This window comes from Mustela nigripes, chromosome 17, assembly GCF_022355385.1.
Source record: "Mustela nigripes isolate SB6536 chromosome 17, MUSNIG.SB6536, whole genome shotgun sequence".
NCBI lineage: Eukaryota > Metazoa > Chordata > Mammalia > Carnivora > Mustelidae > Mustela > Mustela nigripes.
In genome coordinates, this window is record NC_081573.1 from 21,115,832 (window position 1) to 21,187,920 (window position 72,089).

Consider the following 72,089-nt stretch of genomic DNA (forward strand, 5'->3'; position numbering starts at 1 on the left):
CAACCACTTAATAACTGAGCCATCGAGAGACCCATCGATAATTACTTTAAATGTGAATGGTTTACACTCACCAGTTAAAAGACAGAAAATCTCTGAGTGGATACAAATATAAAATCCAACTGTGTTGTCTACCAGAAACCTACTTTTCATATAAAGAGCCACAAATAGATTAAAAGTATATAGAGAGATTTATCATACTAACACTAATCAAAATCATAACACTGTATTCATTCATTCGGGGGGTGTGGTGAAAAAATAATGAATACTGTTATGCCAAAAATAAATTAAAAATAAATTAAAAAAAATAAAACACTGTATTCATTCCAGAAAAAGCGGACTTTGGTGCAATGAAAATTATCAGACATAAAGAGGGGCATTACATTATGATAAAGGGTAAATTTTCCTAGAAGACATAACAATATTTAGAATGTGTGTGTGTGTGTGTGTGTGTGTGTGTCTAACAACAGAAAGTCAAAATACAGGAGATAAAAAACTGATAGACTAACCGACTACTATAGTTGTAGACTTCAACATTCCTCCACCAGTAATTAATAGATCCAGCAGACAGAAACTCAGCAAGGATATAGTTGAACTGAGCAGAACCATCAGTCAACTGTGTCTAACTGACATTTATGGAACAGTTCATCCAACAACAGCAGAGTACACAGTCTTCTCAAGTTCCCATCGCACATGTGCCAAGATAAACCACACTCTGGAACTTATAATACACCTTGACAGATTCTTAAAAAATTTTTTTAAATTTAAAAAAAATCATGTAATGTCTTTCCTCAGACCACAGTGAAATTAGACTAGATATCAATAACAGAATTACCTGGAAAATTCCAAAATATCTACAAACTAAACAATACATTTTTAAGTAACACATGGGTCAAAGAAATATTAAAAGAAATTGAAAAATAGTTTGAGCTAAGCAAAACTGAAAATAAAATTTTTCCACCTTGGGATGCAGTAAAAGCAGTATGTAGAGGGAGATTTGTAGCAATAAATGTATATATTAGTAAAGAAAAAATATTTAAAATCAATAATCTAAACTTCCACCTGGGGAAATTAGAAAAAGAGGAGGAAATTAAGCCAAAGTAAGTAGAATAAACAATATCATAAAAATCAGAGAATAAATAAATGAAATTTAAAAGAAGAAATCAATAGAAAACAAAAGCTTGTGTTTTGAAAAGATCAATAAAATTGATAAACCTCTAGCCAAGCCAACCAAGAAAAAAAGAGGGAACACATGTATCAAAGATGAAAAAGGGATCATCACTATTGATATCATAGATATTAAAGGGATAAATAAAGAAATACAATGAAAACTCTATGTCCACAAATTTGATAACCCACATGAAATGAACCAATTTCTTGAAAGAATCTACCAAAATTTGCACAAGGATAATAGATAATCTGAGATAGGCCTACAACCATTAAAGAAATCGAATCAATAGTTAATACCCTTTCCAAAAAGAAAAAACACCAGTTTAGTAGTGAATTTTATAATACACTTAAGAAAGAAATTATATTAATTCTCTGAACACTAAGACGACTTGTCCTTGTAGCTGAATATTTGTCCACATAGAACAATTTCTTTAAGAAATTAAGTTAATTACTGTGTTAAAAGTATACTCATTCTAATATTTTAGCATATATTGTTAAAACTGCTTTAAGAGGCTTGACGCTAATTTATTAGGTGTTTATTTTCCTACAAACTAACTATCTCTAAATTGATGTTTTCTGTCTTTGCCACTTTTATAGGTGAAATATATGAACTCATTAATGCTTAAACTACATTTCTTTGGCCAAAAGTAAAATAATTTTTAGTAATTATAGCGTGTATGGCTATATCTATGTATTCACTTCTAAATAACCTCATGTCCATTAATATTATTATAATAATCACATTATCACACTTAACTTTGCCAACTACTGTCCTAAGTACTTTACATGTGTTAATTACTTTAATCCTCAGGATACCCCAATAACTTAGATAATATTATTCTACTTTACAGATAAGGAATTTGGAGCTTAAAGGATTAAATTGCCCAAAGTCATGAAGAGTTGAAATTTAATTGTGCCATAGTGGCAGAATCTGTATTCTTAAATGTTATTAGCCTGATCTTCATAGGGTTTTTCATTTGTTTGGTTTTATTTGTTTTAGAATCTACACACACACACAGACACTCACACACACACACACACTATTCCAAAAAAGACACCAAAGGCAGACACCATTAAGGAGTTAATGTGTAGATTTGAGACAACAAATACTATTTTGATTTCACTAGTACAAATTTGCTATAATTAAGACAAAAATGCCAAACTGGGTAAAATATTAGATATTTTATTTTATTTTTTTAAAGATTTTATTTATTTATTTGACACAGAGAGAGAGAGATCACAAGTAGGCAGAGAGGCAGGCAGAGACCGAGGGTGAAGCAGGCTTTCTGCTGAGCAGAGAGCCACATGTGGGGCTCGATCCCAGGACCCTCAGATCATGACCTGAGCCAAAGGCAGAGTCTTAACCTACTGAGCCACTCAGGTGCCCTAATATTAGATATTTTAGAATAAATTTTTTTTTCTCAACTTCTACCTTCACACGTCTGCCAATGATACATATACCCACATTTGTTTCTAATATTTCTATTATTTCATTAATTACATTTAAATACTTTATCCACATGGAACTTGCTTTGATTATTGGTATGAAATATTGATTAAATTTCTTTTAGAAATGGTTGTCATTGTACCAACACATTGAATGGGTCATCTATTGTTTGTCAACAGATTTAAAGTTCCATATTACATAAACCAAAACATGATTCTGAATTTTCTCTTCTGGTCTACTGGTTTGCCATAGAAAACTAAACTATATTGATTTTATTATTGGAGCTTTAAAATGTGCATAGAGCAATACTTCCTGAACTACCACCTATAAAATTTTTCTCGGATGTTTTATTTATTTCTCCCATATATCTTTTTTCTTCCATATACCTTAAAGCCATCTCGTTGAAGTCCAGAAAGAATCCTGTAATTTGTTCTAATTGCATTTTATATTAGTTCTAATCATTGCTAAGCTGTCTTACCATTTAGGGGAAGACAATCTAAGTGTAAACCATAATAATCTTATTTTCTTTTCCCCAATATTTATACTGGTCATGTATTTAAATCTTTTTTACAATGACTAGAACTTCCAGAAAAAAAAATTAAAACTATTGTGTGTATACATATGTATATACTTTTCAATATGTATTTATGTGTGTATATATAAATGTGGATGTGTATATATATGTGTGTGTATACACACAATATGTGCATAAACACAATGGATTGTACTCCTTTACTTTCTTCTTTTTAATTAATTAATTTATTTATTTATTTTCAGCATAACAGTATTCATTGTTTTTGCACCACACCCAGTGCTCCATGCAATCCGTGCCCTCTATAATACCCACCACCTGGTTCCCCCAAACTCCCATCCCTTGCCACTTCAAACCCCTCAGATTGTTTTTCAGAGTCCATAGTCTCTCATGGTTCACCTCCCTTTCCAATTTCCCCCAACTCCCTTCTCCTCTCTAACTCCCCTTGTCCTCCATGCTATTTGTTATGCTCTACAAGTAAGTGAAACCATATGATAATTGACTCTCTCTGCTTGACTATTTCACTCAGCAGAACCTCTTCCAGTCCTGTCCATGTTGCTACAAAAGTTGGGTATTCATCCTTTCTGATGGAGGCATAATATTCCGTAGTGTATATGGACCACATCTTCCTTATCCATTCGTCCGTTGAAGGGCATCTTGGTTCTTTCCACAATTTGGCGACCATGGACATTGCTGCTATAAACATTGGGGTACAGATGGCCCCTCTTTTCACTACATCTGTATCTTTGGGGTAAATACCCAGTAGTGCAATTGTGGGGTCATAGGGAAGCTCTATTTTTAATTTCTTGAGGAATCTCCACACTATTCTCCAAAGTGGCTGCATCAACTTGCATTCCCACCAACAGTGTAAGAGGGTTTCCCTTTCTCCACATCCCCTCCAACACATGTTGTTTTCTGTCTTGCTAATTTTGGCCATTCTAACTGGTGTAAGGTGACATCTCAATGTGGTTTTAATTTTAATCTCCCTGATGGCTAGTGATGATGAACATTTTTTCATGTGTTTGATAGCCATTTGTATGTCTTCATTGGAGAAGTGTCTGCCCATTTTTTGATATGATTATCTGTTTTGTGTGTGTTGAGATTGAGAAGTTCTTTATAGAACCTGGATATTAACCTTTTGTCTGTACTGTCATTTGCAAATATCTTCTCCCATTCTGTGGGTTGCCTCTTTGTTTTCTTGACTATTTCCTTTGCTGTGCAGAAGCTTTTGATCATGATGAGGTCCCAAAACTTTATTTTCGCTTTTGTTTCCTTTGCCTTTGGAAACATATCTTGAAAGAAGTTGCTGTGGTTGATATCGAAGAGATTACTGCCTATGTTCTCCTCTAGGATTCTGATGGATTCCTGTCTCACATTGAGGTCTTTTATCCATTTTGAGTTTATCTTTGTGTACAGTGTAAGAGAATGGTTGAGTTTCATTCTTCTACATATATCTGTCCAGTTTTCCCAGCACCTTTTATTGAAGAGACTGTCTTTTTTCTACTGTATATTTTTTCCTGTTTTGTTGAAGATTATTTGACCATAGAGTTGAGGGTCCATATCTGGGCTCTCTACTCTGTTCCACTGGTCTATGTGTCTGTTTTTATGCCAGTACCATGCTGTCTTGGTGATCACAGCTTTGTAGTAAAGCTTGAAATCAAAACGTGATGCCCCCAGTTTTATTTTTGTTTTTCAACATTTCCTTAGTGATTCAGGGTCTCTTCTGATTCCATACAAATTTTTGGATTATTTGCTCCAGCTCTTTGAAAAATACTGGTGGAATTTTGATCGGAATGGCATTAAAAGTATGGATTGCTCTAGGCAGTATAGACATTTTAACAATGTTTATTCTTCTGGTCCAAGAGCATGGAATGGTATTCCATCTTTTTGTATCTTCTTCAATTTCTTTCATGAGTGTTCTGTAGTTACCACGAGTACAGATCCTTTACCTCTTTGGTTAGGTTTATTACCAGATATCTTACGGTTCTTGGTGCTATAGTAAATGGAATCAATTCTCTAATTTCCCTTTCTGTATTTTCATTGTTAGTTTATAAGAAAGCCACTGATTTCTGCACATTGACTATGTATCCTGCCACGTTGCTGAATTGCTGTATGAGTTCTAGTAGTTTGCGGGTGGAGTCTTTTGGGTTTTCCATATAAAGAATCATGTCATCTGCGAAGAGAGAGTTTTTGACTTCTTCATTGCCAATTGGGATACCTTTTATTTCTCTTTGTTGTCTGATTGCTGTTGCTAGGACTTCTAATACTATTTTGAACAAGAGTGGTGAGAGTGGGCATCCTTGTCGTGTTCCTGATCTCAACAGGAAGGCTGCAAGCTTTTTCCCATTGAGGATGATATTTGTGGTGGGTCTTTCATAGGTAGATTTTATGAAGTTCAGGAATGTTCCCTCTATCCCTATAATTTGAAGCGTTTTAATCAGGAACGGATGCTGGATTTTGTCAAATGCTTTTTTTGCATCAATTGAGAGGACCATGTGGTTCTTCTCTCTTTCATATTAATTTTTTCTATCACATTTATTGATTTGCAAATCTTGAACCATCCTTGTAGCCCAGGAATGAATCCCACCTGGTCATGGTGGATAATCTTTTTAATGTGCTGTTGAATCCTGTTTGCTAGGACCTTGTTGAGAATCTTAGCATCCATATTCATCAATGATGTTGGTCTGAAATTCTCTTTTTTGGTAGGGTCTTTGCCTGGTTTGGGGATCAGGGTAATGCTGATAGAAAGAGTCTGGAAGTTTTCCTTCTGCTTCAATTTTTTGAAACATCTTCAGGAGAATAGGTGTTATTTCTTCTTTGAAAGTTTGGTAGAATTCCCCAGGGAATCCATCAGGCTCTTGTTTTTTAGGAGGTTTTTGATCACTGCTTCAATCTCGTTACTAGATATCGGTCTACTATTCAGATTGTCAGTTTCTTCCTGGTTCAGTTTTGGGAGTTTATGGTTTTCCAGGAATGCAATCATTTCATCTATGTTGCTTAGTTTATTGGCATATAACTGTTGATAATAACTTCTGATGATTGTTTCTACTTCCTTGGTATTAGTTGTGATCTCTCCCTTTTCATTCATAATTTTATTAATTTGGGCTTTCTCTCTTTTCTTTTGGATTAGTGTGGCCAATGGTTTATGGATCTTATTGGTTCTTTCAAAAAAACAGCTTTCAGTTTCATTCATACATTCTACTCTATCTCTGGTTTCTGCCTCATTGATCTCAGCTCTAATCTTGATTATTTCCCTTCTTATGTGTGGAGTTGGTTTGATTTGTTGTTGATTCTCCAGTTCTTTAAGGTGTAGAGACAGCTGGTGTGTTCTGGATTTTTCAATTTTTTTGAGGGAGGCTTGGATGGTTATGTATTTCCCACTTACGACCGCCTTTGCTGTATCCCGTAGGTTTTGGACCGAAGTTTCTTCATTCTCATTGGTTTCCATGAATTGTTTCACTTCTTCTTTGATCTCCTGGTTGATCCAAGCATTCTTAAGCAAGGTGGTCTTTAGCTTCCAGGTGTTTGAGTTCCTTCTGAACTTTTCCTTGTGATTGAGCTCCAGTTTCAAAGCATTGTGATCTGAGAATATGCAGGGAATAATCTGAGTCTTTTGGTATCGGTTGAGTCCTGACTTGTGACCCAATATGTGGTCTATTCTGGAGAAGGTTCCATGTGCACTTGAGAAGAATGAGTATTCTGTTGTTTTAGGGTGGAATGTCCTGTATATATCTATGAGGTCCATCTGGTCCAATGTATCATTCAATGCTCTTGTTTCTTTATTGATTTTCTGCTTCGATGATCTGTCTATTTCTGAGATAGGTGTGTTAAGATCTCCTAATATTAATATATTGATATCAATATGACTCTTTATCTTGATTAACAGTTTTCTTATGTAATTGGCTGCTCCCATATTGGGGGCATAGATATTTACAATTGTTAGATCATCTTGGTGGATAGTCCCTTTAAGAATTATGTAGTGTCCTTCTGTATCTCTGACTACAGTCTTTATTTTAAAATCTAATTTATCTAATATGAGAATCGCTACCCCGGCCTTCTTTTAAGGCCCATTGGCATGAAAGATGCTTCTCCATCCCTTCACTTTCAGTCTGGGTGTATCCTTAGGTTCAAAATGGATCTCTTGTAGACAACATATGGATGGGTCCTGTCGTTTTATCCAATCTGCCCTGTGCCATTTTATGGGTACATTTAGGTCATTCACATTGAGAGTGATTATTGATAGATATGTTTTTATTGACATTGTGTTACCTTTAAAGTCTTTCTTTCTTTAGATTGTCTCCATATTTCTGTTCAATGCTATTCTTAGGATTTTTCCTCTTTCATAGAACCCCCCTTAATATTTTCTGCACTATTGGCTTGGTGGTTGCATAGTCTTTTAAGCCTTGTCGGTCTTGGAAACTCTTTATCTCTCCATCCATTTTGAATGTCAGTCTTTCTGGATAAAGTATTCTTGCCTGCATGTTCTTCTCATTTAATGCCCTGAATATATCTTGCCAGCCCTTTCTGGCTTGCCAGGTCTCTGTAGACAGGTCTGACGTTATTTTGATGGGCTTTCCTCTGTAAGTAAGGAGCCTCTTTGTCCTAGCAGCTTTCAAGAGATTATATCTACAGTTATAATTCCTCAATTTGAGTATCAGGTGCCTTGATTTTTTTTTTTTTTTGAATCTATAATCTTGCGTGGAGACCGTTCGGCCTCTAGTACATGAATGCTGGTTTCATTCGTGAGATTGGGAAAATTTTCATGAAGAACTTGTTCCACTATATCTTCTAAACTTCTTTCTTTCTCCTCCCCTTCATGGATTCCAATAATTCTGATGTTGGAACGTTTCATGACATCATTTATTTCCCTGATTCTGTTTTCGTGGCTTCTAAGCTGTTTCAGGCTTCCTCCTGATCCTTTCTCTCTATCTGTTTGTCCTCCAGATCACTAATTCTATCTTCTGTCTCAGTTACCCTAGCTTTGAGAGAATTTAGTTTAGATTGGAACTCATTGAGAGCATTGTGAACCTCATCCCTGGTAGCTTTTAGCTCTGCCCTAACATTGTGAACATCATTTCTGGTCACTTTCAGTTCGGCCCTAATCAATTCTGTTTGGTCATCCATGACTTTCTCCAACCTAGCTATTGCCTGGATAATTGTTAGCCTGAATTCTCTTTCCAACACATTGTCTGTGTTGATAGCCATTAGCTCTGTTGAAGAAGGTCCATCCTCTGTATTTTTCTTCCGTTGGGCATTCCTCCTCCTAGTCATTTTGGTGAGAGATGACTGAACGGATGTAGCTGGGTGTATCGACCATGGTGCAGTCAAGGTGCACCCTGGAACATTTCTGAGCAATCAGGATTCCCCACCCAAAGGAGAGAAAAAAGAAAAGAAAAAGAAAAAAGAAAGACAGAGAGAAAGACAGGAAAGAAAGGGAAGATAAGAGAGAAGGTTCAGCCCAAATGGGCCCTAAGGTAAGATTTATGAAGTATACAAACAAAAACAGACAAACAAAAAGACTGATAAAAGTATTTGACAAGAGAAAAGAAATATATATATATATATATATATATATATATATATATATATATGCAAATAAAGGAAGAACCTCGTCAAAAAGAACCCCAAGTGTAAGAGTTATATACTATCAGGACAAACACAAAAACACAGAAACACTGGTGGAAGAAAAATATGGGAGAGTGGTTATAAATTCTCAGTGTGGATAAGGAAGGTTGTTTTGATTCTTCCTGGATGTATCTTGATATCTTTATTAAATGACTCAACTTTTCTAAGATAAAGGGGGATTAAAAATTGGCTTACTTGTAGGGGTAGTATTGATTGGGGAAATGGGATTACTTTGAAGTTTAACTCTACATGAATATTAGAAAGTAAAAATAAAAAAGGAATAAACTAGACTAAACTAAACTAAAATTAAAAAAAAATTAAAAAATAGAAATGCAAAAGAAAAACAGGGGTATGTATCAAAAAGTTCAGTTTAGAAGTTATTATGGAATTTGATGTACTGGACAGCTCACTGTGATGGTAAATAGGTTAAAAAATTATCTATATATAAAAAAATGAGCAGAATAGTGGGAACAAGTTAAAAATAAAAGTTGTCCTATGAAGTAGTGGTGGTTGTTCTCTTGTAGTCTTTTTTTTCCTTTCCTGGTTGGTTTTCTGGGGGAGGGGCCTGCCAGGTGGGTTTTCAGTCAATAATATTCCCTGAGTTAAGTCCTCCCGCCCCCCTCAAGGTGGTGGGTTCTGAGGAAACATTTTTTTTTTTTTTTTTTAGGCTTTTGTTCTCTGGAGGTTTTTATGTTTGTTCACTTTTTTTTTTCTCTTGCCTTGACCACTTTTGATGGTTTTTGTAGGTTTAGAGGAAAGCAAACTGCACCCTGATCTCCCTCTCAGAGAGAAGCCTCAGTGTGCTCTTCTGTGGGTGTTGCAGAGCCCATATAAACTCCCCCTTTGCCGCTGGCAGAGCAGGTTCTGAGTCGCGGTCCCTGGGGATGCAGGATCTTCTGCTTGTACCCCAAACCATGCAGTGGCGGCTGTCTGGGCAGCTCCAGACCGCCAGAGAGGTTCCAAGCAATGATCACATGCTGAGATTTTCCTGCTGGCCCTGGCTGGGAGTGCCTGGTCTTTCTGGGTCTGTGAGCATCCGGCTTGCGCCCACCTCTCTCAGGGGAGGCTGTGGGTCCCGTGCACATCTCAGGCTCTGAGAGCGGGGTGCAGGTCTGAAAGCACCAGGATGGGCCTTTGCGCACCTTTCTCAGGGGAGAGTTTGGGATGCGCATTTCAGACTCTGAAACAATGGTGTGAGTCTAAGAGCGCCTGGTGGGCCTTCATGCACCTCTCTCAGGGGAGGGTGAGGGGCACGCGTGTCTCAGGCTCTGTAGCAGGGCTCGGCGTTCTACTGTCTGGCGAGGCTCCCAGCCCCTCACAGGAGCCAGACTCCACACAATCTCCAGCGTGCTGGCAGCTCAGGGACCAAGACCTGGTTTCTCCGCTGTACTCTCTCTGGCTAAGTGCCAGGGAAGGCTGTCCTGGGTCCCGGGACTTAAGCCCCTGTCCCTAGCCGCCCCAATTCCCACAATTCCACCCTCCCTTCCCCATGATCCTTTGCTCTTTTGGAGGGCTTTCAACCAGTCTCCAAGTTAATGCTGGTCCCCAGACACAGGGCACTCTTGTATTAGGAGTATTACTTTCCAATTGGTGGCCTCTGGTGGCTCCCTCCCCCTTTTGTTTGTCTTCTGATATCAGTCCCACATTCCTACTCCGCTTTACCTGTCCACTGGTGTCTTCTGCCCCTGTAGAGATCCAGATGTGTATAATTCTGATCTTAGGCTGAGTTCATGGGCGATCAGAGTTCTTTGGTAGGTAATCAGCTCACTTTAGGGTACAGGTTGAAAAGGCGCCTCCTCCTACTTCCCCGCCATCTTGTCTCCCCTGACTCCTTTACTTTCTTAATTTATTTATATTCTGGTCTCAACTGTTTGGTTCTATCTATGAATTTTTGTTGTTGTTGTTATATTTCTAAGTCCTTGAGTTTATATTTAGCTTATTATAATTTGGATTAAAAAATGAAAATATGTAATATTAAATTTTTCTCTGAAAGAAACTGACCATTTTTGAGATTTGAGATATAGCTTTTTCATTGTAATTTTTATGTAAATACAATCTAAATATAAAATTAAAATGTTGAGTTTTTATTTGACAAATAGGTATTTGAAGGAGTATTATTTAATCTTAAATTGTTATTATTGTTATTTATTTATTTGTTTATTTATTTGAGAGAGAAAGGGAAGAAGAGCACCACGGGAGAAGCAGATTCTCCATTTAGCAGGGAGCCCAATGCAGGGCTCAATCCAAGACCCTGAGATCATGATCTGAGTCAAAGGCAAATGCTTAACTCACTGAGCCACCCAGGGACCCCATTATTGTTGTTTTTTTTTTTAATATTTGTCATTAGTTATTACTTTAATCTTACTTCAGTTAGGTGTGAAACATAGATTTCTAATTTTTTTTTTTTACTTAAATTCGATTAGCCAAGGTATAGTACATCATTAGTTTTTGATATTATGTTCAAAGATTCATTCGTTGCATATAATACTCGGTGCTCATTGTATCATGTGCCCTCTAGGTACTTTTTGTTGACTAATATAAGATTAATTTTTAATACATATATGGATGATAAGAAATAAGGCATATTTACTATAAGGTAAAATGTTATATGATTGAGATTCTCACCCCCCCATTTAAGCTGTCAAAAACAAAAGCAAGTTAAAGATGTCATTATAGTTGTGTTTTACCCATTTGTCTGACCATCGGCTTCTGTTTTGGGTGATGGTGTGACATTCCTATTTTTCCCCGTTTGTCTTCATCAGTACTCAGGCAGAACTGTGGTATATGTGTATGTGTGTGTATGTGAGAGAGAGAGAGAGAGATGGGGCTGGCAGTGGAGCTAAATCATGGTGTCCTACCCGGATGCCACTTTGAACAGGAAGCCTGCCAAGTGGTTTTCCACAGGCCTGCTTATTCTCTATTCTTCATTTCCCCTAAGTCAAACATGGTGAAGTCTTCAATGAAGTGGAGAGAAGAAAAGTGAGGGCTCATCTGGGAGGTGGAACACAAGTATAAATACATGATCTATTGTTATCTCAACTCATGAGTGCCTGTGATGACATCAGCAGCCCAGGCTTATGTCCAGTTCCTTCTTAACTAGTTGGCCTATATTTCTCTGGCTCTATGATTACCAGGGACATGATGATCACTTTGCATTCAAAATGGCCTCACCTCCAGGAATGGCTTTCATATATTTAAATGTATGTTAAGAGCAGTTTTAGAAAATCACCCTAACAGGTGTACCTCACTGATGGCATCTGTGTGTGCTCTGCCACTTGAGAAAGAGGTCATGAAATTTAGTGTCAGACCCATAGGAAGCTAGCCATCTGGTGGGCAGGACACCCAGCCTGATATCTTCTTTTCTAAAAATTCAATATGCTACAAAGAGATATTAAGGATGCTGTATTTTCTCTTTCCACTGGCCAAAGTGCTATGATCAACAGACTAACAAAAAAGAAATGCAAAACACAGTCAAGTATGAGGATCAGTATTACTCTTATGGTACTCTCTCCAAAAAAGTCTGCCATGTGCTACTTCTGTGGTTCCCTCCTACTCTCTGAAGCTTTTATCTGTGTTTATTTTACAGGGGCATTTTATAATCAGAGGCTCTAAGGGTTAATAAGGGCCTTGAGGAATCAGTAAATTTTGTCAAGTCTCTATCTGGCATTTGATTTCCCTTTTCTTTTTATCACTCAAAGTATCCTTCCTCTTTTCTTCCACTACCTATGCAAGAGTATGCCATCTCAGGACTCACTCTGAGCTATTTCTCATGCTGTTGCCCACACTCAACCACATGGTGTGTTCCCTTCCTTTGTTTATTTGAACCCACTTCATTCTTCAAGGCGTAGTTCAAATTGAATCTTTTCAATGCATTTTGTTTTTACAAATAGGTGATCCTTTCGTTTTTTGACATTCCCTAGTTGAAGTATGAATAATAATACTCAAATACAAATTGTGTTTTCAAAAATTATTTTTTTCTGGTCTTTGGACTTCCAAATAAACTAGTAAGCTACTTTAGGCATGTGGCATCTTCCTTCTATTTCCCCTTGACCTAGACTGGCACAGATGTTCAGCAAAGTCTTGGGGACTGAACTGCTTTTGTCCACCCAAAAAAAGGAATTGGCATGACTTTGGTTCAGTTCTGAAAAGAGAAATGCAATTCTTCATTTTTGAATAAAAGTTCAAACCAAAAGATGGTTCATATGAGTGTGGTTTCTGATTCACATCTACTGTCATCTGCCTTGGTGAGAGCCTCCTTCCCTCCCACTCCCAGTGATGAGATGTTTATTTGGACTTTTTGGCCCAAGTGCCATTTTTAGAGACTGGGATGCTCTTTCAGACACACACACATGCTGAGTGGAGTGATGTCTCCCTTCTCAGCATCACGTAAGACATGGTCTGCTTTGCTTTCATATCCAAATTCCATCTATTTTAATGTACAGTAATTACACCATATCAAGTTTCTGCCTGCAACACCACACATCTTACTTTCCACCGTCTAGCACCTCCTGTCATCTGCAAAGGGGGCTAGGAACATAGTGAGCTGTGTATGAAATAACAGACTCATCAAAACCCCAAATGCCCCTCCCCCCAACACTACCAGTCATCCCACCCCCACTTAATGCCAGAATCTCCAGTGTTAAGAACTGGGAGGACAACACAACCTCCACCACTTTGTGATCCAGTAACACTGTCTCAGAGCTCGATAAGGAGGAGGTTTTGTCTACCATCAATTCAGGAAAGTATTTTATTCACAACTTTAGCTTTGGCCAAATGGCTATATACTGCATCACCCTCTCTCCATATTTGTGGTTGGGGTGAATTGAAGGAAGAGGCTGAAGATGGGTCAAAAGGAATTATGGGGTTTTTGTTGTTGTTGTTGTTAGTGCTATATCAACTTTGTAAAATTAGGTAACATTTTGGAATTCTTAAAATGTGTTGTAAATCTCAGACTGTATGGATTATTTCAAACACTCTCTTGCTAGAAGTAGTAAGAGCAAGAGAAAGGTGCTTCGGGGTGGCCTACAAGTTCCTTGAATGAAGATGCTAATTCATGCTCATCTTGACGAATCCAGTGACCACCAACGCATTAAACTGGTGCTAATCTGAACTGAATTGTTAAATGAAAGGATGCAGCTAAAGTTGGGTCCTTTTCATCTACAGGAAGAATGGCTTAGGGTCACCCAGGATCTATTAAGCAATGTTGAACATAGAGTTACCTTTGGTACAAAGGCCAAATCCAGAAACTCTTCAGCGGTGGCCCACTTCTGTGTCCTAAACATATCTGCTTCCTCCCTCTACCTCTGGGCCCAATGCCATATCTCATCCATCATTTTGTCCACCAAATCCGCACAACTCATGTTGTGTGGGTAGCACTAGCTGAGAAACCTCCCATATACAAATATGAACTTATCACTAGGAGGATGCTGAATAGCTCTGCAGCTTCTGCAACATGAGCTCCTGAGCAGCAGAGCCAAGAAGAAGCAACAGAAATCAACTGGCCAAATAAAACACAAAAGCAACTATGGAACAAGAAGCCTGGGATATGAGGCTAAACAGCAAGAATGAAAGGGGAACAAGTGATGTTAATGCCAGAATCTACTCCTGCTAGAATGAATGTCACCTAAATCTATTCAACCAGAATTAGTCCACCCAAGTCCCATGTCCAGGAAGAAAAAATATAACTGACCACTGGCACTTGAAGGACAAGGCAAGGAAGACTGTTGGACAGGGTTAAAGGGATTTCTGCTTCTTCTATATGAGAAGGGTTATAGATCTGGGTTCTTTGTCCCCCCTAAAACTGCATATAATCAAAGAGAGGGCATTCCTCCCAAGGGTACTATCACAGGCTCAATCCTAACACTTATGGGTCTCCCCATATGAGTACAGATATTTTTAAATGTTACAAATCAAGTGGTAAACTGTTAAATAAAACATGTTATATCCTCCTACCTGGATAAATATAGCTTCATAACAGCCTATAAGGTCGGGTTTGAGTTTAGAATTCCCACATGCTTTGGGATTCTGGCTACATAAGGAGAATGTACCCAGATCCACCCCCTCACCAGCGTACAGACTACTTCCTCCCCATCTCTACTCTCTCCTGTATCCTGAAGAGTCTCTCACTCATACATGTGAGCACATAGCCTACATGTTCATGTTCTGTTCACACTGCTTGCAAACAGCAGATCCTTGGCCACAACTCCAAACCAGGTCTACACCTGGGAGATTGGACCAGGAAGAGGTAAATGTATGCCTGACAGTGGATTCAAGATCATTTCTGCAGGGTGTCCACATGGCTGGTGTGGTCCAGAAATGGAGGCCTGGGTTTCAGCCACATCCCCTTGTCTTGTGGAGAGAAGCATAGCTGTAGGAGAAACAATGGGGACCTCTAAAACATGGGGTAGAAGGGTAGGACTCTTCTAACTCATGCCTAAGGGCAGAAGTGTACTATTAGTTAGGAGGAAACAGGGCTAAAAAGAACAGCAGCAAAATGGCACTTCTCCCCTTCAGGCCCAGACAGGGAAAGCAACTTGCTCAAAATCACACAGCAGCCCAGTGGAGGACCTGGGCCTTGAATCACATACCACATTACCTCAACTTCAGTGGTACATTTTACATCAGAAAAATCTGGAGTATTCATGGGGCACCTGGGTGGCTCAGTGGGTTAAGCCTCTGCCTTCGGCTCAGGTCATGATCTCGGGGTCCTGGGATCGAGCCCCACATCGGGCTCTCTGCTCAGCAGGGAGCCTGCTTCCCTTCCTCTCTCTCTGCCTGCCTCTCTGCCTACTTGTGATCCCTGTCTATCAAATAAATAAATAAATGTTTTAAAAAGTCTGGAGTATTCAAATATTTTCTTTAGGAAGCTCTGTCCCAAGGATATACTCAGGTTCCCAAACTTAAAATATAACTTAGTTGGCTAAGAATTTCCCCTCAGGCTTTCAAGGCTCTAATTTCTAGAGAATCTAGAATTGTTTTCCACATCAGGGTTACTCCCATTATGTTTTCAACTGGTTTATATGGATTTTCATTGATTTCACTCCCTTGACACAGCTTGTCAGTCTTGTCAGCTGTCATCCTTCTGAGCACTGCAGTCATTTCTCTGCAACTTACTGGGTATCTTGTGAGCCCACAAATGGTCCACATCTCTTCATTGTTGAGAAATAAATCAAGACCCTACCATGCTTGGATTTGTCCCATTTGTCACTCTCTACCCCTTAGTCAAGGCTGCCCATTGCTGGTTCTTAAAATGTTGAGGCAGAAACTTCCTTTACAAACCCATGGAGTGATCTCCTCCAGGCCCTTGGTTTAAAATATAAGCATGCTAATAACTTTCCAATCTGTAATTCTCCTGGAGCCTCTCCCACCAAAACAGAGGTATTCTCTAAGTCTTGGATTTTTAAAAACCTTACATTTTGAATTACAGACTCACATGGAGTTCAAACAAACAAACAGAAAACACTATACAGGGAGATCCCATATACTTCTCACTCAGTTCTCCCCAGTGGCAACGTATCAATACGATACAAACTGAAAATCAAGAAATAGGCATTAGTATAACTCACAGACTTTATTGATTTCATCCATGTTACATGCACTCATTCATGCGTGTGTGTGCTCCTGTCACATGCAGATTCTTTTAACCACCACTGTAGTCCAGATACAGAGCTGCGTTGGGGCGCCTGGGTAGCGTAGTCAGTTAAGCATCTGCCTTCAGCTCAGGACAGGATCCCAGAGTCCTGAATTCAAGCCCTGCATCAGGCTCCCTGATCAGTGGGGAGTCTGCTTCTCCCTCTCCCTATGCTTTTCTCCCACTTGTGCTCTCTGTCTCTGTCTCTCTCTGAGTCAAATCAATAAAATCTTTTAAAATAGAGCTGTCATGACCATTGGACCCCCTTGCATTATCCTCGTCATTAAAACCACCCCTTCCTGCATCTTTAGCTGCTGCCAACCACCCGTCTCTATAGTTTCGCTATTCAAAAATGGTGTGTATCTTTTAGAGATGGACTTTTTTTCATTTGTTATAATTCCCTTAGGATCCACGCATGTCGTGTGCATCATTTTTCTCATTGTTAACTAGTGTATAGTAATTCATTGCATGTACATACCATGATTTGTTTAAGCACTCATATTAAAGGACATTTGAGTTTGGGGTGGTTTTTTTGTTGTTGTTTTTTTCCTATTATGAATAAAGCTGCTAATTCCTATCCGTGTTTAGGTTTTACCAAGAATGCAAATTTTCATTTCTCTTGGATAAATGTCCAAGAATGTAATTGTGGGTAGTATAATAAGTGCATGTTTACTTTTATAAGAAACTGCCAAACTATTTTCCAAATAGGTTACTCACTTTTACATTCTCACCAATAATGGATGACTTTTCTGGTTTCTCTGCATCTTCACCAGCATATGATAGTATTATTTTTTATTTTAGCCCTTCCGATAGGTGTATTGTGAGACCTCACTGTAGTTTTAATTTTAATTACTCTGATAGCTAATAATGTTGAATGCCCCCCCCCCACAACAGCCTCTCTCTCTCTCTCTCTCTCTCTCTCTGTCTCTCTTTCTCTCTGCCATCTGTATATACTCATTGGTGAAATGAATGTTCGTATTTTTTGCCCAATTCCAAATTGCTGTTTGGGTTTTCTTGCTGAGTTTTAAGAGTTCCTTACACATTCTGAATAGACATCTTTGTTGGATATGTGATTTGCTAATGCTTTCTTTCAATCTATAGCTTGTGTTTTCTTCTTTCTTTTGTCTTTCACAGAGGCAAAGTTCTTTTAATCTGATGATGTCTGATTTATCATTATTTCCTTTCATCAATTATGCTTTTGTTTTAGAGTTTTAAAGCTTTTTGCCTAGCCAGAGGGCCTGAGGATGCTCTACTTTTTTTCCTTAAAAAATGTATAATTTTACATTTAAGTCTTGATCCATTTTAATCTAATTTTCATATAAAGTGAAACTTAGCTTGAGCTTCAGTGTTTTCCCTATAGATGTCTAATTGCTCAATCATCATTTTTGAAAATGTTAAACTTCCTCTCCTGAATTGCCTTTACACCTTTGTTGAAAATAATTTGGGCATATTCAGTATGTCTATTTCTGTGTCATCTGTCCTGTGCAATTGATCTATGCATGTCTCCCTCTGCCAAAATCAGACACAGCCAAGTTAGTAACGAATAATATCAGGCAGTGGTTCCTCCCATCTTTTACTTCTTGAAGTTTAAGTTATTCTAGATCCTTTGCCTTTCTATATAAATTTTAGTTTGTTTGCCAAAATCTTGCTGAGATCTTGATAGGAATTCTAATAGACCAGTCTGAGGAGAATTGACATTTTTACTATAAATAAAATCTTCCAACTCATGAACATGGTATACATCTCCATTAGTTAGATTTTTAAAATTTTCTTAATCAGCATCAACAGGAAGATCCTGAACATACTTTACCAGATTCACATTTAAGTATTTAATTTTCTTTGTAGCAACTGTAAATAACCTTGTTTTTTAAATTCTGGTTTCCAGTGTGTGTTGCTAGTATACAGATATACAATTTATTTGGGGGTATTGATCTTTGTATCTTGAAAATGTGGTTAACTTTTTACTCCTAAAGGTGAATTTTTGTAGGGATGGGTGTTCTTAGGATTTTTTATCTAGACATATTGCCCGAGAATATGAAAATTTTTATTTCTTTCCTCCCAATAGGCAAGTTTTTATTCCTTTTTCTTGCCTATTTCACTAGCTAGGTCTTCTAGTACAATCTTGAATAGGAGCTATGTGAGTAGATATTCTTATCTTGTTTCCATTTCTTGTAGAGGAGACATTCCGGTTTTCTTTTTTTTTTTTTAACATCTTTATATTCAATATAATTTTTTAAAAATTTTATTTATTTATTTATTTTTCTATTTGTATTTTTAATGTATTTTCAGCATAACAGTATTCATTATTTTTGCATACCCAGTGCTCCATGCACCCTCTATAATACCCACCACCTGGTTCCCCCAATCTCCAACCCCCTGCCGCTTCAAACCCCTCAGATTGCTTTTCAGACTCCACAGTCTCTCATGGTTCACCTCCCCTTCTAATTTCTCCCAACTCCCTTCTCCTAACTTGTCTTGTCCTCCATGCTATTTGTTATGCTCCACAAATAAGTGAAACCATATGATAGTTGACTCTGTGCTTGACTTATTTCACTCAGCATAATCTCATCCAGTCCCATGCATGTTGCTACAACATGTTGCTCCTTTCTGATGTTGCTCCTTTCTGATGGAGGCATAATTTTCACCACTAGTATGATATTAGCTATAGGTTTATCATGTTGAGGAAGTTTTTATTTACTACTAGTTCCCAAAATATTTTATAATAAATGGCCATAAGAGTTTGCCAAATGCTTTTCCTGCGTTGATTGATATGATCATATGTTTTTCCTTCTTTAGTCTGTCAATATGGTATATTATATTAATTGACTTTTATATATCAAACCATATTTGCATGCCTAGAACACTTGTTAGGGGATTTTATTATTTTTATTATTTTTTTAAAAGACTTTATTCATTTATTTGAGAGACAGAGAGGGAAGGAGAGTACAGAGGAAGAGTGAGAGGGAGCAGCACACTCCTCCCTGAGCAGGGAGCCCAATGTGGGGCTTGATCCCAGGACCCTGAGATCATGACCTGAGCTGAAGACAAACGCTTAACTGACTGAGCCATGCAGGTCCTTGCCTCTTAGATTTTAAAAAAGCACCTCAAACTTTACAGGTCCACACTGGAATCCTGGGGATTAACCTTGGTCCTGTCTTTTTTTGTGCTCTTCTTCGTGTCATTCCAACCTCCAGGCCTTTGCACAAACTGAACACATACCCCGGTCTCAGCTCACATGCCAGCATTCTCACCTTCTCCGAGAGTTCTGTCCTGAGTATTCTACCTCCCACCCTTGCAAGCACTCTCTACAAGATCCTCTTTTGATTTCTTCTTTTTAACTTTTTCTTTTATGTATGTATTATTCTGTTCTCTTGCACTGGGATGGTCACTCTTCGACACAACAGTTCTGTCGGTCTGGGGTTCAATAGGGTGTCTATCTATCTTCCTGCACAGCTCCTGGCAGCACAGAGTAGGGAGCCAGTAAACAGTGGTTGAATAAACTGTGGTTTGGAGTGATCTTCTCTTCACCCGGGGAAGCAGCTGAACACCAGGCTGTCAGGGCATGGTTGCTCTTAAGGCTTGGCTGAAGTCACCCATCCTTGCATTTCTAGTCCCCGGACACCAGCAGACATTTCCTGTTTTTATTGTCCTGAAAGCCCTATGCATCTACAACCCCAATCCCCAACACACACACACACACACACACACACACACACACACAGTGTTCTGTGTGTGGAATGGAAAGGAATCCTCATAGTGATTTGCTTGGCATAATCAGTTTTATGATGCTCCCTTTGCTACCAATAACTTTTCATCAGTGCCTGTTGTCCTGGTATGTGTAAATTGAATAAAACCACTACTGGCTTTGACTGCTCATGGGAGCTCCCATTCTCTCTGTCTGAGACAATGGGTTCTCTGCCTTGGTCTAGGATCAATGGAAGGGCCTGGCGTGTTCAGCTTGGTCAGTGTTTCTCCAGGAAGATCTGTCTGAGGAGATACAGGACCTCTCCTGACCACTCTACTTGTCTATTGATGTCCCTCATCAACTCTCATTCACCATTCAGCTTCCTCCTTTTAATCCTCCCATAACCCTACCATAGGTTTCAACATCAATTTGATGTCCGTATCCTCCAATGGTTCATTCGTCACCACTTTATCTGAGGGCCAAGTTCCATGCCCCAGCAGCCTCTTATCAATTGGCCTTCCATAGGTTCTTTCACTCTAGTCTCCCGTTACCTCCCACCCCTTCTCCTCACTCCTGCGTCAGGTTCAGCCTCCAGAGTGTATTCTGTTACAGTCCAAGGCTGGCTCTACCTCCCCCCACCTGCTTTCTGAGGCCTGCCACCTCTCCCCAGCCTTTTCTCTCACTTTGAACCCTCTTCTCTGGGACCCTCTGGCCTTCCAGCTCCTCCAGGTCCCTGTGACACCATGTACCAATGTACGCTTTAGCCCTGTTTTTATTTTATGTTACCCACAATTTTTTTCTTTCAAAAAGTCAAAGTCAAATGTGGGTCAATTTCAAGAAAAAAACACTAAGTAAATAAAAGTAAGAAAGGTACAGAGATATAAATTGTGTGATGAATTTTGCCTGAGGTCTGTTGTAAATCAGTGATTCCAAATACAGTGGCATAGATATCCCCAGGCAGTTCTGCCTGTGGGCAACAGATCACATGAAAAGTGGCAAATAATTTGTCCCTGAGGCTGGAGGACACTTCACTTCAAGCACGTGGGTCCAAGAGCCAATAGTCAAGTGAGTTATTGTTTGATGTCTCCAAGGCATGAAAATCAAGGAGGGCTTTCTTCACACTTGTCTGCTTTAGCATGGAAGTCCCTTGATGGGGGGAGCTAGATGCTCATAGTTATTGTGAGATGCTCATAGCTACTGGGAAAATATGGGTGTTGCTGCCCAGAGTAGAGGGCATGGCTGCTAAGCTACCTACTCTGGTTTGTGCTTGTTACCTGGTCACAAGGCAGTGTTTCTGGGTCCAGCATGACTCAGAGGACTCAATCTGGCAGCATCTACAACACCTCTGTCCTTAGGGGCTAAACTGAGTCTACAAGAAGGGGCTGGGCCAGGCTGGTCAATATCTGAGATTACAGTGTGCTTCCCAGCAACTTTGTAAATGGTCCCCCTCCCAGACAAAAAAACACATTGCAAATCAATGCACAGATATACCCAGACACACTCTCCTTCCCTACGACATCTGTGAAAACATGGGTGCACACATCTGACTGTGGTGAATATCCTTAGGTCGGGGACTTTTAAAAATCTCTTTTGGAGTATCTAGTGCATAGTATTGAATTTGCATTCAGGAAGCATTTAGTGAACCTATGAATGAATGTCTTGACCTCATGGGAAGTCATCTGAATATAAAGTAGCCATGTTGTAGCTTGTAGAGTTCAGCAAAAGATTGGTATGGGAGTGGAGATAAGCTATTGGGTGAAGAAGTTAGCCATAACATCCTGATAGCTCCCCAGTTGTGGTCTAGATCTGAAGCAGGAGAAATGTCAAATGACCTGAGTTCTGGTCTTGGTTTGTCATTTGTTTTGTAACTCTAACTAGGTCACTAAATTCCTATGGGTGCCTATATCCTCCCCAGTCATATGGGAGTAACAATAGCTGCAGGTAAGAGAGTACAGATACATATATAAGATAGTACAAGAAGTCAGAGAAACAGAAATACAGAAATCTGTAGAAGGTAGACCTGCGCCAGGCAAGTCCTGAGAATGTGAGCTAAAGACTAGAATAGGGGAGACATATACAGAGTGCAGGAAAGGCAGGACTCAGCATTGAAAATCTAGTAATTTTCCCAAAATAAATCTATGAATTTAGCCTGGAATTTATCAAAAGACATATAAGAGACTTCAAGGAAATTGACAAGCTGATTCTAATATTTACATAGAAGAGTCCATGTGTAAGAAGAGCCAAGAAAATGCAAATGTTTAAAAATAAAAGAGAGGGAGGAGAGGAGGATTTGTCCAAAATATGTTTAAATCTCACTTTGATGAAAAGGGAGTCACATTGGCACTAGAATAGACAAATAGAGCAGTAGAACAGAAGAGTGAATCCAGAAACAGACCTGTGCATATACACGATCTTAATAAAGAGTGGAGACAGGACGGCCTGTGAAACACAGCAGATATTTCTATACGTATATTTAAGTCCCCACCTGTCTTAGCTTAGGTTGCCATAACCAAATACCACAGACGGGGTGGCTTAAACCACAGACACTGTTCCGGAGCCTAGAAATCAGGGTGCCAGCACTGTCGGGCTCTGGGGAAGGCTGCCTTCCCTTTGTGTCCCTCCTCTTCCGGGCCTCCTCCCTCCCATCTTCTACTCTCTGTTTCCCGCCTGTTCTCCTGCAGGCTTGGCCCGGAGTTCATTCATACCAGGATCCATCATACCTCATTAATGATCATGTCAGTTCTTCTTTGAAAAACATAACCTGACAAAATATATAACCTTACAAATGGAATGAAGGGAGCTCTATTACTGAATGAAATGATTCACCGTGGTGTGTATCTCTCAACTCCAGATCAATGACCCCAAATTCGAATTGGCATGGCTTTGACACATCTTGGCCGTGGTATCAAGCAAAGCAGACTCATGTCTTCAAGACTCACATGTTTGCATCCTCAAGGAATGGCCTCTCCAAGCTTCCCAGTAGATTCTGTTCACCCAGTTAGCAACTGTTAACTGGGTCTTTTCCTTGGCCAGCCCCAAGCTGAGCATATGTAGGATTGTCAACCAGCTCTGATCTCTCACCTGCTGGGATTTCTGCCCAAAGGAACAGGATGCCAAAACTTGGGTGAGGTCTGGCTGGAGGACTAAACCACTGGATTCTATGTCCCTCAGGGCTGGTCCTCACCTAGTCCTTCCCTGAGCATCCTACAGTCACCTACCCCTGGGATATGTTTATAACTCTGTGCCCAGACTGCTATGTCCTGGCTGCATCATTGTGCACTCTGAAGGGGTTTGTATTCCAACGCTGCCAGGAAAGCATTAAAGAAAATCTACCCATCATCTGTGCTGGGCCCAAACCCAAAAACTTTCCCTGGCCCTAAATGTATTCCTTCTGCTTGGTACCATGCCTCACATTCCAACCTTTGCTCCCGCAATTAGTTAAAGCCTTGAACATGCCAATAAAGAGAGGCAATCATTTCCTCTTGCCTTGCACAGTACCAAGCAATGGGGCTCTTGACCTTGAGCTGCATGTCTATGGGCATATAGCTCAGTTCACTGGCTCCTTAGGTTTACTGAGGATCAACCCTCAAATGCTACCCTCTTATGAATGAATTTCCCCCACAGAATTGGACTGTAAATTGTCAAGCTTAGAAGTGGGTATTATCGCCATCTGGTCTGATGGGGAAGTGGCCAGCTGTCATCCAGTAAGATCCACCAGTCACCAAGGGACAGTGACCTCCCTCTAGATACATTGGTCAGAGAGGACTTCATACTCCATGTATTGCATGGTATGAATCGCCTGTATCTTAAATTAAAACAAAAACAAAAACTGTTGGGTCATAGAACCAACCAGTAAGCCCAAAGATACCAGATTTCACGCTCAGCTGGATCGAGGGACAAGGAAGGAGTCCTTGTTGAGGACAAACCTTCTCAATAAGAGCTGGGCTTTTATTAAATGACCGCTTAGCCCTGCTCTCTGGCCTGTACTTGTGATGACCATGGAGCATGACCAAGCTGGCCCATCTCTGGTGCCTCATGCAAAAGGCTTCTCTGAAAATGAGGAGGAATGTGGAGTTGAGAACCGTGAATATAAATCCAGGGTTATAAAGTTTAGAGCTGTCCAAGCTGGGTGAAGCCCTGACCTCCCAACCCCACTGGGGTAACTTTCTTTTACCCAACCCCTGCCTTCCTTCTCTCCTGTTGCAGCTCCGGGGAAGGTGAGCTCCAGAATGGAACAGACAAGAGAGTACCAATGCTCTCCATGAACACACGGATTCTCTCCAGAGAATTACTGGCATGTTTTTGAGGGCGCGTCGGGGGAGGGGAGTGATACCCGGAGCAACAGGGTGTTGACTGGGTTCAAATTCCGCCTCCGCCACTTACTAGCTGGATGACTTGATTATCACACTGCTTACACTCTCCTCTGCCTTAGTACCCTCCTCTGTAAAATAGGGACAACTCTACAGCTCTGGTACCTGCTGAATTTAAGGCTGTTCTGATAGTAGAAGTGAGATAATATCTATAAAGTGCTTCAAACAATTCCTGGAAGGTAGTACTTATTCATCTAAGTAGTGGCTCAAGTTCAAAAAAAAAAAAAAAAAAAAAAACCAGGAAACTAAGGAGAACACTCATAGCTCTTTCACCAAAGTGTGAGAGGCATTGGTCAGAAGAGATCCCCACCCACCTCCCTGGCCCTCGCCCCCACCAGGCCAGTCCTCGGGCCATGCCCTGAGAGTCTGCCCATATAAAGACACCAGACAGGGTGAGAGCAGCTGGCAGACAGTGGAGTGGAGTGGAGGAGGAAGATGTGCTAGAATCTCCTGGGGGCCAGAGTCCCTTCCTGGTCTCCACGGGCTGCTACTGTGTTACACGTCAGCCCTCACTCTGTCTAGTTCCCTTTATGCACTGAATCCCAGGGGAGCCAGTTTGAGTTTGATTTCAAGTCCCCCACCCACATGCCGAGATGCTAACAACCAGCTTTCCCACTCCCTTTATCTCTGGGCTGCTGCTCTCCAGTTCACGCTCCCTCAGACCCAGCCAGATGAACACAGACGCTCTCCACCATGGACTCCTGGCCACCGGAAATGCTTGCTGTGCACCCAGGTCTCATGGCTCAGCCACTTTCCATTTCCTCCAGGAATGAGCCTCTCTCCTGTTCTGTCCTCTTCCACCACACTCACTATCCTTCCAGATCCTGAGAACAATGGCTCCGATGACCTCCTCACGTTCCCGTGCCCTTCCCAGACAGTGACCCCACCTGGGTCCCATGGCCCAGCACTGCAGGCGGGGCTCGCTCTTGAAAGCCCTACCTCGGCCTCCATCCCTGCCCCCCGATTCCCCAGCTGGAGCACTCAGCAGTCCCCACCTGGAACCTTCTTATGGATCGACTCTCTAATCATTAGTTCAAATTGCTTATCTCAGTCTACCTCCCCCTCATCGTCGGGCCACAGTGAAGTCCACCTCAGCTACAACCCTGGTGGCTTTGGGACGCTGGGTGGCCATCAGCAATTTCCTGTGGCGTGGAATCTTCCCCAGCAGATCTACCCTCTCTGTCTGAGCTCCTGTTGGCAAAGGATGGGCAGTCAATAGGCTGCTGTGATGTCAGAGCTAGGGCAGCCTCGGGTGTCCTTCCCTCTGATTTGTTTTAGAGCTCTTCCTGTATCTCGCTCTCTCTCTCTCCACTCCACTATCCATTTTCTCCTGCTTTCTTCTCCCCATTCCCTCTCTTCTTCTTGCACCTCCCTCTTTGCTTGGAAGAACTTATTACAAACCAACTTTGTCAGACAACTTTTGTGAACGGTGCCCAACATTTATCACATTTGTGTTCAATATTTTTCTTACATATAAAGAACTGACAGCCTGCTCTTCTATGATAGATGTACTTATTTCTTCTAAACTATCACTAACCAAGCATATCATTTTTATACAGTAAGTGTATATTCAATTTTCTACAGTTTTGACTACTAAACAGGCTTACCAGTGAGACAAATGACAAATATATTGCAATATTAGTAAGGGCTGGCTTAAGCCCATCTAAGACTGTGGACTCCACGTTCATTCTCATTTTGCGTAGCTGAGAAGAGGGGAGGCAAGGGTGGGCGTGGTGATCGAGGCCCTTCACCGTGGACCAGCACAGGCGCCTGGACAGGTGGCTTCTAATCTTCCTCAGGTGCTGGCCAGCTTCCAGGTCCTGAGGTCCTGAGGCTAAAGACTGAGGCACAGCAATTTTCTGCTTTGCAGAAGCATTCTAAAGCCTTGCTAGGTTGTCCTACTAACAACTTCTGTTCCTCCAGTGGCCTGACTTAAGCCTTCAGAGCTCTGAGGACCTGGGGGCCAGGCACAGGAAACACTTAGATTAGTTGAGAGGCATACACATGCTTTCTGCCCTCTCCTCTCCTCTGCCTTCCTTCCTTCTCTCATTCATTCATAAGTTGAGTTCCTACTGTGAGCCCTGTTAACATGGCCTCACACACAAACCTGTCCCACCCTTCGAGAACTGTCAAGTCTAAAAGCACATTGGGAGTGGCCTGATTTCAAGGGATGTGCTAAAGGGGATGTCCATGGTCAGAGAGCGAAGAGCGTTATGACAAACGAAGATTGGGAAGGAGGCAAACCCTTGAAATGGACTTGGCATCACTTCTGGGGCACTCGTGGGGTTGAAGCGTCAATAATGGATCTGTTGCAATTCAGCCACAGAGATGATGTACGAGGCTTTTCCACTGACATTGAATCAGGTCACTGGGCCCATTGGATGCGATACAATGTCAATGGAACTGTTATGTGTTATTGATGTCAGTCACAGAATAGATAAAAACATTATAAAAATAGGTTTTGTCGCCATTTACATTTTTTTTTTCATAAATGGTGAAAGGCATCCGTCGCCACCTGCCAGGGAGTGAGGCAGCAAAGGATCGGTTTTCATACCAGTGACTGTGAAATTTCAGGAGGTCAGGAAGCACCCCACCTCCAACCCCACCCTGGGGAAAAGTAACTACAGAACAAAGGCCATGGTGTTACCAAGTTTCTCATCAGCACTGAATGCCCACCAGGGGGGCAGACAGCTGACTCACTGAAGTGCAGGCTGAGCAGGGTCATCATGTTCCTTCTTCCACCCAACAAACACCCCTATTGAGACCCTACTGTGTGTTAGACATTGAGTTTCTAAGTAACTCCCTGTCCTGTCTGAGCTCACAGCCTCACGATGTCTCAGGGTTCTCATCTGAGAACTAGCGGCCACATCACAGATTTGCAAGAGGAAGAGAAGATGTCAGTTCCCATCTTTGCTCCCTTGATGTGCTTTTGTTCTTTGGGGTTCCATGTCAAGACCATGTGTGTGGGTCCATATGTGCATCAGGATCATGCTGGAAATCCAAAGAAATATTATCTTAAGGGCCCTGGGAAGACACACTTGGGTTGAGAGCAGGCATAATCAACTCTATTTTACACAGCAAGACACTGAAGTGGTTTGACCCAAGTCACTGGGTGAGGAACAGGAACAGGCTGGTGAGTCCAGATCTGTTACACACTAATGTATATGCCCATTTGGCTTCATTGCTCTTCTTCCTCATGTGGCAAGATAAGAGATGCCCTCTTAGCTCCAGTAGTTCAGGATTTGAGGACTTGTGGAGTTCATTCAGGGGCAAGCCAAGACATGAATGTCCAGACTCCCAGACTGCTGTCTCTTCTCCTGGACTTGCTGCTTTCCTCTCCACTCACTTCATGGACAGTCCGTATCCATACTTCTCCCATACAAGGGTCTGCTTAACCTAGAGCCAGGCAAGAGGTCTGAAACAAGCCAGGAATCTGTAGGACATTCAGCCTAGATTTTCCAGCATGGCCTTAAGCTGGTGTCAGTGTGTCTGGCAGAGTGAGAACCGTCAGAGTGTAGACAGGCCCAAATTTAACTTTTATGCTAATCTCAATTTTTAGAGCTAGGAAAGACTGGAGCACCAGAGTCTGAGAATCAACTATCAGCTAGGCCAGGCCCCACAAAGATTCTCCATGACAAAGCCAGGGAAGCCAGGAGGTCCCAAGCAGAGTGACACCCTCTGAGAGAGCCAGCTGTTGATTCCATGCGCTAACTTTGGACAAAGCAACTCCCTTCAGGTCCCCAGGCTTTAGACTGTTGGTCCTGGCTGGCCTAAGTCTGCGCTCTCAGACAGACACCCTCAGCTTAGGACAGGACCCTGAGCAGCTCACCCATAAGGCATTTTTAACCATTACTCAGGAGCCAAGCTAGGCCCATTGGGCATAGGACCACCACCCACTGGAATTAATAACTGAGTGACAATTTTCAGCTGAAGGGAACTCAAGGTAGCCCACAAGCCCATGACAAAAATAAACAAAGAAAGAGAGAACAAGGGAAATTAAGGGGAAAAATATGAATAAATAATAAACAGCATCCTTAATAAGGGTAAAAAATTACCCAGATCCTGAGATCCTTCACAAATAAAAGGCTGTAATCTCTTCTGACATGTTTATCTATATATGGAAGAATTATTGCATCAGAGATTCTGAGTGAGAGCACTCATATTTTTTTTTTATCAAACATTATTTAAAATCTGTAAGTAAAAGGCATCTTTGAAGAAACATGCATTTTTGTTGGCAAGGGCTAAGTAGAAATTTGGGCTCAGCCTTCCTGGTGGAGCCAGCTGTTACTTCACACCATCTCAGCAGTGACCTACACTGCTGGCCATTTTAATATTCCTTTTAGTGCTGGGGTGCAACCTGCTATGGCTGGAAATTCACCCCCACAGTCCACCTGCTAGGGCTCTCCACTGACTACTGACCCTTCGTGAGCTTCTGGCTCTTGGGTTGAAATTAAGCCAACACTTGGCCTCTGTCACACCCACCATTAACATCCTGTATTTTATTTCTATGTCAGTTATGCAGTTTCCTACTCACCACAAGGCCAAGGCCACCAACACAAAAAGGAACTAGCTAGGGGCACCTGGGTGGCTCAGTAAACATCTGCCTTCAGCTCAGGTCGTAATCCTGGGGTCCTAGGATCAAGCTCCACATTGGGCTCCCTGCTCTGTTGGGGAGACTGATTCTCCCTCTGTCTGCTGTTCCCCATGCTTATGCTCTTTCTCTCTCTCTCTGTCAAATAAATAAATAAAATCTTAAAAAAAAAAAAAAGGAACTAGCTTACAATGCAGTTAACTACTGGTTAAGAGTGTGGACTCTACACTGGGTGTTACACACAACTGATGAATTATTGAACTCTGCATCTGAAACTAATGATGTACTATATGTTGGCTAATTGAATTTAAATTAAATTAGGGGGAAAAAAAAGAGCGTGGGGTACAGGATAAGACTCTCTGAATGAGCCTTGTGCCTAACCCTGAATAGCTGAGCCATTTGAGGAAAGATACATAACCTCTCTGCACCTTGGTTTCTTCATCTTTAAAATGTCAATCAGAATACAATTTACATCATAATATTGTTATTTGGCTAAAGGCATTTTAAATGTGAAGTTCTGAAATAGTGATAAGCACACAATGTTTAATCAATTTTATCTATTATTTTTTAAGAGCTTACACAGGGACGATTTAGAATGTGTGGCAATAAAGAAAGCCCCAGGGTCTGTTATGCTGACTGTTCCTGGCTGCCTTCTGCCTTAGCAGAAGGTGATAGGCACCTCACCACTGCTCAGCTTTAAATCTCTGAGAAGCCTCCCTAAAATGATCATAAAACTGCTGCTTCTTCTATTTTACACACATCACGAAGGGAGCCAGCTGTCCAGCTTCAGGTCATAGACCGAAAACAGCTCACAGCCAGTGCCGTACTGCATATTCAGAATGAAAAGGGGACTTGAGAAAGGAGCTAACACTGGAGTTGACGGCCATACCCATCCTTGTCAATGGTTGGGTTTGTTTTCAGTTGAGAAAATAGGGTTTCATCAGCTCAAGTAGCCATGGGGTAAAAGAGCATGTAGCGCTAAAGGCAGACAGATATGGGTCTGAATTTCAGGAAATCTACCTATATCTGCATGGATTTGAGAGGTTACTCAGTGTCAATGAGCATCAGTTTCCTCACTTGCAAAATGGGAGTGACAATAGGGCTGATGTGAGTGTCAAGTGTGGTCACAAATAGCGCTCAGTGTATGCCTAGCATAGGAAAAAGAAGAAATTGTGTTTTATTGCATGGCAAAACAATATGAAAGGAAACTAGCAGAAACCAGACAATAGGACAGATCCATGGACGCACGAAAAAATCAAAATACTAACGAAGACACAGCTTTAAAAATAATATTGTTAATAATTACATTCCTGTGTTCAAAGAGGAAAAAAACAGGATTTAAAAATTTTACAGAGTAGAATTTCTTTAAAATGACAAAGCATAATAAAATGAGGCATTCTAGAAGAATAAATACAACTGAAATTAAGAACTCAGTGGATAAGTTTTAGAGCAAATTGCATTCAGCTAAAAAGAAAATTAGTAAAAAGGAGGACATATCAAAAGAAATATACAGAAATATGTACTAATGGGTCTAGGATAGGGTATTTTAGGATAGGATAGGACCAAATGATAGAAAAACAAAATAATAAGAGGGGGATAGATGATACAGTGAGAACTCTAATATATATATTTAATTGGAGTTATCAAAGGAGACAAGAGACAATATGGCAGAAGCATCTAAAGGGATAATGTCTGAGAATTTTCTAGAACTAATGAAAAGCATCAAGTATATTCAGGAGGGCCAATAAATGTCAAAGAGGATATACATTAAAAAAAAAACATTTATGCATCTAATAATAAGACTGAAGAATTAACCAAGGCAAAAAATCCTTTAAAATCCAGGTAAAACAAGAGATTATCTTTATTTTTTTTAATATTTTATTTATTTATTTGACAGAGAGAGATCACAAGTAGGCAGAGAGGCAGGCAGAGAGAGAGAAAGAGGAGGAAGCAGGCTCCCTGCTGAGCAGAGAGCCTGATATGGGACTCGATCCCAGGACCCCGAGATTATGACCCGAGCCAAAGGCAGCGGCTTAACCCACTGAGCCACCCAGGCGCCCCAAGAGATTATCTTTAAAGGAGTAGCAGTGACATTGACAACTGACTTCTGAAGAGGAAAAAAAAAGAAAGAAAGAAATGAGAAAACAAATAAAATTCTGTTTCTGTGCTGAAAGAAAATGAACATCAAGCAAGAATTCTATGTTCCTCATAATATTTTCAACACTAAAAGTGAATTGCATTCAAAATAATACATCCTTTTTTTTTTTCCCCCCAGGAGAATTATGCTTCTAGTAATGGTGAAGCAGCTTCTATTGCACTGATTTTCTCATCAATAAATGAAGAAAAGACAAAATTCACAGTGTGGTAAGCAGTATGTTAGTGATGATAGATAAAGCAATTATTAAACTTGAAGATATATCAATAAAAATTAGCCAATCTAAAAACAAGGAAACAACTAAAAATACCAACAGATTCTGAGGGGTCTGCAAAAAGATCTAACATACCAGTAACTAGAATCCCAGAATAGGACAACTCAGAAAATGTGACAAAAATATATTTGAAGAAATAATTCACCCATTTTTTTTTTAAATTTGGTCAAAGACAGACTCTGCTTTGAGAAGCTCAGCAAACCTCAAGCAAAAGCAAAGAAATAAAATCCCATGTAAGCACACCATAGTCAAAGTACTGAAAATCTAAAATAAAGAAAAAAAATCTTCAAAACACATTATCTATAGGAGGATGCATTATATAAAAGAGAGCAACAAAGTCAATAACTGCTGCCTTAAGGCCAGGTGCTCTGGAAGCCAGAAGAAAATGGAATAATATATCTAAAATACTGAAAGGAAAAAAAAAAAACCTCTCAATATAGAATACTTTGTCCAGTAAAAATGTCCTTCCCAAAAAGAAAAGAAAAAGAAAATGTCTTTCAAGTGTGAAGATGGAATGAAGACATTTCCAGATAATTTAAAACAAAGAGAATTGCTTACTAACAAACCAATAGCAGGAATGCCAACAGAAATTCTCTGGGTCAAAGGTAAATAACACTAGATGAAGAGTACCATAAGTGGCAATTATGTAGTTGTAAAAGTCTTTCTACTTTTAATTAAAACCAAAATGAAACATAAGTCTATTGTGTGCAAAATATAGAACATTGAATTGTGGGATTTACAAGATTGTGTAACTGTATGCATATACATGCACATTATAATTATGTATATCCCGACACACACACACACACACACATGACAACTGTAACATAAAGGACAGAGTGGAAAACACAGGAAAACACAAAACCTAACTCTAAGTACACTATAAAAATTTAAGATATATATCTCAGAACCTGGAGCAAAGAGTTAAAATATCAAATTCAATAAAATTCAATAAAAATAAGAAATAAAGCCAAAAATATATTTAACTAAACCAAAAGAAGACAAAAAAGGGGAGACCAAAAGAACAAAACCAGAAGGAAAAAAGAGAAAGTAAAATGGAAAATTTAAGTTTCACAATTCAACTGAAGGAACTTACATAATTATGTTAATTATAAAGGACTAAACACTCCAATTAAAAGAAGGAGATTGTCAGAAAGAATTTTAAAAAAGCAATATCAAATGATATGTTATCTAAAGCAGATGCATTTTAAATATAAAGGCACAAAGAAATGGAAAGTAAAAGGAATGGAAACTCTAGAGCATGCAAATAATTAGAAAAGATGAAAGTCCTTAAAGAAGGATGAGAATGTCAAAACAACACAAAACTAAGTTTACAAGGGCTCTCATTCTCCAAAAGCAGTGAAAACTTAGTATCAAAAATAATGACGGGGATGGTTTATAATACAAGTAATTAAAAGGAAATAATTCATAGTAATATTATTCTGTGGAGAAGAATGTAAACTATTAAATATTAAATAAATGTTAAAATTAGAAAAGCACAATATTAAGAAAAGAATGCAATAGTTTAGATAAGGATAATTGGTGAAGTCTTTGAAGGCTAAAACAAGGGGTGAATGTTTCACAGGAAGAAGATATTTACACAGATTGAATGTTTGCATCTCCCCAAAATTCATATGTTGAGATCTTAAATCCCAAGGATATGATGTATTAAGTGCTTAGATCCTGAGGGTGGGGCCCTCATGAATGGGATTAGTGTTCTTCAGAGAGACCCTGGAGACATACTTGCCCCTTCCACCATGTGAGGTTATAATGAGAAGACAGTCATCAGGGAGGAAGCAGGCACTCCCCATTAACCAAATCTTTATAGCATCATGATTTTGGATTTTGCAACCTCCAGAACTGTAAAAAAAACAAAAACAAAAACAAAAACAAACAAACAAAAGATGGTTTTGGTTTATAAAGCCATCCAGTTTATGGTATTTTTTTTGTTATGGTTGCCCAAATTAAGACAACAGTCTAAAGTAATTCAACCAAAATTCATTCTAAAATTATTTAGCAATTACAAAAGGACAAATGGTAACTTTACAGAAGAAACATGGCAAACAAAGTTAACACTAAAAAATTAAGGGTGTATTGGGACACCTGGGTGGCTCAGTTGGTTGGGTGACTGCTTTTGGCTCAGGTCATGATCCTGGAGTCCCGGGATCGAGTCCCACATCAGGCTCCCAGCTCCACGGGGAGTCTGCTTCTCCCTCTGACCTTCTCCTCGCTCATGCTCTCTCTCATTGTCTCTCTCTCAAATAAATAAATAAAATCTTAAAAAAAAAAAATTAAAGGTGTATGTCTTCATCCCTAGAGCAAATAGTAAAACTATCAAAGAAATATAGCTAAAAATCCAATAAAATAATAAATTGACACCATGTGCCTACCTGATACCCTGAAAAGAACATAAGCTTACTGCTATAGTGTGTCAACCTAAAACACATAATCTAAAACCTAGGCATTAGTACACACCCACCAAATTGAGGTGCATTTTACAAAACAATTTTCCTGTTATTATTTTCAAAATGACAATGTCATAAAGATAATAAACCTTTAAAATGTCCTGAAAGTTTGAAATGATTAAAAATGACAATGTAAAAGAATACATTATACCAAGAGGGATTTATTTCAGGAATTCAAAGTTGGTTCAATATTAGACTTTATAGATTCTATCTTAATGATAAAGGGCACCTGGGTGACTCAGTGGGTTAAGCCTCTGCCTTCAGGTCAGGACATGATCTTAGGGTCCTGGGATCGAGCCCTGCATCAGGCTCTCTGCTCAGCAGGAAGCCTGCTTCCCTCCCCCCGCCCTCCACCTGCCTCTCTTCCTACTTGTGATTTCTGTTTGTCAAATAAATAAATAAAATCTTTTAAAAATATTTATTATACAGTCTGAAAGGTAGCATTTGATTTCATGGATCATTAGAAATACTTCTACTGAGGTCTGGAAAAAGGCAGTAATTTAATCATTTCTACTACTGCTACTGTTACACACTTTCTCTTGTCTGATTTCTTTGGGTAATATTTTCAGAACTAGAAGGGACAAAAGAACTAGAAAAGATATAACACTTCTTTTTCTTGCAAATGAAATGACAATGAATCAGTGAAATCAGTAAATCAATTTTAAAAGCAATATATACATAGAGACACACAAATACACAGAATTCAGTAAGGTAGAAATTAACACAAATTTAATAGCTTTTATATATACAAATAATAACCAGTTAGATGACATAATAGCAGATAAAAGGCCCTCTTAAAATAACAACAAAAAAGATATTCTTGAGAGTAAATGTAATAATAAATGTGCCAATCCTGTAGGAAGAAAACTTAGAAATACTCCAAAAGATTCAAAAGTATATCCAGACAAATAAAAGTGCATTCTTTGTTCTTGGGCAGAATAAATCAACATCATAAAGATGTAATCCAGCCAAGTCATTATATGTGATCATTATAGTGATCACAATAAAAACACCAACACATTTTTCCCCTGGATTTGGGCAAGGCTATAGCATTCACATGGGGGGAAAAAAAAGATAAAATTAGGAAAACAAAAGATGTCCACAAAACCTTAAAAAAGAACAATACAATCCCACTATTAGAAATTTATGCTGAAGTAATAGAAACTAATATAAACCAAACTACTCAACCATCGAAGTCTATTTGAGTGAACTTTGGCATGTTCACAATGGAATGATACTCAGCTCAACAAAGAAAAAAGAATATCTCTATAAGCTATTATTGAGAGACTTCTTGAATGTTTTATTGAATGCAAAGAGCAAGATATACAGGGAATATGCTACCTTTTATAAAAGAAAGAATACAAAATAACAAATTTATGTTATTATAACATATAAAGCATACTTAGGTATACCAAGTACCTAAGAACTCAGAAAAGGTGAATGAAACAGTATATACCTACTATTTTTGCAGAAAAGAAATATAGGATGTTATACCAGGAACTAAGAAAAATTGTTTTCCTTCGAAGATGGGTAAGAGTGCAATGGAGTGACATTTATGTGAGGGAAATTCCTTGAGAATATTTTTACATAGTTTAAAATTTTTAACCATAGTTATTACTTTTGAAAATTTTGCATTTTATAAATATTTTATGTATGCAAAATAAAATGACATCAAAAGGACAAAAATCAAACATAAAAATGAATATACACAGGAGCAAATTAATCAAATTGTACTTCCAATTGATAACATTAGCAACATAAACTTGGACAGAAAAAATGATAATTCAAAGTAACTGTTGAGCAGAGTACTCTAATAACACATTCCCAGAGAGATACATTTCAAAGTTATGCATAGTTTTTAAACTTACAAAGGGATATTGATCTTTATTTAGGAGGTTGGTAGATGGTAGTGGTATTAGTATCCAATTCTGAAAGTATCTTGTGCATTACAGAATAGGAAAAATGTGTAAAAGTGTTGCTGCAAACTAGGAATGTCTTTGAGGGAGAAGGAAAATGTAAATACGAATTCAATTTCCTATTGAACTGGAGGTTATCAATATAAACTCAGAAGTTACAGGGAAGAAAATCCATTTCCTAATTACTTTCCCTAGAAGGAGTCAGAAGCAATAACAACCAATTAGTGAAGAGCACACCAACAGCCCAGATCTTGGTTTCTAAGTACCATTTCCCACTGAAGAAACAAAGGCTCCTTTGAAAAGTAGCTGATTACAGATCTATGACAGAGAAGGTACAGAGAGAGCTTAGAATTCTCTGTTTTCCCAAAAAGCAAGATAGTACTCAAAACTATTCAGTAGAATGCCAACTAATCAATACAGAAGGGATTATAAAATTAGAAAACAATTTTCTAAATTCCAATGCAATCACTGATACAGGCAAGAGCTATCAGTGGATGGCAGGTACTTGAGAGGAATATTGCTAAGGACAATGATATCTCATAGTCTCAAAGTGGAAGATACTTTACAGACTAGAAAGGGAAATAGATATTTGTCTTTGATAATCTTACCAACTGGCAAACAAAATCTTCACACTAAAATGACCTGGCAGTTACCCCCTTAACCATGAAACTATCACTAGTAGGACAGCCTGAACACTATTCCTTCTGATATGTGGCAATAAGGACTTACATCCCCCAAATAGTTCAGAATACTGAACTAAATCAAACCATGAGAAAATAACCAGAAAAATCCAGCATGTGAGGTGTTCTACCAGACATCTGGCCTGGTTCTTCAAACACAGCACTGTCAAGAAAGTCTAAAAATAATAAAAATAATTTAGAAAATAAATTGACAGTATTCTAGACTTAAAAAAAGGAGGGGGGGGTTGCTAAAGACACATAACAACCAGGCAAATTCTTATGAAAGTTGGAGTCATCTTGGGGGCAACTATGGAAATTTGAATATTAACTCTATCATAGATATCATTAAATCCATGTTAATTCTCTTACATGTGATAATGGTATTGTGGCTGTATAGAAAGATGCTTGTTTTATTCTCAGAGAGCAGCATTTTCTCCAGATAGACATTGATAGAAATATTAGTATCACAAAAACAAAAATGAAGTGCAAAAAAGATATTTTTGACAAATAATAGCTGAGTAAACTTCTCACTAGAGGATCTGCATTATAAGAAATAGTAAAAGCAGTTCTTTAGATAGAAGAAAAAGGATCCCAAATGGAAGGTCAGGGGTGCAGGAAACAATGGAGAGCTCTGGGCAAATCTAAATGAAAAACTAACAGTACCAAACAATAGCAATGATATTTTGTGGTATTTAAAAATGTATGAAGAATTGGGACGCCTGGGTGGCTCAGTTGGTTAAGCAGCTGCCTTCGGCTCAGGTCATGATTCCAGCATCCTGGGATTGAGTCCCACATCAGGCTCCTTGCTCCGCAGGGAGCCTGCTTCTCCCTCTGCCTCTGCCTGCCATTCTGTCTGCCTGTGCTCGCTCTCTCCCCCTCTCTCTCTCTGATAAATAAATAAAATCTTTTAAAAAAAATGTATGAAGAATAGCCTATGAGTTGAAATTGGAAAAAGAAGTTACGGTATTCTATTGCATTTTCTGGAAATCGTGTAAAGTTACCAAATCGACATTGGATTTTAATAGGTCAAAGATGAAAGTTGTCATTTCCAGGGCAGGGTTTCTCAATCTTGGCGTATTGATATTTGGGACCATATGTTCTTTATTGTGAGGGAATTTTCTGTGCCTGTAGGATGCTTAGCAACATGTCGGGCTTGTACTAACTAGTTACCATTAGCAAATTGTGATAGTTAACTTGATGTGTCCACTTAACTGGATCAAGAGATTCCAGATATCTGGTTAAACATACTTTCTGGGTATGTTCATGAAGGTGTTTTCAGAAGAGATTAGCATTTGACTCAGTAGAGTGACTAAAGTGAATTACTGTCTCCAGTGTTTGTGAGCCTGAGTATAATTAGAAGGTGGAGGTTGTGAGAGGGAGATTCCCATGCTCTCTGCCTAACTGAACTGGGACAGCCATCTTCTCCTGCCTGTGACTCTTCTGGTTCTCAGGTCTACCATCAGCTCTCTGAAGGCAGTGAGGACTTCAAACTACACCATTAGCTTTCCTGGGTCTGCAGTTTGCAAATGGTGATCATTAGACTTCTTAACCTCCATAATTGTGTGAGCCAATATCTTATAGTAAATATCTGTCTAGATCTCTCTATATCTAGGTCTATCTACATCTATATCTGTATCTACATCTGTATCTACATCTACATCTGTATCTACTTTATCAGTTCTATTACTCTAAAGATTCCTACTAATACACAGTACCTTCCCCAGCCCTTGCTGCCACCCCTGTGACATCCAAACTGGTCTCCAGACATTGCCAAACATACTTTGTGGCAAGTTTAAAACTTGCCCCGTTGAAAACTACTGTGTTAGGGTAACCAAAAAAGAATAGTAAATGTATACCTTCCAAAGTAACAGAGGAAACACTGAAAGGATTAATAAAATAGTCAATCCAAAGATAAGAAAAGGAGCATAGAGTATAATCAAAAGCATCTAGTATGATGGTGAAGTTGAATCCAAAGAGAACATAATTACATTAAATGTAAATGGATGAGATGCTCCAATGAAAAGACAAAGATGGTCAGATGGAAAGATTGTGGAAGGCCCACTGAATTCTCTAATGCTCTTGTTCACAGCAACCCCTGGTCATGGGAAAAGTGCTAAACCTGGAGTTCCAGAGTTTTCTGTCTCTGCTAAGCTGTGTGACCATCCAGCAGGATGCTTACATTCATTAAGTTTTGATTACTTTATTAAAGAATGATTACTTTGAATTAGACCAGTTATTTTCCCCAAGCATCAGAATCCTGTGTGCATCAGAATCTTCAGGTGTATCTTCAGATATAATCATATCTGTACTCCTTCTCAGAACAAATGAATGAAATTTTGAGGTGCCAGTGGTTGGGGGATCTGGGTATTCATAATTTGAAAACTAAGGAGTAAGGATAGATGGAAGGAGGAGGAGGGGAAACAGGGGAGGAAATATATCCCCGGTGTCAATCATCAATGTGCCCATGGATGGCTTAGGGCATGGTTTGGCACCAGAAACAGGAAGACAGAGAAGGTGGTGTCTTCCATTTCCTGAGGCGTATTTCATTCACTAAGCCAGCAAGACTTCCCAGAGATGAACTTTCCAGATTTTGCTTTCCAGTATTTGCTTGGGGCCTTTTTCCAGTTCTCCAGGTAGGGCTAGTTACAAGCAGCAGAAACACATTCTAGAAGACTGAGGACATGGGCTCGAAGGGTGTATTAGTTTTCTATTGCTGCTTTAACAAACAACAAACCCAGTGGCTTAAACAAAACGATTCATGATCTTACAGTTCTATAGATCTGATTCAGTTCTCATAGGGCTAAAATCAGTGTCACCAGGACCAGATCCCCTTCTGGAGGTGCTAGGGAACATGAGATATACTTTTTTCCCCCCTTTTGAGCTTCTAGTTCTGTGCACATTCCTTGGCACATGGCCGCTTCCATCTCCTTCAGGAATGATAAAAAATGGAGGCTGAGTCCTTCTCATCTCTCATTTCTGTTGGCTCATTTATCGTACCTCTTTTTCTGACCCAGCTGGGGAGGGCACTCTCTTTTAAGGGGAAATGTGATTTTAGAACCACAGGCCAACCCACACTAATATCCCCATCTCAGGGTCTGTGTCTTTCCTCACGAATACATACCCATTTTGCTGTATAAAGTAGCATTGATAGGTTCTAGAGATTAAGGTGTAGATGTTTTTGGGGGGTGGGGGTGGGCATTATACTGCTTTCCATAAAGGATGGCTGAGGAAAGTCTTAGAGGTCTCCAGGCAGAACCTCACTGACAGTCCTTTCTCTGTCCCTGCACCACTATGCTTAGAGCCCGCATCTGGGGACAGCGAGCCTCCGTGGCTGGTCCCTTAGATGCCCACCGTGGGCACCTTGATAGCCCATCAAGACTGGAAATAATAAAGGAGAAGCAATTCCCTCCTCCACAATCAGGGTGCTATTTTATAAGAAAGGGATAGGATGGTGGGTAGCTAAAGAATGAAACACAAATGTCACTACACCAGACTCTGTCCCTGTTCCTGGGACGAAGATTCACTTGACCAGCAGGCAGGAACACCTAATAATTAGGCCTGAGCCACTGGACCAAAACGGATCACATGAGTCTGGGTACAGGACTGGACTCACACCCTTCGTTCTTTTTTTTTTTCCTGGAAATAAAGGAGAATGTGTTAATCCATTACCTGGAAGGTATGCTGAATTTTTAATCTTCAATGTATATTATTATGGTAAAGTGTAACAAATTACCTATGGTGCACAAAAGCTTATAGGATACTATTATCCTTAATTAATGGGGAAATGCATGGCTTTTATTCAATGAAACTGATTTATTGTCTTAATTTTCAGATGTTCTGCCTCACGTTTCCACCGAAACCGCCAGCGCGCCCATAGTAACCAGCAGACGCCATGCGTGTGTGATCTCCTTTATGACCTGTGCCTAATTAGTTCTTTATTGTCATCTTCCACCTCACGCTTAAACTGTACAAACAGGGGCAGCATGACTCCCAATACGGATTAATAAGCCTGCAGCCCCGGTCCTGCAATAAACAGGGAGTATTTATGGCGTGAGATCAGCGTCTGGTGCCTGCTTCTTTCCGTTGGATCTTCCGGGCGGGGGCGGTGTGGGGGACTGAGAGGGTGCGCTGGTGATGAGGACCCGACGAGCCCCCAGCCTCCCTTGCCGTGACTGCACCTCACCTGCCTGTCCTTCACCGCCTCTATTAGGCTCGGCTAGTTAAGTGAAAGGGAGAACAACGAGCTGAGAGCTGGTGGGTGTTGGAGCTTCGAAGTCCATAGTTCCCGGCTAATTGCTGGTCCTAACAGGCACAATTAGCTGCTACAAGCCCTTTGAGATGGCCCGGGGCCTTTCTCAGGTAGCAGCCATCACCAGATAAAGGCTGAAATGCGCGCCACTTAGAGAGACACTTGCAGACAGGAGTGTCACAGCCTGCCAATTACACTCTCCCTGTACACAGTCACTTCCCAGAGAGAGGAAGAACCCAGATGAAGACCCAGCATTAAAGGGATAGGGCACAGGCTTCTCTCAGCCCCAGGAAGCAAAGCTGGAGTTCTGGTGGGCTGGGAGTCAGGGGCAGCTGATGCCTTGCAAATTAATCCCTGTTGTTGAATCCATTAGAAACCATTTCATGAACCTTTGCTACTTACATGTACCCCCAACTGCAAACTTCCTGGCAAAACCCCACCCTGCTCCTTTTCCACCTTGGGGAGGGGCAAACAGACAGAAACTGGACATTTCACTGGAAGATAGAGGCAGCTGGGTGCTGGGAAAAGTGTTTAATTAGGAGTCAGGGTTCCCTTCCCTCCCCCCAAATTAAAGCGCTTCATAGAGTGTCACATCCTTCGCAGCAGGCTAGGTTCTAAGACACTAGGTTAGATGAAAACCATGTTTCGAGGGTTATTTTGGCTGCATATACTGTAAGTCATCCACAAAGCACAGCATACGTGCATTTAACACTATTCAGTAATTTCTGTGTGAATGCCAACGTGATCACAAAGTACGTAACAGAGTACAAATAAAAAATACCATTTTTCATTTCAAGTCTTGTCAAACACAAAGGGCTTGACAGTGTACCATTGAATTTCTGTACCTTTAAGCCCGTGCTGTGCCTCTTTGCTATATGGTGTTGGGAACATGTCCTATCCTCTCGAAGACTAGTTTCCCCATCTGCAAAGAATGGGGTTAGACACAGGGGTCTATGATGTCACTGTTGGGACTGAGGTTCTAAATTCTGGGATCCTGGACAGTGTGCTGCCACCATCCCAAGTTGCTGCACAAGCCCAAGCTTGCACTTGTGTTTTCCAATCGAGAAGATACGGAAGCCATGCAGTAGGGACCGTGTCCATTCCCAGTGCTGTGGTGATATGTCCCTCTGTCTGCTACTGATGGTGGCCATGAACCAACTGCATAGGAAGAGCAGGGGTATAGAGCTGGTGGAGGTCTTGATGTTGAGAACTCCCCCAAGGTCTGAAATACATGACAGTATAGGAGCAACTACCAGGCAACTGAGCAGTTTCACATGACCTCTATGGAAAGGGGTTGGTGCCATTAACAAAAGCCTCCCGCCACTTTGCCATCCACAGCCAAGTCTACATCAGACTCTGCTAGAGAACACTCCTCCTCCAGATGCTCTTGTAAAGTTCCAAAAAAATGGTGAGCCACTGGTATTTGGAGAAGTCACTAGGAGGGAGGCCGGGGTGTGGAAGATGAGGATCGGACACCCGCAGGCAACTGGGAAATCTGGAATCTGCCATTGCCTTGCTGTGTGTCATGCAGCAGGTTGCTTGACCTTTCTGGGCTTCTTTTCCCTGATTTCACAAAGGAGGGGTTTGCGTTTCATTGTGTTACTCGTTCCTTCTAGCTTTGATATTTGATACCTGTCTCCTACAAGTTATTGCATTGAGACTGTTTTTATTTATTTGAGAGGGAGAGAGAGAGAGAGCACAAGTGTGGGCAAGGGCAGAGCGAGAAGCAGAGAATCTCAAGACTGCAGGATGAACATGGGACAGAACAGGGGGCTAAATCGCATGACCTTGAGACCATGACCTGAGCTGAAACCGAGGGTCAGACACTTCACCAACTGAGCCACCCAGGCACCCTTACTAGACTTTCTAACCATGGCAAGGGTGCCTCAGAGGATGGGACAAAGAAGAGGAGGGAGGGAGCTGAGCATTTATACTGTATTAAAAAAAGGTATCGGGCGCCTGGGTGGCTCAGTGGGTTAAGCCCCTGCCTTCGGCTCAGGTCATGATCTCAGAGTCCTGGGATCGAGTCCCGCATCAGGCTCTCTGCTCGGCAAAGAGCCTGCTTCCCTCTCTCTCTCTCTCTGGCTGCCTCTCCATCTACTTGTGATTTCTCTCTGTCAAAATTAATAAATAAAATCTTTAAAAATAAATAAATAAAAAAATAAAAAATAAAAATAAAAAAAGGTATCATGGGGCGCCTGGGTGGCTCAGTGCGTTAAAGCCTCTGCCTTTGGCTCAAGTCACGATCTCAGGGTCCTGGGATCGAGCCCCGCATCGGGCTCTCTGCTCAGCAGGGAGCCTGCTTCCCTCTCTTTCTCTGCTTGCCTCTCTGCCCACTTGTGATCTCTCTCTCTCTGTGTGAAATAAATTATAAATAAATAAATAAATAAATAAATAAAGGTATCATGCCTTGGAGAGTAACATTCTTAGCCACAGCACTCCTGGCTATTTGCAAGCTGAAGCCCAAGTCAAAGACATTCTGCTCCCATTGCAGTAGGGAAGCCTCCTTTCTCCTTTCCAGGTGCCCATCACCCCGGGGAAAACGACCATTTGTGACTGTCCTAAGCAACCACCAATGAAGGTTTACCTATTTAGGGCAGAGGTGTCAGGGTAACTCAATGGGGAGAATAATAGTCTCTTCAATAAATAGTGCTGGCATGATTTGGTAGCTATGGAGGGGAAAATGAAACCTGACCATATATCATACACAGAAAGCAATTCAAAATGGATGATGGATCCAAATGTAAGAGTTAAAACCATAAAGCTTCAAAAAAAAAAACAAAAAAAAAAAAACCAGAAAGAAAGGAAAAAAGTTTGTGGCTTTGGGCTAGGCAAAAATTTCTTAAGATACAAAAGACATAAACCATAAAAGAAAAGAAATAAATGAGATTTCATGAAGATTAAAAACATTTTCTCATCAAAAACACCATCAAGAAAATAAAGAGGAAAGAATGCATAAATAACATCCTCAGCTGATTTAATATGAAAACATAAAGCCCAACTAAAAGATTCAACAGCCACATCAACAAAGGGAATTTAGGGCAGGCCACGAAGTATATGAAAAGGTGCTTGAGAACACTGGTCATGAGGATACTGCAATTTCTTTTAAGATTTTTTTTTTTAATTTGACAGAGAAAGAGATCACAAGTAGGCAAGGGTGAGGGGGAGCAGGCTTCCCGCTGAGCAGAGAGCCCGATGCGGGGCTCTGTCCCAGGACCCTGAGATCATGACCTGAGCTGAAGGCAGATGCTTAACTGACTGAGCCACCCAGGCACCCCGGTAGTGCAAATTTAAAAAGAGATATACAGCCATAAAAAGGGAAACACACAGAGACCAACAATATCACATGTTAGTAAAAACATGGGAAAACTCAATGTCTCACATATTGAAGCTGGGAATGCAAAATGGCTCAGTCACTCGGAAAACAGTTTGGTAGTTTTCTTATAAAATAAATATGCATGTACCTTACGACCCAGCAATCCATTCCTGGGTATTTGCTCACCCAAGAGAAATGAGAATATATGCCCATGCAAAGATGAGGACACAAGTGTTCTGAGTAGCTTTATTCGTAAGAGCCAAACTCTAGAAAGAGCCTTGATCCATCAGCTTGTAAGTGGATAAACACATTGTGGTATATCCATACGAAGGAATAATACTCGGCAATGAATAAAACAGAAAGAAGTTATGATCGCTGCTATAATGTGAGCAGATCCGTAAGCGTTGTGTTGAGGGAAAGGGTTCAGAAAACTCCAGCCCTGACTGCACCATGACCAGGGAAACTAGGTGAACAACAGCCTGAACCTCCCCAACCTGATGGATCCCTTTCTGAAAAGCCACAGCCTTTGGATTCCAAATTTTTTTTATAAAACTCAGTGTGACAGGTGAGACTGTGAGGAGTTGGAATTTGGGGACACCTGACTGCATGGTAGAGGGTTCCATCATTGCCCTGTACATGATCAGGTAATTGGTCATGGGCAAAGAGAAGAGTGGTCACTGGCAGAGGGAGATGGTGACAGTCCCATATTCGATGAAGCTACCAACTCTATTAGGGACAAGGGTGTTAATATTGAATTTTTGTCCTTTGTGTTGCATGGATATTAAATCTCCAAAATAATGTGGGAAGTTCAGGACACAGCATTGCTAAGTAAGTAATGTATAGTGGAAGGTAAAGGAGAGGTGGGCATTGGATGTCTGTATCAGAACAATACAAAACAGTCAGAAGAGCTTCAGATGAAGCTGGGGAAGCCCAAAGCAGGAGGCCCACTGTGGTCAGCACCCTGGAGCCCCAGGGCTGTGCTGAGCACCCTGTGTCCAGGCAGTCTGCGTGTGATCCACCATGGGCATCATTCCATGGAAGGTGACACTCAGAAGCAGAAGGGACATGCCCCTTTAGGTCTGAGCAGCTCCCTTCCCGCTTATCTGTTCCCTCACTACTGGGTTTCATCTCCTATTGTATCCATATGCTGGAAGAGTCTGGCCACAATTAGGTGGTCTTAGAGCCCCAGGGCCACCACTAGTCACCCAGAACCTGAGATCAAGATTTTACTTCCAGGAGAAAGAGTATGGCTGGCCCACCAGAGTTAAGCTCATGTCCCTGATCCAAACCACAGGGCCTTGGATTAAAAGCCAGGGCTCAATTCCCCAGAAGAGTTCTCAGGGTTTGGACACTTGAGGAGTGGTAGAATTTCCAAAAAGTCTTTCCAAGGAATCTATGGGAGCACATTCTTCCTCCTCCCTAGGCAGCAGCCTGCTCATCTGTGCAGTGAGAGAGCTGACCTAGAGTGTCTTCTCTGGCATCCCCTTAAAGTTCTACAACAACATAATTCTGCTGCTCTCTGTGCATCATTTCTGGTCCCCACAGGTGGCTAGTTTTGTCTGTTAATGACCTAAGGAACTCAGGGAGTATGCTAGTCTGGAAGGAGCTGCCACAAGAAGGAAGAGTTGGTGAACCCATCCATCCAGACCTGAGGATGTTTTAAGGATCCATTTCTCTTTCATGTTGCAGTGGAGATTCCTGGCAGGGAGCAAAATCCTTCTAGGCTTTCCCAGGAAGCCCCCCCCCCCCACCCATCCCCTTACAGTGTGCCCATGTCTACTTAAAATCAGCGGGATATTTCTTCCAAAGGTGGCTGTGCAGGCTCCGTGCTCCTCCTGAGAATGGCATTGAAATGACAACCTTGATAGACTGTGGGAGGGATGTCTGTTCCTTCCCCCCAAACTTCAGCTGAACAGAGCATTTGGGAAGAGCAAAGAAGCACTTGTTTTCAGACCCTCGGTGCGAGTGTCTTCGTCCATGAAATGTACCTAATTGCCTTATCTGCCTCATAAGAGCAGAGAGAAGACCAAAGTGAAAATTCATATGAGCCGTGATCAAAATCATGAACACATCTCTTGAGGCTGCCTCTCAGTAGCCAGCTGCCCTTCAGGGAAGCAGGACCTGGGGCAAATGACTGACTCATCTTCTTCTTTCTCCAAAGAAACAGAACAAAGCTTCCTGAACCTCTCAGGGCAGTTGAGGACACAGACAAAGCTGAGTCTTCTGACTGAAATATGAACTGTAGCAGGGACCCCTTAATATCGGTGTGTGTGTGTGTGTGTGTGTGTGTGTGCGCGCGCGCGCGCACGCATGCACACGGTTGTGTGGGGCTTTTCTGTGCACTTTTGGTACAAATACCTAATGGTCTATCTTTTGACAATGGTGGTGACCAAGTGTCCACCACAAATGCAAATGGTCCATCCTTTGACAATGAGGGTCCAGGTGTGGGTGGTGGAGGTGCTTGGGTGTGCTTGTTAACTTCTCCCCAGAGCCAGGGGAGGCCAACAGTTTAAGCAGCTGGAGGGAGGAAGTAGTGGGACAGGAGAATGTTGGTGTCAGTAGGCCATGTACATTTGCGATTCAGTCCAAGAGCAGCTACATAATTTCCAGCTCTCAGTGCAAAATGCAAACACAGATTCCTTTGTTCAAAGATTATTAAGAATTTCAAGATGGTAACAACAGGAAAATACACTGAAATGTGGGACCTTTGTGTGTTCAGGGCCCAGGTGAGACTGCACAGGTGACATCCTCATAAAACTTGCCCCAATTAAATCTCACCAATTCACACCCACTAGAGAAGAACTTCACCTTCAGCCCTTTCCCGGACACCATCCTCATGGGGGCCCTGTTTTAGCCCCTTTCCTGCCATATCACTTCTCTCTTGGTGCCCAGTTTTGTATCCCATGCTCTGGGAGGATGCTTTAACTGCTGGTTGAATTGGTCTGAGGAAGTTTACATTTGGTTAAATACTGTAATGGCTCACCTAATGAAATCGCTATGTTTTCATGTCATGGTTCCTCAAAAAACATGTGCAGTGCTGGTCAAGAGCTACAGGTTTAGAGGTTGTGAGAGCATGACCAGGTTTGGATGGCAACAGTATCCAGAGACAGAGCTCCATAAAATCAGGACACACACTCCAACAACCAGGCTGTCCAGAGGGGGAAAGGAGAGGGTGACATCTGGGGACACCAAGGAAGACCATGCTGAACTAGGAGAACAGCTGAGTTGTATCAGTGGTTTGTCAGCTGATCCTTGGTCCTCCCTAGCTCTGAAATTCAACATGATTAACATTTATTTCTAGATCCTGCTCTAGAAACACTATAGGTGTGACCACATGTAGCAGTCGCAACAACCCTGTGAGATATACACAATTTTTCCTCCTCCTGTAGAAAAAGCAAAGAGGCACAGAACACTGATGGGGCCTAGATTTGAACCCGATATTGTGAAAGCAAGCTTGCTTTCTTACACTACATCCCAGCCAACCCAGATGATTCTGGACCCTAGATTGGAGGATTAGTGTAGAGAGCTTCAAGTCTGCAGGACCTCAAATCTCCTGCCCAAGCCCCCAGATTTCTTGGTGGTCTGATTCCACCTTTCATACAAAGGATGTTTTGCTCATGTGTTGCACGGTGGCTCAAATTCCTTCTCCCAGTCTCAGGGCCAGATCTAATCACGGGGCCATTTTCCCTGGTCTTTTGTGGCTTACAAAGAATAATATTAGCCAAATGGATAAAAGCTTGTTGTAGGCATATGTAGAGCACTTCGAAGTCTATTTATCAAAAGACTGACCACTGCATTTATACCATGGAAGCTCCAAGTACACCATGACTCTGTCATTTAATTTTGAGAAGAAAAATAATATCAACAGAGAAGAAAAAAAGATATATCCACAGAGAGGTGCAAATATCATGGGCAGTGACTGAAAAGACGTGCACTAGACATGGGATCTTTTTGCAGACACAGCCAATTCCAATGTCATCCACCCTTAGGCGTGCAATTCTTCCACCCCAAGTGCCTGGTCATGAAAGTACAGAATGGTTCAGCTATGTGAGATGTTGTCTTGTCTCAGCACCCAGGCTCCTCTGTCTCACCAGACTGGGTTACTTGGCCCAAGTCCAGAAAAGACTCCTTCCCGTCAGAAGTTTCTCTTCACTGGTCACCCCTCTGCTGTCATCACTCCACAGATCCAGTGTGTGTTAAAATGCATGAGGACACCGGCAACAGTGGACAGAGCTCTTGGGAAGCAGTGACCCAGCACTCACCTTCAAGAATAGGTGTTCGTTCAATCCATCAGGCAACAAGGATTCATTAAGAACCACTTTTCCAGAAGTTGTCTTCATCTCTGTGTGTTTCGACCACTGAATTCTGTCTCCTGTTCAAGTTTCCAGTGGTATGATAACACGTTAGTCTCCATGAATCCATTTTCAAGTTTCCAGTGTCATCCACATGGGCAGTCCTGTAGCGGTTGTGATGTGTGATTTCTATGTGTGATTTCTGGGTACCCAACGCTGGGGGAAACTCGTGTGCCTGAAGGATCATCTCCATCCTGTTGAACATTGGCTGGCTCACTTAGACATGCAGCCAATGTAGCTCAGGTGTACCTTGGGGACGGTACTTTCAGAACAGTTCTCTGGAAGACATCATCTGTCTCCTGACTGCTACCTTCCCTCAAACCAGCTAGATGCCGGGGACACATATTCAGCAATGGAATTCTTTGATGGGGGATACTGAGAACAGTGATGTATGGGACATATCAATTCATGCCCCTTCCTCATGTCAACCTTCTCATTCTCCAGATATGAGAACACACACACATACACACACACTCGCACACACAAATAGACCAGGGAGTATGTAACCATACAGCACCATTCCTCCCCCAAAGCCAATTCAACAAGTCTTCACGTTAAATCTGGAAGTAGGGCTGAATGTTGGCTGTAAGCCAAGAAGTGAAGCACATACAAGGAATGTGTGAGACATGATTTCTGCCTCGTGGCAGCCCATAAGCTGCGCTATCAGACTTGAGAGACTGCCGGCCATGGCAGCCAGCCGTCCCACCCCCACCAGTTCCAGGAAATGGCCGGGCACAGAAAACCCTCCATCCCAACATGGAACAATCCCTCCACTCTTGAAAAGTCCCCAAACTCAGCCAACCAACAGTTGGATCCAAAGACCAATTAGAAAGTCTCCCCAGCTTCCCAAACCCCATCTTAGCAGGGTGTTTGCCAATCAGAGACCGTCTCCATATTTCCCCTTTTTACTCTATAAAATGTACTCCTTTCTAACGCCCTTGAAACCTTGCCCACGAAAGTGACACAGATGGGTTCCCTTGCTGTATGGTTATGAATAAACAGACGGTTAATTTTGTCTCAGACTTAGTTTTGTCTTTGTTGGACTTAAATCATAAATGACACAACCACACAGCAGAAGCAGTCAATATAGAATCGGGTCCTGGAGATGTCCAGAGAAAGGCAGGAAAAGATGTGCTGGAACATCCAGAGAGATTCTCAGAAGAGGTCAGATTTGAAGGAGGCCTTGCAGTAGGAGTTGGGTAGAGCAGCAGGGAAGGCAATAAAAAAAGAATGGACCAGAAGGAATAGCAGAGGGTGTTTTTGTGAAGAAGAGCCATGGATAGAGGTGGATAAGGACAGTACTGCCTTCCTTCCCCTGGAGAATATACTTCTGAAACATAAACTCCAAATCAGGAGAATTCATAAGCAATTAATTAAGATATTGTAAGGAAAGAATGAATTTAGAAGAGCAAGTGATCAAGTAATACCATGAAAGCCCTTATATGAAATATTTCTGGTGTTATCTAAATAAAGTCATGGTAATTACATTTTTTTTTCATCTTCAATCAATAATAATGGGTGCTGGGAAATCCTTTGCCATTTACATGCTTTGTTTTCTGGAATATTTTACGAATCTCCTATCCTTGAACTATCAAGATGATTGCATGTATTTTATGTTGCTTTGCTATGAGTAATACATTCAATCAATCAATCAACAAATACATACTCAGTATTCACCATTTACAAAGCAAGAACTGATATTCTGTTGGAGGAGACTGACACCTCATTTTTGTTCCTCTTCTACTTTCTTGCTTCTACCATTACTGCAGGAAAATTCTTCCAGAGTCCCTGACAGGATGTTTCATTCTAGCTGGTTCTTGGTCAAGTACTTCTGTGTAGAGTATGCCCAAGTAACCCAAAATGGCATGCCACAGATTGGCTTCTCCCAAGAAAGATCCAGGTCTATGTGTGGGACCATTATTGTGAGTTTCTACTGAGTGGGGAGAGAGATGGGGCTTAGAGATGACATAGGCAAGTGATTCACACCAGAGTGTCAGGAGCTTAGGAACTCCAAGGATGTGTGAATTAGAGAACCCAACTCCAGGCACTGGCATGGGGCTGCAATATATCCATTCATTTCACCAATGTTTAGTGAGAGCTGCTTACTATGATACTATGCTGGGTCCTGGGCCCTGGAAAATCAAGGGTAAACAAAACAGATGAAGTGCTTGAATATCTTGCATCTCATGGTGAAGACAACTTAGCAGGCATTCACACATATGGATAATAAATGTCATGGTACAGAGGAAAACAGAGTGGTACAGAGACATTCCACAGGGGCATCTAACCTGGTCTAGGTGAGGAAGGTAGGGGTGAGGCTCTGGACAAAGAGGGATCTTTAAATCCAGGTCTGAAGAATGGGAGGAGTAGGTCAAGTGAAGTCCATACAGGAGAGATCCTCACATGGCTTGCATGTCTGAAGGTCTACAAGAAATTCCAAGTAACCATCAAAAGTTCTTGATTATGAACACTAGACTCTGACCCTGAATAATATCAAAGGAAAAGGAGTTTGTTGGAAGCTCATTGATAGTTCATCAAAGCAAAGGAAGGCTGAGGAATCATGCAGAGACCAAAGGAAGCTGGATCGCCAAGAACACAGTCAAGTCTACCCCATAGGAAAGGCTCATTAGGACACCGACTCTGGTGTCACCATCACAGAGCACCTGACTGGCCCAGTCTGAGTCCTGTGATCTCATGTAAGGTGCCCAATGAGCAGAGAAAGGGAATATCTACAACCCTTTGGATGCAGATTCCCATTGGGGGACTTTCCCCAAATCAAAGTGAACTTCTCAAATCCTGGCAACTAATACATGACAAATGCCCACTAAGTCTGTGTGGCTGAAGCATAGAGTATGGAAAGAGAACTAGAGAACTCCTGTGGGCAACTGTAGTGGATACCAACAAGTCAAGGTCTTTTAAAAGCAGGATAAGGAGTTTGGGCCTCATTCTCACGGTTATGGGAAACCATTAATGAATGTTCAGTGGGGACAGGGATGGGGATGGTGGCAGTGATACTAGGAGAGCTCTTCCTGCTGGAGTATGGAGGACAGATAGGAGGGGAGAATGACTGGAGGCCATGGACACTTGGCAGGCAATTGCAGTAATGCAGGGGCAGGGTAGTAGTGGTCTGAGTTTGAGAATTGGTGGTGGATCTGGAGGGATGCCCAGGGATCTGATAGGCAGGTAGGAAATAAGATCATTGTGAGAGATTGGGGGGCTTAAGAATGAACCCCTAGACTAATGGTTTAAACCACCGGGTGCTCTTTGACACACCCCATGGATATTGGGGCTCCTGGAGAGGACAGCTTGGGGGACAACAGGGAAGGGCAGAGTTGGATGTCTGCGAGGCATCTGAAGGTCCTTTCCCAGCGGGGCTCACGGGAGAGGACTGGGCTGGAGAGGGCAAGCAGGTGTATGGGTTGCCAAGGAGATACGATGACATGAGGAACAGGTTTAATGGTAGGAAGTGCATGGCACAAGCAGTTTCAGTCAAAACAAAACAAAACATAACAACAACAAAAACGCAGGGAGAGTTGAATCACCATGGATTCAGGAGGAAAAACAACAGGTGCTCATAGGTCTCTCACCCCTCCCCCATCCAAGGTGAACTTGGAGAGGACAGTGGTTGCAAGTGGATGTAAGGTTGAGAAAGAATTTCTTCTTTAATAGGAGAGATCTGAGCAAATTTAAATATTGGCAGAAAAGAAGCAGGGTCACCTATGTTTCTTTTATGAGTATGATGTGCTACATGTGTGTTTTATCCATATTAACTGTTTTCATCTTCAAAATAAGTCCATCATTAAGCTATTATTATCTCCACTTCACAGACGGGGACGCCAGGGACAGGGAGGCGGACTGCCACCCCCAAGGCTACTCCACCAGGTGGTCAGTGGCTCTGAGATGGAGCGGTTAAACACTGTGCTGGAAACACTCCATGAAGAAGAGAACAGTCCAGCAAGGATCGCAGAATGGAGATTCTCAGGGTCCGGGGGGAGGGACCATCAGGGGGATGGGACCAGCATATGGCAGAAGGGATTACCTTGGACTGAGGGCCTCCCTTTCTGGGCACGATAAGGAAGAAAATAAGGGGCTGGTTTCCATGCAAATGCAATGGCAGGTGTGGTGATGGCTTCAGGTGCTCTCCAGCTGACAGCCTGTACTTTGTCTTTAAAGTAAAAGGTAAGAGCACGAATCCAGGGATGACTGCTGACCAGCAAAATCGAGGAAGACCATGGTCAATTTAGAGGCTCCAGTCTGGCTGGCTGATTGCCCACAGAGAGTGACAATTCAGATTTTGCCTTCCACTGCCTGTTGCTTCCATCAACAAATCCCCGCATCCTTGATTGTTCAGGAGGCTTGGCTGGGGCACCAGCCAAGGGGACAAGCTTGGTTCTGAAGAGTCACCCCAGGATGCTGCCGAGATCCGTGGAGGCAGGAGGGGGGGAAGGAGAAGGGAGGGGCTTAGCCAGGAAGGACTGGCTGAGGACAGTGCCTTCTCTTATAGTGAGATCACACCCAGTGGGCGACACAGGGTGAGTTTCCCTTTGACTTGTGTTTCCTTTTCCTTTTAGGAGATTCGTGGGGAGTATGTGAGCCTACTATCCCTGTCCTGGCCATGCCTGTGGCCTCTTCCCCTTTCCTTCTGGGTGGACACCTCCTTTCGGTCCGTTTGCACCAGCAGAGGGGCTGGTGGCAAAGCCGCTGCCACCACCATGTCTTTTTGGGGCCCTGTTCCTGGTGGCCCAGCATGCTGGAAGCCGACACCTCACTCGTGCTGCCCTAATTTATTCCACGCATCCTTCCGCTCCTCTTGCTATTTTTGAAAATCAAGGAAGGAGACCAGGGCGGTAAGGAATCTGTGCGGAGCCGGGCAAACCCAGCTGTATTTTGGATTTTTTGCCTGCTTAAAAAATATTTTTCATTGTTTTGAGTTTGATGAGAATGTGTTTTCCCATTAATTTTTTAAACCAAAATTGGATCCATATGTTTTCTGATTCATGTCTGCTCCACTCATCTTCCTGCTTTAACAGAGCATTTGATGTCCAAGAAAGCTCTTTATGGGCTCCCTCTCCCCCAGAGTGGAGGGGAAAGGTGAGAAGTCATAGAAACGCTCATGACCATGAGATTTTGCCGTCCATTTGGAATTGTGACCGCAAGTTTAAGCGGTCATCTTTGATTTCCTCAGAAAACAAACTCTTCCGGGGTAAAAGGTCTCTGGGACCCTTTTTGGTTTGGGGAGGCCGTTCTATGTCTTCCCACCCTAAGCACCCCTAAAGTCAGAGGTCAAACCTCTATGGGGCTTAAGGGAGGAGCCACTGAGCTTTCTGAGTGAGCTGGAGCAACGGGAAAGAAAAGACTGTTCCTGGCCAGGCTCAGCTCTGCCCAGCAGCCGTGGCAGAGAATGGCAGAGAACGTCTGAAATGGTTGGTAGGAGGCTCTAGCGTCCTATCGGCATTCCCCCCCAGACCTCTGTAGTGTCTGGGTAAGTCTGTTGTTCTGGGTCCTGAAAGGGAATCCAGAACATTGCTGAAGCTCAAACGCCTCCAGCCCCAGGGACACTTCTGTACTTGGCTCATGGAGACAGGTGCCACCTCCCCGCTCAGACCAGCTGGAAACCTGCAGACAACCCTGCAGACGGCTCCTTCCTTAATCGCACTCCCATCGTGTGCGGCTCTGTTGCAGGCAAAGAAGCACTCCTCTTAAAATTTACAGACCACGGAATGGACTTCAGAAGTCGTTCTGAGTATCCTTGAACAGCTGTTTCTGTTTTGTTTGTTTTTAGTCGTAATCTTCTGAGAACCTCGATTTCTTTATTTCTAGAGTTCGAATAATAATACGTCGCTCGATGTTGTTGAGGGGGTAGGTTCCGATAAAGACGTTTCTGACCCCATAAATGCCGTGGCCAGTCATAGGACAACCACTGCACACCCCCAGACCCACTCCAGAGAACCCGGGGCTAGAGAAATGATCGGGTCCCTGCCCCCGCCCTGTGCAAACTCTCACACAGCAAAAAGAATGTGAGCTTTCCAGGATCCCGAGGTTTCAGCAAGGTTTCCAAGCAGGAGGAGTCAGTTCCAGGATTTCCCTCAGCACCCTCTCTTCCCCCTCTCCATGGGCGTCAGTCTCTCCATTTGGTTGTTTGAATTTGGTAGCTGTCCAAGCAGAGACAGTTAAATCTCAAGACTGTCTGCAACTTCCCCATTGGTGTGATGTGTAAGTGCCTTGTTGATATTCACTTTGTAGCCTCTAGGATGGAAGAATGTGGTTCATAAGGGCAAAGGACCTTATGGTTTTGCATAACCTCTGCAGGTTTCCGACTGTCAGCAGCTACACAACCAGATCAAGGACTCAAGGTGTAGAAAAGTCCTTGAGAAGAAGCGAACCAGCCTCCCATATGGTTGGTCTCTCTTTCCCTCTCTCTCTGTCTCTGCCAGGAAGAAGTGTAGGACCAATTTATGCACAAATTGGTCACATTTTCACACATAGCTCCAATTATCTAAAAGGGGTTTAACATTATATTTATATTGATAAGCTTAACAATGTTGAACTGCGACTCTCAGCTGATCTGTTACAATTCACATCCAAAGAGACCAGAAGGAATAATTGGAAACCCTCCAGCATCTCAAGAAATAGAGGCAGCCTTGAAAAAGATGAAAACTGCTGCACAAGGTCTCGGTTTTGCTGAAATTACCACATAAATTCCAAATGAAGGATGGCCAAGAATATTCCAACAATTACAAATTCTCTCCTAAAGACAGAGGGAAGCTTCCAGGTTAGAGAGGGAGCAATGACAGGAGCCATCATCAATGTGTGCAACAGAAAAAAAAAATTAATAGATTGCAGCAATGTAGTATAGACTTAGCACCCAGGGAGACACTTGATAAAAAAAAAAAAATACATTTTTTTTTTTTTTTTTTTTTAGTCTGCTGCAATTTCTTAGCAAAATAATAGAGTTCTAGGTGGAAATTTAACAACAAACAGTTCTGATATCTTGCACTTCGGATTCACCTGTCATTGCAAGAATCTTAACCACTGACAATAGGGTTAATTGCATTCAGCTCGGTTGCCCTCTCGCAAATTATCCTTGGTGATCTGTGATGGCTCCTGTCCTCCTACCGTTAGCCACATGCCTTGGCTGAATGCTGGCTGGAAGAACAGGATGGGGACAGAGTTTAAAACAGTCCTAGGGACCTGAATCTTTGCTCCCGACTCTGGCTGCCTCTCCATAGTGAGAAACAGCTAAAAGGGGTAAGTGAGTTCTTGATCTTTTGCATCCGTAATGCCGATTCGTATGATTAAATATAGGACCTATTTGGACAATCATATGTAATTGGCTAAGGTGCTTCCCACCCCAAATCGCATCATTTGCTCCCACAGAGGGGGACCTAGAAAAGGTGCAATTGTGGGCGTGCCTGCTGCAGAATTTTAACTTCCCATAAAGGGCAGCTGGGTGTCTGTTGCAGACACAAGCTTCCAGCCACTACCTTCGTTAGTAGGCAGAGCAGAAGTGGTGGCAGAGCGGCCCACCTCAGGGAAAAGAGGTGAATCTGTGCAAGAGGTTTCCCAAGGAAGCCAGGTCCGCACACTCCGAAAAGGGAAAAAACAGCCATGGTGGCTCACACAGTCGTTTCGAAGAACCAAATACCCATTTGCCATCTGCATTTGGTATTGAGACATTTCATAAAAAGAGAAGGTTTGGGTTTGCCTGTGTTGGATTTTTCAACTTGGATTTCCCAGATGATTAGAAGTGAAGACCCTATCCGGGCTGGCACAATCAGCCCCACATCTGACACCTCGGGCACTAGGCCACCCCCATCCCACCCCCCATCACTGAAGGCAATTGCTCAGCTGGCAAAGGAGAGAAGAAGGCATTCCAAGTGGTAACGTGGCTGCCTGAGTGGGAGGCTCCCAGGCACCCTTGGACTTGAAGATATGTATGGTGGGGGGAGGTGAGAGGGTGGCAGGAGATCTCTTCCTCCTCATGCCAGGTCCTAGGAAGAGAGAGGCTGTGGTCCTCAGGGAGGCCAAAGGGCACGGTGTCCCTCTGAGCATGCTCGCTCTCCAGGACACTGCAGCAGGATCCAGCTTCCTGGCGGTCAACAGCCAAGGTAGCAGGAAGGCACGCTGGGTGTGGGCATGGCCTTGGCAAACATCCAGAGACTCTGCAGCAGAACACCAATGATGTTGCCCTCAGGAGCCTCTTAATCATCCACCACCAACCTCATTAAGTGGTTGTGTGATTTTCTGTTAAATGTCTGTATCTTCTGTGCACTGTCCTCTCCATCAAGACAGAGATGGCATCTATCTTGCTCTTTGCTGGACCTCAGACCTGGCACAGTTCCTGGAGCATAAAAGGCATGGATATAAACATTCGCTGCACCCCTCCACACTTCCTAAGGAGGCTCATAATTCCAAGGAAGTAAATGGCCTATCTGCCGGGTACAGAAAGTCATGGATGTCCTAAGGCATCCACTCATCTGTCCAACTACTACTGGCCACACATCTGCCATCAGGGGCTGTGGATGTAGGAAGCGAGGCGGGCAGCCAGACCAGAGCGCCGGCCTCTCAGAGTGTCAGATGGGGACCAGACACACAAGCGACACATGAGTGAGGGAATGAATAAATGAATGAATGAATGAATGAATGAATGAACTGGACAATTTCTGAGAGTCATTAAGTTCCGTATCACCAGGATGAAGGGTGCGGTGACTCGGGGTTGGGAGCAGCATGAACAAAGCCATCCCTGCAAAGGTGAAATTTGTGCTGAGGACCTAATTAATGGAAAGGAACTTGTGAATGAAGGACCCTGAAGCTTACGAGGCATGAGGGTCCCTGTCAGCTCTCCTCTGGATGCCCCATGTGGATGTCGCTTATAGTCCGCAGTTAGATTGTTCTGAACCGTGGGACACAAGTGATCAGAGGCTACACCCTTGTGGCCAGAACACCTAAGCAAGGTGATGGGGGGTGTGGGGGAGGTAGTCACGGGTCTGACTGCAGGTACCACAGGGCAAGTAGGTCTCTTTCCCTCCTCGATTCTCAAAGATGATGGCACCCAGCAGCACCCTCCCCAGCCCCCCAGGAAGCTCAGGTAGATGAGGAACACCTGTCACCACCTGACTCACGACTTCTGCAGACCCAGAGCCGGGAAGTGAGTCAGGCAAGCCGATCTGCGGTTCCTCACACAGAACACGATGCCACGCGCATGCCGGCCCTTAATTCTATTCCTCCTCCTATTTTCCTCTCAAATGTATGTTTTGTGTGGAGTTATCCGTCACCCGGGCGCTGTCAATGAGATGTGTCATTCCTCTGTGTGTGCGTTCTGATAAAATGGCCTTAATGCATATGCAAATCTGTCTTCTCAAGAAGGAAGTGTGTGGAAACACTCGCATTTGGCTGGAAGTCTTATACTGTGAAAATACCGACGAAGCATATGCGTTAATTTTACCTTAAATTGCAGACAGAAGCCACCCACCCCATCCTTGTCACACAGAACAGATAGTTCAGATCTCAGGCATCAGATTTTCCATGGGATCAGCGTCAAGTTACACGGTAGGAAGTGAGCTGGGTCCGGGGAAGCGAGACAGGTGTTCTCAGCTTTCTCCTGCTTTCCCTCCCAGCCCTTCTCCCCCTGTTCCTTCCTTCCCTCTTCCCTCCCCCCCTCCCCCCTCCTCCCTTTTTCCTCCTTTTCCATCTCCCTCTCCCCCCCTCCCCTTCTTTTTCTCTTCCTCCTCCATCCTCTTCCTCCTCCTCTTCTTCTTCTTCATCATTTTCTTTTTCCAGGTTACTTTTCTTAATTAAGAGTCATGTTGCAGAAAACGACACTCCTTCTCTCTGCTTTGTATTTTTGTCCCAGACAAAAAGAACATTAGAGTGAAACCAGACTGATCCTCAAGGCGATTCTGTGATCCCATACCAGGGTAGATGAATAAAAACAACGATGGTGTGTCAGTAATTGCAAAGGCTGGGTCTGGAAATTACAAGTGTATTAGCCTTGGGCTTCTCTGGCTCCTGATGGTCCTACTAGGACCACATCTTAGGAGACCAAATAGTGAATCATGCGTAGCTAGAGCTGTGGAATGCAAGAGACTTCCCAGGAAAGGAAGTTGAAACCTAAATCATCAAGGAATCACAGAGAGAAAAGAGCAAGCAGCCTCTCCCATCTCAGAGGACTCATCTTTGAATCTTCCAGGAATCACTCTTTCTTCAGGCTTATTTCACAAGAAAATTTAAAAAAAAAAAAAAGGAAAAAAGAACGAAAGAAAGGTTACCCAAGACCCCTAGCATTGTTTATATTTTAACTCTTAATTCCCATTGCAACCCTGTGAGATAAACACTCTGAATTATTGCTGGGAAAACTAAGGCTCAGTGAAGCGAAGTAATTTGCCCAAGGTCACACAGCTTCTCCACAATGCGCAGGGATTTGAATCCAAGATATCTAGTTCTGGGGTCCTTGCCCATGACTGCTCAATGCCGTGCAAAGACAAGGGAGGTGGGAAGATGAGGCATTTTCCGGGGATGACACAAGGGTTCCAGCTGGCTGGGAGCGCGAAGAGAAATCGTGAGTGAGTAGAGGTGAGGCTGGAGAAAGGAGTCATGCCCCAGAGCTTGAACTGGAGCCTGGGGCAATGAGGAAGCCAGCTTTCACCCAAAGGGCCGCAGGGCCTGTTGTTTTAGAGGATCATTCTAACTGGGAGATGAGAGGGTGGTATGGTGGGGTGGGGCTGGGGGGCTCTCCTCTAAGGCAGGAACAGTGGGCTACAAGGGGGGGAACAGAGTGGTGCTGAATGATCCATAAAGGAGAACTGTGTTTTTAATATTAAAGTGTTGTTGCCATCAGTGTCTCATCCTGCATGCAGTTTATGTTTCAAAGCCCCCTTTTCTGTGATCTGCTTCATCTGAGCCTTCCAGTGAGCCTAGGAGGGCAGTACTCTTGTTTGATTCCCACGTCATGGACCTCAGGAATCTGCAAAGCGTGAGCAGCCCAAGGGAGACCTCCTTCCCCAAGGCTCAGGCTGAACCGAACACCTGCCAAAGCCTCCAGAGGTTCCCACGGGACCCTGGAGCAGACAGACCTCTGCTGCAGAGGGTCTGACCAGACCCCCACCCCCCACCCCCAGATGACACCATCATCAGCATCCACCGTGTCAACCTTGTGAGAGGCTGTAACCGAGCCTTCCAGAACCTCGAAATCACATGCCAAACAATGATGTAAATGCTTTACACCTATTGACATATTTAATCCCCATAATAACCCTACAACAAAAGTCTTATTCTCTTCCCCCATTTCACAGCGAAGGAAACAGAGGCTCAGAGAGGTCAGGAAACTCACCCAAGTTCACACAGGTAGTGAGGAGCTGAGGCAGGACTGTGTTGCACACCCCACCCCACCCCCGAAGGAAGAGTCTGAGCCATGCTGTCCCCTTCAGACGGCAGCCCTTGGAACAGCTGCCGAAAGGGAACCCCAGCAGGCCAGGCTTTTAAGGAACTCTTTACAGAGCAATTATTTCTTCCAAATATTGGAAGATAAAGGGATCAGTGCATGCTAGGGCATCACACTGATTTGCTCATAATAGATATCAGAGGTATTAAGTGCAGTTTATCCTGAGTGTAATTAGCGGATGCTTTTCAAAGTGATGATAATTGCAGACCATTGTTTCTACAGTAATTTACAGAAATAAGGAGCTCTTCCACTGCTCATCTGGAAGGGAAGGGGAAAGAGCTCTTGTTCAAGAATTAGCTGATGTCTGCAGCCGAGCAATGCAAGAGTCACTTGTCACTTGTCCCAGTGGTCCCTCCCATCTGCAAAAATGACCATATACACTAATATCCTCAGGAGAAAATAAAACATGCTTTTTGCCTACTTTCGTTGGGACACACCTCTGATGGATAGACAACTCTCCAATCTGCTATCCTTTTGGCTACAGGATGTTTATTATTTTAAAATTCCTACAGCTAGCCACCTCTGCCTTCTCTGCTAGAACTGGACAGGTTTTCCCTCTGAGGTGTTGAGTCGGTGACTTTCCCAAGACAAGCTGGCCACCTCTGGCCAAGCGTCACCTGGGCTACAGCAAGGACCAACGTCATCACCCCCTCCTGTAAAGGGTGACACTTCCGGCTGGAAGCCTAAAGTTCACAAGGAATAAAGGTCTCTTCCGGGGATCATAGCTTCAGAGTATCCAGTGTCACTCTGCGATCTGTGGCTATTGGAAACTTTCCTGGTCCTCTGCTGCCCTATCGCCCAAGCTAAAAGCATTGGCTTGCTCACGAGCCCAGGGCACACAGCTCATGAATGCCCATACCGCTTCTCCATCTGAACCCTGCCCGAGAGAGGATCGGGGGTTTTACCCCTGCAGTGATTTTTGTTGATTTAAAACATCATGCTATTTACCTGTCCTAGCTTTCTACCTCCAATCATCCTCTTGAGTAATTACATTTCTTAAGGCAGAGCTGTCTTTTGACATCTATCAAAACAAAGAAGGAAGAGGAGAAAGCTGCTAATAGAAATCCTTTTGTCGAAGCCAATCTCTGCAAGGACCTGGAGGCTTTCACGTGCGACTTCCGCGGCGGGAGACCTAACGGTCTGGGGCGACAGGAACATTCCGTCAGTGGCCAAGCCCAGTTCAACGGCATCTAAGCCGTAAGTGAGATTTATGTTAGAAAGAAAAGACTGAGGCTTAGGACGTCCAGGTCACCTTAGGTGAGGCCATTTGGAAACGTCACAAAGTTCTAGCTCTTCCCACCGTCTCTGAGCTGTCCCTAGAAGAGGGGCCCAGGACCCCCACCTGGGGCTGCCCCTCCCCACCTGTGCCAAGACCCAGGCGCAGTGCTCCCACGCAGCTCCTGCAGGAGAAACGCTGCTGCTAAGGGCTCTTGCTCCCTTCCTCATCCTGAAGGGCTCAGGGGGAGGGAGCCTCCATTAATTCACATGCACTCATTGACTCCTCCCCCTCCCCCACCCTGGCAACACTGGGCACATTTCAAAAGACACTAAATTTGATAACTCACACTTATTACTCATTGCCCTCTCCACAATATTCTTGGCAGGGGTTAGAAACTGACATTTGCGGCAGAAAATAATGCATTGTCAAATAGGAAAACTGCAGGCTATAATTTTTAACACTTGTATCTGTTATTTTAAACATGAAACATTGCATCAGTTTGACATTAATTTATATAATGGGGACTGAAAAGGATAATGCCATCTTAGTGACCACCTCCGTTTAATTAACTGACAGTGAGAGCCCTCACCAAAAATACGGGATTACCCTACACAAAAACAAAGGCTGTTTGTACACCTTCCATCATGCATTATTGAAATGCACCATGTCATTAGGGCGAATAATCAGGATCCTGGTGTAAAACCAGTCACTGATAAATGCAGACACAAAACTTTTATGAAAGTTTGTAAATACAGTATTGTATGGAAATTCTGATGCATATTGGCTTTCCTGAGCACTGTAAAGTGTTTTATTATGAAAAAAGTGGATAAGATACTTATCTTTTAAATTGGAGTTTAATATTTTATTAGTGCCAGGCACATAATTCTCATCAAATGGCAGGAAACTCTTTTTTGTATGGATATAAATGTCTAGAGTTTAATATTTCAAAGATAAGCACCTACCACTACATCGATCATTCAGCGAGCTTAATGGAATTTACTTTTTCTTAAATATTTATACTGTATATGTGTTTGCTAGTCAAGTGATTACAGAACTCGAAGGTGGAGGGCAAGACTGGTCACGTGGTTGAGAAGACAAGTGTTTTTGTCTTTTCGGGCCGTAAGCCATTGACCTGGATGGGGAGAGAAGTAATTAATTCAGAATCGGGGGATCTACGAGGGACCATGAGGAAGGTGTCCTCTTCAGAACCAAGCAGCCAGAAAGTTTCTCTCATCGAACCTGAGTTTCCAGACAACTCAGGAGAAATTAAATTTAACAAATTAGACCAAAATGAGGGAGAGAGGAAGACGCGCGGCCTTCAAAGGGAAATTGCATTGTGTCGAGAATCCCTCCCTTGGCCCAACTGGGGCCGGCAGTTTCCCAAGGACCCAGTGCACACTTCTTCAGCCCTGCAAACTCTTTCATCGGGCCTGAGAAATGCTTTCTGATCCATGCTGATACAATTACCAAGCCTTTATTGGCAATTTAGACCTGCTTTTAGGGACATTTTAGAGCAAATGATGTTTTCTTGATATTTTAAAAAAAGCAGTGCTATTCCTTATACCTTTGGGATAAGGTAGAAACCAAGTTACAGGCTCATTAGGAGGCTGATTGCTACAATGCGGTTTTTTTTGTTGTTGTTGATGCTGTTGGGAGCTGAGCCACCGAAACCCAAGGTGTGGGCCAGGTGATTGTCCTCTCTCAATCAAAAAGTATTTGGATTTTGTATTTTGGGGTGAAATAGAAGTGGGATTTATTGCTCCTATGCTTAGAAAGGTCTTAAAATCCTCCCATCAGTCGGAAGGATATTAAAATGGGCTCAATAAATTTTTTAATATGCCCATATGCCAAGGAGAGGTGGGAGGAGGGTTCTTTGTTCCCTCAGCAGGATAGATGTCCAGTTTGTGAGACAACGGTGTTGCCTTCCCTGATGGTGTTTAGACCGGTATTCGCCAAGGAGCCGCGATACTGACAGTAAATAAAACTGGCTGTCCTTAAGGGCTCTCTGACAGGGATTTAAATAGAGTGACATTGAAAGCCACACAATGAAATTAGTGAGGGCCCCAAAGCTGGACATTTCCTGTTCAACCCAGGGAGCGCTCTGGACCAGTGGTACCCTGGTAGGATTTAGCGGGCGGGGATTTAATTCAGACAGGGCTTCACCAAACCACATCCAGAAAGGTGACCATCTCCTGCCCCATTGTCTGCAGCCAGGAAAGAGGAGGGGACAAGGCGGAGTGCCCTGCCTGGGGACAGGGGGACCTTGGCTTCCCCTCCTATATTACACACCCTGGGGAAGAGTGGGGGGGAGGGGGGACGACAGGGAAGAACCCCTGCTAGGCACACTGTCTTGCGATAAATAAAAGCTGATAATTTAAAATTCTCTTAAATGGAGATGAGAGAACTTGGGTGTGGTAAAGAAAACCTGTTAATGAAAAAACTTATTCGGGGCGCCTGGGTGGCTCAGTGGGTTAAGCCTCTGCCTTCGGCTCAGGTCATGATCTCAGGGTCCTGGGATCGAGCCCCGCATCGGGCTCTCTGCTCAGTGGGGAGCCTGCTTCCCCCTCTCTCTCTGCCTGCCTCTCAGCCTACTTGTGATCTCTCTATGTCAAATAAATAAATAAAAATCTTTTAAAACAAAGAGAAAAAAAAACTTACACTTTCCAGAAAACAGTGTTCCCCAGACCCCAGTTGGCACAGGCTGGTGCCAAATGTGTGTTTTCCGCACATAGCAATGGGGTTCAAGGCGGTCCAGAGCAGGGCCCCGCCCCTCAGCCTTTTGGGAGCGTCACCCCCACATCAGATGAGGTCTACACCCCTCACGGTTGTCTGCGGTCTGGCCCCTGCCTACCTCCCGACCTCGCCCTGCAGGAGCTCCCGGGGCCTCCGTGCCCAGAGCCACTGGCGCCCACAGCCCAGCTTGTGTGCTAGTTCTTTCCTCTGCCTGGAGGGCCCTCCCCTGTCCCTGCGTGGCCACACCTCCATCACTCGGGTGCCACTTTTGAAGGGTCACCTCCTAAGGGAGGCTGTCCCAGACTGCAACATCTCCTGTGACACCTCCACCCCCTTCCCTCTCTCCTTTTGTTCGTGCCCCTTCTCACTATCTAAAATGATCTTTATTTGCCTGTTTCTGGGTGGTCTGTCACCCTGGCTGAGCTTAGGATCCAAAAGAACCACAGCTTTGTCTTGTCTGCGGTAGCCCCTGCTCTTAGCCTCACAAAGGTATGCAGTAGGTGCTTAATTCATCCTTGATGAGAGACAGGAGATGGGAAAAGACGTTTTCCCTGGAGAGAAGCAGTCTTGTGCTCTGATGGGGAACCTGCAGGCCACGTAGCTCAAAGCCACATGCAGTGTGAAAACGGGCCAGCAGGGGGCACCGAGGAGGCAGGCGCTAGGGAGAGCCGGCCCCAGGGTGATACGGGCCGAACCTGGGACCTGGCCTTGCTCCCAAATGGAGCACATGGCTGCTCTACCTCCTATCTCTCCATCAGTGAGCACCTCAAGGCCCCCAGTGTTCTGTGTTCTAAGCTAGAAGTGAAGACTAGCAGGTGCCAGGGTTCTAGCAGTGGGCCAGGACCACCTGAAGAAGTCCAGAGTTTTAGATGGGACCAAGGTTCCGGAAGGCAAAATGCACTCAGATCCAGCTGTCCTACCAGAGTGGCCCAGGGAGCCTCTGACTCAGACCCCAGGGCTGAGAAGGACTCTCCAGGCACTAGACCTGGGCACTGGTGGGGTAGTAAGTCATTGCAGAAGCAGAGCAAGGTTTGGGATAGGCAGGAGCAGGTCCAGAGCTGGACCGGCCCATGCAGGCTTCAAGAGCGTCCCATTGCGAGTGGCCAAGATCTGCACGAGTGGACCAAGATGTCCTCAGATGGGGCCCTCGGCCCTCGGTGGGCATTGCAGGGAGCCCTGGGCAGCAGAGAATGTGTGGTGGTGGTGGTGGGGTGGGGAGGTTGAGCAAGGATAGGATGCCAGCAGGTGAAATGGGGGTGGACACATGGCTTGCACTGCCCAGAAAATGGCCTTGCGTGGGGCTGGAACAAGTGAGAAATGGGGTGACTCTGTTCCCTGCTACCTTCTCTCTTGCATATTCAGGAGCCAGTTTAGGTGGTTACCACCGTAAGGGAATGTTACTGCCAAGAAAGACAGAGTCAACCCATGTGGGTCTTGGGATGGGGCAAAATCTCTCCCAGGTGCCACGGGCACAACAGTAGTATCTTAACTAGTCGCCCCCCAACAGGGGGCCCAAGGCCACGCCCTCACAGCAGGTGAGCTGAGTACTTGTTTGGGGACTACTTGATTCCTTCCTTCCTGCCCCTTTCTGTAGAGATACCCGCCCACAAAGGCCACTGGCTGGACGCCCCTTCTTTCACAACTCACAGCAGTGCTGGGGTGCACCTGCCTGGGGCTGGGCCAGGAGAGTGCCCAAGGGGGTGCCACCCAGCAACGGTTTACCTGTTGTCCCCTCAGCATCTCTGTACCCACTGTGGCTCCTTGCACTAAAGTCAGATGAAGTAGGCACTCGAGGGCTCCAAAACCCTTGTTGCCGTGGGATCTGGGACCTTCCCACAGCCCTCAGTCCACTTGCACCTGGCCTGGCCAGCGGGGCATATTCAGTTCATGTCCAACAGGGAGACCTGCCTTCCTGAGAACAAAGGTGGGACCCCCGAGGGCCTTATACACCGAAAGGGAGAGGATCTCACCCTGGTGAGATCCTTCCACCTGGAGATCAGCTCCAGGCAGACAAAAAGGAGACGCTTTAAATAAGGTCTGCTTCCCAAGTAGCTGTGAGCGTGAGGAGAGAGGACTGTGTCCAGCACAGAGCAGAAGCGGGGCTCCTCCAGTGAGAGCAAGGGAGGGCACCAGAAGTCTCTAGACCCAGGAGCAAATACTGTGCTTTTTCAAAGATGTTTCCATACAACCAATCTCATGGAAGCACATTCTTTTTCTTTCTCTCCTCTTCTCATTTCTAGGTCACATTTATGATTTGTGTACATGTAGGGTATAGGAGGGTATGAGGGATACAGATTCCTCTTTGTGTGTCTAAATTCTCATAGTCCTCATATAGCTTCCTCCAAGTGAGAATTCTCATCCCCACATTTCAGTAAAAACATAAATAAATAAAATTTTTAAAAAAGTATGAAGATGGTGCAATGAGACCTCTGGGTCAGGCAGAGCCTGCAAAGTTTGAGCCGGTGAACAGACAAATCCAAGGGAGTGATAATCGCAAGACCATGCTGGATCCCGCTTAGCATGAGGGAATCATTTGGGGAGAGAGATTCAATTTCATAAAAACGATTTTCAAGAGCTGTTTTGTGAGTAGTAGAATGTTGGGTATCTTTTTTTTTTTTTCCCTTTCACCAAAATGAATAAAAACTTTATGTTCAATGTGGTACTTAGGTATTGGTTTTGTTAATTTCTTAAAACAAATTGGCTCCCCAGTAAATCCCAAACTTGGACAGCCACATTAAGCTAGCAGTGGGGAGGCAATCTGAGCATGATTATCCTGCAAGAGAATTCCCAGAATTTCATCCAAACTGTGATTTGTTCTGTTATAAAAGGCCTATAAAACCCAGTATAGAAATTCCTGCAGGAAGCTCGAGTGTTTAACTATCTGCAATTACTCTCTCATGATTAAAGAAAGATATGAAGGACAGGACATTAGTGCATAACAGAAAGTGCGAGGTGTGGTGTGGGCGATAAATCATGGGCCGGTGACACAGACGGACCTTGAGGCTCATTCACAAATCAGCACTGGGCTCAGGGATGCTCTTAACGGGCTGGTCCGAGCAAGAGCCTGGGAGGGGCACAGCATGCCCTCCCCCCAACCCAGGCTGGTGGGAAGTCCCCTGTGGAAACTTCTGGGGAGGAAGTACCATAGGGGGGCTCTGTTGGGAATGGTCTTTTTGCTCTGTGCCACAGCATTGCTCCCTGACTGCCGACTGGCTTCCTTCTGAGCCACAGGGCTGTATCCCTCCCACATGCCCACAGCACTCCCCAGACTCTCGCCCTCAGTATGAGGGCTGCTGGGTTGGCCTATCAGGGCCCAGAGATGGCCTTTCTGGGCTGTTTTGGACTCAACCTGTTCGCTGTGATGACATCTAAGGAGAACACCTTGGAGTTTCCCCAGCTGTCCCACCTCACATGGGTGAGGATGCTGAGGTCCCGTCTGACCTGGAGATCAGCCCTGGGAGGAAACCTGCCCTCCTCATTCTGTGCCTCCATCAGACTTGGGAAAGCCCCCATCATCTGCAGAGCCTCCCACTGGGCTGCAGGGGACTTTCTTCCTCCCTGGACTCTCCCCACCCACCTTGCACACTCCCCACCCTGCTGCCCGGCGGGTCTCCTTTTGCTTCGTGGCAAGAAGGGGCTTCTGAGAGTGAGTCTGACTGACCGTCTGCAGGGAACCCTGGAGACAGCAGGTTTCAGGCCCATCCCCCCAGTGGCTGTGTCTTGGCCTTGGCCCCACAGGACCCTCGGGCAGCCCTTCCTCCAAAATCCCAGCTTGTGGGAACAGTCACAGACCCCAAACAGTCAACTCTTCTCATGTTCCCTCCCTCCTCAAGGGTGCAGGTGTCCTCCTGCCCTTCAGGAAGGATCGCAGGGTCTGGGTTCCCCCATCATCTCCAGTGAGCTCTACCAACACCCTGGTAGCTAAGTCCCCCCAGATTCAACTAGCACTTGGGCTGGTAACAGGTGTAATGCAGAGCTCCTGGCGACGAGCGCTGTTGGCCCCCCTCCCATTTCTCACACTCAGTGCCCGGCACCTAGAGGATAGGCTGGGGAGCAGACAAATGAGTGTCCTTAAAGGACAGTTGCTGAGCTTGCCTGCCCGTTCCCCTGGAGACCAAATGTTGACTGTCTTGGTTCATTCACTCCCCTTCCTTCTCGCTGGACTTCAGAGAAGAGCAGGGCTGAGGGTCGATACCCTTCCGGGAGCCCCTGCCTGCCTCACCTGGAAGCCGGTGGAGAGTACCAGCTACCTGGGACTACCTAACCACAGAGGGGTCACAATGATGCTGGCATCTGGTGTCCACACCAGCCAGCTGGGGCCAGCACTTTGGACAGTGTGTTAGCTTGTGTCCGCATGCGCTCTCACTCTCTGCCTCTGCATTCCACTAGCTCCCTCCTTCCTTTTTGCGCGTGCGCTCTCTCTCTCTCTTTCTCTCTCTCTCTCTCTCTCTCTCTCTCTCTTTCTCTCTCTCTCTCCCCACCACCCAGCCTCTCAGAACTTGAAACAATATGTTCAGGGGTCAAAGTGGAGGATAAGGAGGACCACGGAGACACTCATAGCACAGACTCGCGCAATGCCCCGGGACGCCTGCGTAGGTCAGGGATGACAAATAGCAGAGCCCCGAAGGTGTGCGATCCATTTATTGATTTCCAGCCGTCCGTCCCTCTTGCTCTGTGGGCCACTAGGGAGGGAGAGTCACAGAGTCTTAGGGCTGAGATTGCACAGGAAGGGCACAAGTTTCCTATTGGCCGGACAGCTGAAGCTGCTTGGCCAAAATATGGAGCCCATTACAAGGAAATGTGGTTCGTGTTTCCGATGGAGACAAATAACCCTGCTCGAGCCGACGGCCTGGGTCTCTGTCGTCGCTGGAACAGGCCAACAGCAGCAGCAGTCATCCCTTCTTACTGACCGGCTGAGGCACCGCGGTGAGGGTCATGGAATGATAGAAAAAGGGAGGATCATAATATTTCACCAGGACTGAGGATTTGTGGATGCTGGGGACATTTTTCTCAATTACCATTTACTTACTTACTTAATCCCCGCAACTCCTATGCAAAATGAAGTTTGTGCTTCAGGGCCCAAATCTGTCATTAACTTGCTGTGCAGCTTCCAGAGGTGTTCCAGAAAACACCTGTTTTCTCATCTGAAAGGCGTGGTCATTTCCTATCCCCCACCCACCCAATTTGGCCTAAATAAAGAAATATAATGTTTTTACAAATGCATACCTTCCTGAGCCAAGATGTTCCATTCTTCCCAGAAATATCTCCACTAAGGATATGGGTAAACTAGTCCCAGGAACAAAAGAGAAGAGAATGGAAGGTTGAGATTTTAAATTGGGGGAAGGGGTATGGGGAGGGGGCTGCAGATATTTTCATAAAGGGCCAAATTGTATAACTATGGACCAGAAGCAGCCAGAAAAAGTGGTTAAGGGAGTAGGTGTGGCTGTTTCCCTCTATAGGACACGTGTCAGTCTGGCTACGGGCTGGGTTTGTCTTACACGCTTCTCCTGGCTTCAACCCACAGGGCCCCTTCGCCCACCCTGTTCAAGGTCAATCAACTCTAAAATGAGGAGTTCTTAGGAAGTAGTGCCCAGAGGCAGAAATCAAAGAAGACCACCTCCTCTCCTCTCCCTCCTTACCCCAAGGATGTATAAACGAAATGCAGGGACTCCTCAGATCAAGACCTCCGAGCTCCGAAGAAAGGACGATCTCTCACTTACCGAAGTGGATGAGCCTGGGGTTTTAATCTTACACACAGAGAGTTCATGAATGTAAGACTCTGGCACAGTTTACCGAATTATAATTGGCAAAAGAAACAGCAAAAATAGATTAATGCGCCCACAAGTGATCAATTTCTGCCGAAGGACCACGGAGGGTTCCTCCGCCCGTTTTTCCTTCCTTCTGACACTCACAAAGCCTCTACCGAGGACGCTGGAATTCCTTGCACATGGGGGTGACGGTACCATGTTTCCAAGTTATTCGGAACCCGATTGGCCGTGTTCCTGCAATACATTTTCTTAACCTCAAGATAAAGATCCATGCATCTCTTTACCCTTTAAACAAAAAAGCCATTGTAATAGCATGTAGTCTGAGCCATGGTCTGAATACCAACACTCACACCTGCGCAGCTAAACTGTTTAAGTATGGAAGAAGTAGTGTCTAATAGCATCAGGAAATTGAAATTTAAAAATTTTTCTCACTCACTTATTTGATGAGAACGGGGTATGCTGACAGGTGAAGCAGAAAGCCATTTTTCAAGTTAAATGCCAAGTGGTTATATAGCATAATATTCAGTCAAAATTAACCACCTCACTGCCGCACTGACACCCAGCGTATTTAATGCCAACGGCTCCTGCAAAGAAAACGCCATACCTTTGGGAGTGCCTGCAGAAGGGGGAAAGGAACTGTTACTAATACTTCAATTATTCACTCGGCGCCCCAACTCTCTGAGTGGGAAAAATGGACTGGCAGGCCACACGGACTCTTGCAGACGCCACACGGAGCTGCAATCGCTCCGTCTTCCAGGGCCTTCTGGGTCTTCCAAGCCAAACCCCCGAAATTTCTGGATTTGCATGGGCCTTGGGCAGATTCCCTACAAGCAAATCCTTTCTATAAAAGCAAGTGGATGCCTGCCGGCAGGCGGAGGTGCCAGGAATTTGGGGGAGAGGCTGTTTTTCTGCTCCGGTTTCCTACTGAATGTAAAGTAAGATGTAGAGGGTGAGCGTGCACGTGGCACAGGCCGGTGGGTGGGTGTGCCTGAGCAGTAGACAATAGGGAGTCATCCTTGGGGGGGTTTGGATTCCATACAGGAGCCTGGGAACCCCCCTCTGGGGGCAGGCAGGAGGGCAAAGATGCCCTCCACCCCATTGGAAATTCTAGCCACTCTCTTCCGGGACTGATTTCATTAGTGAACGTGCTCTCGTGTTCTCATGCTCCAGATAATGGGTGAGGACATGTACCCCCTCAAATCCCAACCACAAACAAACACAGACTGTGGGATCCACTCGAAGCTTCAAATCCTCCGTGACTGAGGTACTGAAGGGGCCTCTCCTTCCCTCCTGCAAAGGTGGGGGCAGTCATCTGCAAAGTGCAATGGTCCATGATGGCTTTTGGGCATCCCAGGACCTGCCAAGAACAAGGGAACATTAACAAGGTTAGATCCCAGCTCATTAGGTGTTGATCAAACCTTTCTGCCAGAAGGATGAACTTGAAATGTTTCGTTTCTCCAGCCTTCCCTTGGCCTCCCAGAAGCACCCTGAAGGACTAGAAGGGAGAGGTTGGTGTGGGGGGGGTGTCCCTGGGGACCCCAGAAGCAGGTCCAGAAAGGCATATGGGTTGCTTGAGGGCGTGGCACCTGCTAGCCAATGGGCTGGCTCTTGTTTCCTGGTCTCATCGGATTCTTTAAAAAAAATAACCCACATTAAATATAATTTTTACGAAACGAAAGCAAAGTAAGGAAAAATGTGGAGGTTTTTTTTTTTTTCTGTTACTGTTTATTCTCAAGAACTTGGAGAATACAGAAAAATTAAAGTACATTTAAAAAAAAGACACCGCTTCTAATTTTACCATCTACCAGCATAGGATTAACCCATAGGTTTATTTCTCTCAGTCTTGCGTGTGCGTGTGTGTGTGTGTGAGAGAGAGAGAGAGAGAGACAGAGAGAGAAAATGTGTATTTGGGGAGTGACAGTCTTTGTCAGTGAATTTCAAATGACAGACAAATATATGTCAGTAAACTACTGGCAGGCATCTTAAAATCCACCCCATGTCCTGATTTATTTAGCCAATCTATTAGTGTTGACTATTCAGGTTTTGAATTCTGTACTTGTCACTCTTGTTACCGCAACGTTGAGCATCTCTGCACATAATGTGTTACCAGCGACTCTGACCATTTGTCCGGGGGAGAATTTCTCCATGTGAGATGACTGGGGCACAGGGAAAGGCCTGGGCTCATCTCCCTGCCCAGGATGGGCCCCCTGGACCCAAACAAGGCTCCTCCCACTGAGGAACTCAAGGCCGCCTCTCTGGCCTCATCCAAAGGGTCTCCCCTGACTCAGGACCCTTTTGAGCTACCCCAAGGTGTTCCCAACCTTAACCTTGACACTGTGGAGTTTGGGGGCCAGACTGTTCTCTTGTTGTGGGGCTGTGCCGGCTGCTGCAAGGGGTCGAGCAGCACTTCTGGCCTCTACCCCCTAGAGGCCGGCAGCTCCTTCTCATGGGGACAACTGAACATTGTTCCAGAAA